This window comes from Bombyx mandarina, chromosome 12 (assembly GCF_030267445.1).
Source record: "Bombyx mandarina strain Sakado chromosome 12, ASM3026744v2".
NCBI classification, from domain to species: Eukaryota; Metazoa; Arthropoda; class Insecta; order Lepidoptera; family Bombycidae; genus Bombyx; species Bombyx mandarina.
This window is the reverse complement of record NC_143219.1, coordinates 10,688,040-10,744,118: the sequence shown is the minus strand read 5'-3', so window position 1 is coordinate 10,744,118 and position 56,079 is coordinate 10,688,040. Positions and strand designations below refer to the sequence as shown.

Below are 56,079 nucleotides of genomic sequence, written 5' to 3'. Positions count from 1 at the left end.
TAGTCGTTGAGAAAATGGAATTGACTCGAGAAAATTCAAGAGCGATGATTTATTATGACTTTCGAAGTGGTTTAACACAAAAACAGTGTGTTGATCGGATGATTTCTGCATTTGGTGATGAAGCCCCATCCAAAACCACAATTTATCGCTGGTTTGTTGAAATTCAACGTGGACGTGTCAAGCTCAGTGATGATCCCCGTCAAGGTCGTCCAAAAACTGCAGTCACCCAAGAAAACGTTGATGCTGTGCGTAAGCTGATTGAAGAAGATCGACATGTGACATACCGCGAAATTCAGGCAACTTTAGACATTGGCATGAGTCAAATACAAATAATCTTGCATGAACAATTAGGTGTAAAAAAGTTGTTTTCCCGATGGTTACCGCATTCGCTCTGTGAAGAGCAAAAAGCGGCTCGCGTTACTTGGTGCGTCAGAACTCTCGAAAGATTCCACGCAGGATCCTCAAATGCTGTATACAACATTGTACCAGACGACGAATCCTGGATATACGCGTACGAGCCCGAAACAAAGAACCAGTCACGAGTTTGGGTGTTCGAAAATGAGTTAAAGCCAACAAATATTGCTCGTTCACGGAGTGTTGCAAAAAAAATGGTGGCCACGTTTGTCTCCAAAACCGGCCATGTTACGACTATTCCTCTTGAGGGACAAAGAACGGTATGCTAGCATTTGTTTGCCACAGGTCGTTTCTGAACTCAGTAAAGAGAACTGCAACCGCCGTCTTCCATCACGACAATGCGAGTTCTCACACCGCGCACACAACAAAAGAGTTTTTAGAGCAAGAAAACATTATTAGACCATCCGCCGTACAGCCCCGACCTAAGCCCTAATGATTTCTATACTTTCCCTAAAATAAATAATAAATTGCGTGGACAGAGATTTTCATCACCTGAAGAAGCTGTGGACGCCTACAAAACGGCCATTTTGGAGACCCCAACTTCCGAATGGAATGGTTGCTTCAATGATTGGTTCCATCGTATGGAAAAATGTGTCAAATTTCGCGGAAAATACTTCGAAAAGCAATAAATACATTTTTAAATAGTAATGTTGTGTCACTTCGTTAATTCCCGAAATTTTCAGTGCCGCCCTCGTATTTAAATCTCAGTCAAAAAGCATTATTTTCTTCACTACTGTAAAATGTACCTATGCGCTGCTTTTACATAATAGCAATACCAAATAGCTGTATAAATTCTTGTAACAAATCATATGCGAACATCGCAAACAAATGCGATTGTTGTTATGTGTATTTATTATTCTTATAAAGTTTTTTTTATTGCTTGGATTGGTGGACGAGCTTACGGCCCACCTGATGTTAAGTGGCTACCGAAGCCTATAGACATCTACAACGTAAATGCTGCCACCTACCTTGAGATATCAGTTCTAAAGTCTCAGTTTTTCAGTACAATGGCTGCCCCACCCTTCAAACCGAAATGCATTAGTACTTCACGGCAGAAATAGGCAGGGTGGTGGTATCTACCATGCTAGCTCAAAATACGCCCTACCAGCAGTAAATACAAGAACACTTACGGAAAAAAATAGGTTGGTGCTATTCTACATCACACAGCCACTATGTGTCTTCGCACGTGCGGACACACAAAACGTCCTAACACCAGTAATTACGCAAATTATAATTTTGCGGGTTTGATCTTTATTGCACAATGTTATTCCTTCGCCTTGGAAGTCAATCGTGAAAATTTAAGAATATAGTATTCATCTATACTAATATTATAAAGAGGAAAGATTTGTTTGTTTGTTTGTTTGTTTCGAATAGGCTCCGAAACTACTGGACCGATTTGAAAAATTCTTTTTCCATTAGAAGCCGACATTGTCCCTGATGAACATAGGCTACTTTTTTTAAAAAAAACATTTATTTTATTTTTTTGGTTTCATGTGTGTTTTAATGTTTCCGAAGCGAAGCGAGGGCGGGTCGCTAGTTAGAAATATATAAGTACGTTTTTCATTAGAAAAATTAGTACCCGCCTGCGGGATTCGAATACCGATGCATCGTTAAATACGAACGCACCGAACTTATCCTTTAGGCCACGACGACATCAAAATTTGTGTTGTGTGTGTGTGTTGTTTGTGGGACTTACTCTTTTAGGTCGATAATGTGAAGGGTCGTGGTCAATGTTATGGCCGTGAAATTACTCTAGCAGATCGGACGGGGTCCGTACCAGAGCGGTACCAGAGAAACTTAGTCTCTAAAGGCGCCTCTTAAGGCGAACATCGAGTTTAGGCCTACTGTGCAGTACCTATACTATACTGTGTAACTATACTTCTATACTGTGTAACTATACTGAGACCTTAGAACTTATATCTCGAGGTCGGTGGTGCATTTACGTTGTAGATGTCTTTGGGCTCCAGTAACCACTTAACATCAGGTGGGCTGTGAGCTCATCCATCCATCTAAGCAATAAAAAAAAAAACCTCGAGTGCGAAGTCGACGGTTCGCTAAACATGATTGCGCACGTCGACCGCATTATCGGACAGACCTGTGCGGCCAAGTTTTTGCTGCTGCCAATACTTGCGTCGGCCAATACTCCCGACTAGAACAATGCTCACCATTTACAAGACATATGTCCATTCCTGTGGACTGAGTGGATGAGTGGCTGTGACCTGATTTAACCTCTTGTCGTCGTTCCAGTAAGCCAGGTTGCAGGCCCAGTATAATATTTTCCTCCATACTATTGTCGGGACTGGTTCTTACCTCAGGAATGACCTCATCAACCGGGATCTGGGCGTAACATGTATGAGCAAGCCGAAAGCGGCCCCCACGAGCATCTCCACAAAATTGCCTCGCTACACGCCAGACCAACTGATGGTTAGGCGTTGCCGCGGAAGCTCCTTCATCCACCGATAATCGTTCGGAGATAAAGATCCTCGTCAGCTGTGAGGCCGGAGAGGACCCACAACCCACATTACGAGGGGATCGCACCGCTTCCCGTCTGGGAACGGAGTTAAGTCCGCGCCCCCTTATGGGACCGGAGCGGGACGAGGGCCGTCTGACCTCATTGTAGAGGTCACTTGCCCGCGCTATATCCTTCTCTGCTCTCTTCTACTGTGTGGCTTAAGTAAGGGTGAGGGCTCCAGCGCGGATTCTAATCAACAACATGGAGGCCGTTTTCCGTCCGTAGGCTTCAAAGTACAGTAATTAGAACTTATGCTGTAAAAATAATAGGTAGTTAGTGGACAGTCTGTAGCTTATTAGTTTATTACATATGTAGCAGAGGTAGAAAGTTAAGAGAACAGGAATGTAAGAAAGAAATACGGAACTAACAGTACATATGCTTCGAAAGCTTGTCATTCCATTTTGCTTATTAATGAAAACCGTGCAAATGTTCAAATACAATTTTAATTAAAACAAAAAGCTCAAATGTTTAATTTGATGTTCAAATTTACTTCAACCTAATGACGTCTTTCGGATTATGTTAAAATAATATAATTTAAACGAGTTAAAACGATAACATTTTGAATAGCAATCTTTAGCAATGATTTCAAAAAGAGCAAGATAGGTGAGAATAGTCGCCGGGAAGCACTTCATCTTTTTTGTATTATTTACTTTACCTTTTGTTCTATTTTTCCTTCGTTAAAAGTCATAGTTTTCAGTCAGAATAGTGACATTAGCTAATTTTTATCTGAAAAAACATAATATTCGCACCGAACATCACGTTTTATTAACATAACAAAAAAGCTTTAATTACGTTCTTCTTTCACGACAGAAGCGAGAAATGGCTTGAGCAATTGAGCAATCAAAACAGGCAAGCATAATCTGTTGAACAGATTTGGATATAACGTCATGTTGGAAAAGAACAGATTTGGATAAAACGCCATGTTGGAAAAGTTACTTTTTAAGCAGACAAAGTCGTGAACAGAAGCTAGTAAGTACCTTATAATTGCGACTTCAACTTCTTGCCGCAAAATGGGCGACGTCATTGAAGTTGTTAAATCCGTAAGTTCCGGGAATTACTTTTCTGACTTCAAGTCAAGCTTGCGGTGGTCGGCTTCCCGTCAGCCACTGATAACATATAGGCTATTGGAGAACTTTGCAATCTGTATCAGAAGGTAAATAAAAATAAAAAAAAATCCTTACAGCTTATCTCAGACCTGACCTTTCAACCTTAAGAGGGTTCAAGATAAAGTCACGCGATATTAAGGTGTATTAAAAAAACGTGTCTCTATCACAATGCGGTTATGTGATTGATAAAAAAATTGACATCTGCTAGCGATCAGTATCGCGACCGGCTGAGAAGATCCATCAAGAAACTCAGAGAATAATGGCTTCGTCGAAATACGCCAGGTAAAGTACATCTACTCAAAATAGAGTATGTTTATCATTCAAGTAGTTGATCCTATACTATTAAATTATTACTGTTACCTACTATACTATGGTTCAATGAATAGTGATAATGAGTGTGATGCAATTATCATTTATTAAATGTTATTTTAAATTTTGACATAGTCACCTTTCACGTTTAAACACTGGGTCTTTTTATAAAGATAAAATTCCCTTTTAAAAAAATCTTCTTCCTGATCTATTTAAAAAAATCGTGTACCGTGGCGACTACTGCGTCATGATCTTCAACTTTATGAGCCCTGAGATGTTTCTATAGCCGTGGAAATAGGTAGAAATCACTAGGAGCTAGGGCCGGCGAATATGGAGGATGTTCCATCAATTCAAAGTCAGCTTCTTGAATGGCAGCCATCGCAACTCTGGAGTTGTGCGCGAAGGGAATCTGTTATCTTGGTGCAACAAAATAACTTTAGCGAATTTGCTTCGCTGTTGCTTGCGTATTTCTTGACGCAACTTTGTTATTTATCCTGCGTACAAAGTCCCCGCAATAGTGGCTCCATGATTAAGGTATTCGACCATTACCACCTTGGTTGTCGCAGAAAAAACAGCCCACAATTTTACCAATGGATAAAATCGCCTAAAATTACTTCGGAGTTGGAGATGACTGTCTTTTTTAAGTCATGGACTGTTTTTTAGTTTCCCGGTCGTAATGGTGAAGTCACGTTTCGTCCATAGTTATGAATCGAGCGAAAATTGGACGATGTCTTGTTGTAACAAACCCAAACAGCTTCATGAAATTCTCAGTCTTGTTTGTTTCTGCGCGTCAGAAAGTATTCTGGGCACCCAGCACGCTGACACATTTTTCATACCCAAATGGTTGTGTATATTAGGAAACTTCCTATAAAATCTTCATTCCTTTTGCTATAAAACAAACAGTAACACAACGATCCGCTAAGACAATGTTTTCAACTTTTTTTTACCATTTTCTTAGTCACTACCGATGCAGCGTGGTGGCACCATGTTTTTATTACAAATGGTGACGTCAACGACGCTGACGTCATTCTCTTCGTTGTTGTTATTGCTTTCCATAGTGACAGTAAATAATACTCACTTTTTCAATGAATTCCATTTATTACATTTCAGTATATAACGTTAACAACAGAGAGCTCCGCTCCGTTTGAACACAGGTAACTTTAACTTTAACTAATCTTAGTTAACTAAATAGTAATGTTGCGCCGATATATTTAATATCTGGGCTATGCCTGTCAGTCTTTTTTTTTTCTTTCCAAAGAGATTGTATCGCATAATCACTATTTATTGAACACCCCTCATACATACATATAATCTTAATATAGGTATATAAATAAAGTATCACGTTGTTTGTCCGCGATGGACACCTAAACTACTGAACCGATTTTAACTTTTTTTTTTAAATATGTGCTTTATTCCAACTTAGACCCTAAGATGGTTTTTATTTCGATTAATGGTTGCAATATTTGTTAATTAACAATAAAATGATTTCTTATATTGATTATTGTTATTAATTGTAAGTTTCATAAGTCTAAAACAGATGGCGCCTTAAATCAGTTTTTACAGACAATATACTGTCTGACGTTAATATCTCATAGATGACGCTATGTTAAAAATATCTACGTTTCATATAGGTGAGCTACAAAATTTATTGGCATTAACACCACGTGCTGCTGAGGCTAAAGTATAAGTGAAATTTATTTTGTAGAAAACGCAAGTAAAGTGAAATCCAATTGTTCTTACTTTGTTAATTTTTGGTATTAGCATAGCCAGCCACGTGTTATTTAGAAACAAAAACCTTAGCCACGGCAAGTCTGCTAGTTTTAATATAAAATCAATTGTCACGTCACACACATTGAGTTAATATGCTAATATTTGACAAAGATGGTAGTAAGACAGTGTTATAAATTATAGTTTAGTGTATTGACAAATTCAAGTTAAATTAAGTAGATTCATACAAAAACATAGTATAGCTAAAACAATTATGTATGTATGAAATGATTTGTATTGTAAGGAATTTTAACTGAAAATTAACAGGTCAAATTAATTCTGTTAGCTCGAGGCAAGTGGAAACTTTAAAATATCAGCCTTTTGTAACATGTTTATATATCTACGATAATTTAAAATGTTTTTTTTTGTATACCTTGTATCGAATAACAAGCAATCAACATTAATGGCTAAATAGTACGAATCGACAAACCCGTTCCTCCTTCCGAAGCAAACCAAAATAAAAAGTTATAAAGTTAAATAAAAATTGCGAGATGATGGATAAGGATATTTTTTTTCGAGCAGGGGGCCGTAACTAAATCTTGCGCTCGGGGTTTCTTTTTTTATGATTGAGGGATTATTGGTGACCCGGAGGCCTTTACAGTTTCACAAGGGCAGGTGGGCGAGCAAGAGCTCAGCCAGGAGGGACAGGATTTGCTAACACCTACCCGAGCGTCTCCACGGGAGACCTAACAAGAGTAGCTGCTTCGCGAATTAATCTACTACCGGATCGGAATCGCGACCCGCTGAGAAGATCCGCCGAGAAACTCAACGGGCTGATGTTGAGGTTAGATTGCAAGTCGAACTCTTTGCCGAGTTCGACGAGTACGGTTACCGGGGTCCCTACTCCTAGTATTAGAGCTGAAGGAGTCTAATACAAGGGTTGTTGGATCTGATGGATCCATAAGGACAGTGACTGGCTCCTGCGTGATCAGGATTCGTGGAGTAGTCAGCGGCGGCAACGATAAGGCGATTATCACGACGCATTGCCATATGGAAGTAACGTTCCGGCGCAGACTTCATGTTTTCGGATCGATTCGAGGTCGTCGAAATCGTCGTGTAAGTCGACGTTCCTCACGAACAACGGAGCTCTGACTCCTAACCTATAACGGGATTATAGGGGTTGGAGGGTGTTTATGTGCGTGCGGGTAGTGTGGCGTGAGGGAACACCACATTCGTGTAAATCATGACGGCCCCTAAACAAGTTTTGTTTTGTTTCGAAGGGACATTTTACTCCGCTTACAGATCATGAGTAGGTAGGTAGAGCCTACCCAAGATAAACGCGGCATGGTCGTGGACGGATTAGATGTGCGGGCGGTTTTTTTTCTGCTTAGATGGGTGGACAAGCTCACAGCCCACCTGGTGTTAAGTGGTTACTGGAGACCATAGACATTTACAACGTAAATGCGCCACCCACCTTGAGATATAAGTTCTAAGGTCTCAAGTGTAGTTACAACGACTGCCTCACTCTTCAAACCGAAACGCATTACTGCTTCACGGCAAAAATAAGCGGGGTGGTGTTACCTACCCGCGCGGACTCACAAGTGGTCCTACCACCAGTAATTACGCAAATTATAATTTTGCGGGTTTGATTTTTATTACACGATGTTATTCCTTCATCACGGAAGTCAATCGCGAACATTAAAATTTGTTGAGTACGTATTTCATTAGAAAAATTGGTACCCGCCTGCGGGATTCGAACACCGGTGCATCGCTTCAACACGAATGCACCGGACATCTTATCCTTTAGCTACACTTAGCTTTTAATTAATGCCTGATTTATTAGTTAAACATAACCACCACAAAAACGGATAATTTACAATACCAAAGTCAAGGCAATTCTCAAAGTCATCTTGCCCTTGGTTTATTGAAAGAGTTAATCGAAGAATCGTGATTTGAAGAGCCAAGTATTGTCCATTATAAAACAAGATACATGTAAACTGATTCACATTCAAATTAAACAGCAAAAAATTAGATGAACAACGACAAAACGATATAAATAGGATCAAGTATCTTGTAGCAGTATTCAGTCCAATAGTCCAATCAGCCCACGATGTCGACGGTAAGTAAATAATCATCTAAGTTAATCAAATTCGTAGTATAAATTTAATCAAAAATATTTAAATACGCACTTTGTTGGAGTTAAACATATTGTCGCCTATCTAAAATCACCACAATCAATATCATCTCAATATGCATGGTTTTTGGTGATCACTTAACATCAACTGGGTCGTGAGCTCGTTCACTCATCTATTCATTAAAAAAGTACTTTATTCGTAGTCATCAACAATTTGGACGCTGAAGGTTTATAGAATATAGGTTTTATTTATTTATGTTTGTATATGTACAGACAAGCTCACGGCTCACTTGGTATTATGTGGCCACCGGAGCTCTCAAACAGTTTAGAATTTGTTGTGCAATGACCTGGATCTGTGCATGATTCGCGCATATTTTGATAATTTTTATTAATAAAGTAAATAGTTCGAGGTTAGACCCTTGTTTACTCGTGGTTAAACATTTGAAACTGCTTATTTTATTTACCTACATAAAAGTCATATTTTGCTTACTACCTAATAAATAAAGTCAATACGATTATAAGTTTTATTTAAATAATAATAAACTGGTGGTTGTGGAAAACGCACTTCAATAATACCATGCAATCAAAATCACACAAAAATGGGGAATAAAAATACAAAGCCGGGTCCGAAATCTAAAATAATAATGGGTTAGAAAATAAAGAATACACTTTCAAATTTACCGCACGCACAGATATTACTCAGCAACTAAAACATCAAATAAGTTCAATGCTTCTAGTGTCAAACAGATAGTAGCAGGTTGACTTTGACATGAAACAATGACCATAGACTCCAGAACTCTATGGGTTTGACGCTAGCTTGACCAAATTTTGCTCAAACTGATGATATCGTGGTGACGCAATACCACGACTCTAACTCACTCGAGTAGAGTTGAGGAATAATGTAATGGTCGACTAAAAATACCAAACTCGAGTAAGTTTGGGAGGAATGCTCGAGCGGCATCGGATGAGTTAAGAGTGGAGGAATATTTGACGAAACGTCTAAAGATACGGGCATTAGACTTTTTGCCTCAAGTTGAATAAGGGCAACCATATTGTGGCCTCAGTACTTTCCAGTAACCACTTAACTTGAATTGATTCGTAACTTCGCCTTCCTATCTTTTGTCCCCAATACGAAAATAAATAAGTAATTGAATGAAAAACATTCTAGGAGGAGTGAGATTCATTGAAGCTTTATAAATTCGACTAATATGATTTTTTTAGAGATTTTTTTTTACATTAGCATTTATTTGTTACGTTCATCGCATTCTAGATTAACTGACACTTAGTAAATAATATTTTTTTTATCCTAGATTCGCTGCTTGTTCTTCTTAATCGCGTTGTCCGTTGGGGCAATGGCAATTAGAGAAGTTCGCTCACCAGGTAATGTAAACAATCTATACTAATATATAAATCTGCAGTGGTTTTTATAGACGTTCCGTTATAACTACTGAACCATGCATCCGATTGACTTGAAACTTGGTATCCATGTAGAAAATATATGTACTTAATGGATAGGCTAATATTTATAATATGAGTGTTGGACTCCCTAATAATAATGACAATAAATAATAATGTTAATTTTAAATGCCCAGCGAAGCGGGCGAGTACGGCTAGTTTATTTATTACTTATTGATAATACTTTGTCATGATTATAAATATTTATTAAAACAATAGGTTTAAGCTTTGTACTTTCAATCATTCAGTCGTCGTGGCCTAAAGGATTAAGATGCCCGGTGCATTCACCGGTGTTCGAAGCCTGCGGGCGGGTACCAATTTTTCTAATTAAATACGTACTTAACAAACGTTCAATACTGACTTCCACTGTGAAGGAATAAACATCGTGTAATAAAAGTGAAACCCGCAATTTGCGTAATTACTGGTGGTAGGACGTCTTGTGAGTCCGCACGGGTAGGTACCACCACCCTGCCTATTTCTACCGTGAAGCAGTATTGCATTGGTTTGTGTTGCAATGCGTTGACTTGGTTTGACGGATAGGGCAGCCGTTGTATACTATAAGCGGGGACCTCCTATGAGGTTAGGCTCTCAGCCGAAAAACAAATGCTATTGTATTATAACAACGAAGATCTTTGAACTCATGTCTCAAGGTGGGTAAAAAATGGAACTGGTAAAAACTGGCTTCGGCATTAAATCCGCCAATGTGCGATAATTTGCACGAAGTGCAAAAAATGGAGACTAAAATAAAAATGGAAAATTGATAGTTAAAAGAGAAAGGCGACCTAAAAATGAAATAGTTGCTATTAGTTCTCGTACAAACCTTAATTAATACATTAGTTTCCTTTAACAGGAGGAGGAGGCGGTTGGCACGGAAATGGAGGTAATGGGGGTGGGTCTCCGTTTGGCTCAGCACGATCTTCAGGTGGGTGGGCTGGTAGCCGATCAGGCTCAGGAGGTTTCGGGGGAAGGTCTTCTGGTTGGAATGGTCAAGGGGGTGGGTCGTCAGGCTCGAGCTGGGGCGGTAGTAGTGGGAGCTTGGGTTACGGTGGTTCCAGTAACGGATGGGGCGGTAGTTTTGGATTGGATTACTCTGGATCATCTGATGGCTGGGACAGTGTCTCCTCACATTCGCACAACGGTTGGCAATCTTCAGGATGGTGAACGAACACAAACTTGTAGAAAAATGAATTCTTGACTAGTGCTAGCGAAATGTCAAAATGTTTTTTTCTTAACTTTTTTTAACCTTTGTAAATGTTATAATTTTGATATTTGTATGTAATGAATAAATTTTGGAATGAAATATTGAATAGATAGTTTTGACAACATTGTCTAGAGATTCCTCACGAACCAAGGTGCTCCGACGACTATCTTCTAAACGCTGATATCTATCTTCTAAACCATAGGTGAAATTGACATGAGTAGTCGTCGTGGCCTAAAGGATAAGACGACCGGTGCATTCGTATCTAGCGATGTAACAGTGTTCGAATCCCGCAGGCGGGTACCAATTTTTCTAACGAAATACGTACTTAAGAAATGTTCACGATTGACTTCCATGGTGAAGGAATAACATCGTGTAATACCTAAACATCAAACCCACAAAACTATAATTTTCGTAATTACTGATAGTACCTCTCTGTGACCTCGTGTGAGTCCGCACGGGTAGGTACCACCGCCCTGCCTATTTCCGCCGTAAAGCAGTAATGCCTTTCGGTTGGAAAGGTGGGGCAGCCGTTGTAACTATACTGAGACCTTAGAACTTATATCTCAAGATGGGTGACGCATTTACGTTGTAGATATCTATGGGCTCCAGTAACCACTTAACACCAGCTGGACTGTGAGCTCGTCCAACCATCTAAGCAATAAAAAAAAAACATGAAATCTATAAGTATATATTTATATAAAAGAAAATGTATCTGCCTGTGTATGTTCACCTAATATTATCCTCCGTGCGTCGTATTCCTCATTTCCTTTACTGAGCACTTTTGTTAGGACTATGTTCCTCCATTCCCTCCTGTCCTCCGCGCAGTGGATAGCCACATTGATGCTGGATTCCAAAGTCGTCTTAATCTGATCGGACCAGCGCATGGGACTACGCCCTCTAGGCCTTTAATTCCCATACTACATCTGACCTAACGAAGCGCCGTCAGCCCGTGTTTATAGGTAAGGTTGCGGTGTGAAATGAATTCTGACTCGTTAGAGGTACGGATGTGGGTTTTTCAGTGAAAGGAGCTTTTAGTTGGATCAATCCGGCATGCGCCGGCTGCCACTCCCGACGCGTAGCTGGATGTCGACCAATTTCTCTTAATCAATAAAAAACCCTTAAAAAAATAAAATGAAACTTTAAAATCAGTTTTACAATTTGACCTACCAACTCAATATTGATAGTAAACAAACAAACATAATATGTTTCATTAATGTGAGAATACCTTCATGTGTCTATTTACAATTTTCTGTGGTAATTTTCTAGTTACACGAAAAGGGAGGGAGTGCTGTTGTGATTTGTAATGGCAAATATTAGAGTTGCAGCTAGACTGTTTTTTTTTTTTTTTTTTAAGTTTTTTAAATCAATAATTTAAAAATGTGAAAACTAGGCAATGTTTATTCTGATTATTTAATTTGGCCGTTTTTATATATCTCTATATTACAATAATTTTAATTTTAATAAGAACGGCATTGATTTTGAAATTATTTTGTGTGTTTTATCGAATAGTTATCAAAAACTTTTCATAATTATTGTACTTTTTAAGTAACTTACGAAGTTAGTAAATAATCACGTAATTGACATACCAAATTATACTTGTTGCAGGGAAACTGAAATTGTAGTACTCATTTGAGTGATACTCATGGTACTCATTTAACTGATAAATACTGCGCCCTATGTGGCTGCCTCGTAATTATGCATTAAAATTTAATGGATAGCATAATCTTTATTTCCAACAAGCATTATTTATACTAATTCAAGGTTCAATACAGTAAATCAAGAACATATCGAAAATAATTTAAAAGTCAAGTGCGAACTCCTGTAGAAGCCTCAGAATACTTTCGCAAGATGTGATGAGTAACATGTCATAATTGGACATAGCTAATATCATAAATATAAATTAAAAATTAATAAAAGATTTTTCAAATCGATAATTAATTTTGAAGTTTTACTGCGACATGAAAGTAAATTGAATGGCAATAAATACAGAGGAATATAGTCAGAAACCCAATACTTATCGTTGGAAATAAAGCTGAGTCTTACTCATTGTTTCTATTCTATTATAAACATAAGTTACTCGGTGATGTCTCAGGTAGGTACCAAAAGAATCCGATCACCTGTTTGTTTCTAAGTCGTTGTGCCAGTTATGTGACAGAATTTGCCGTTTTTTGAATTAACGAAAAGGTAAAAAGTGATATATAACTTTTTCAGTTTCGAAAAAGCTTAAGAGGTAGCCATGAAGAGTCTAGAGCAAATTTTAAAGCCAAAAATGTCCGATTTTTAATAAACACCCACATTTTACACTGCGGTCTTCGCTTTAACGAAACCAACTGTCACACCCACTACATAGCGAAGGTCGCTATATTCTGTTTCATTGTAACCTACATGTTACAAGTAATGGAGCTGTATTGGTCCAAAGGCGACCAGGAGAAGTTATTTGAATGTTTCAGCATCTTATCATTTTGTGGAATGGGTGTCATGAAGTTAGTCATTCTTCGTGTATACCACCAACGTTGGCGATTCCTTTTAAACCAAGTATCCATCTTGGAAAACCGTCATTTAGATCCTGGACCATTAAGCTACGATTCCGACAATGATAATGACGATAATGAAATAGTTACATTTATTACGAAATACACGGATAAGTTTAAGAGAACTTCTTCGATTTTAATAAAGATGTACGCTTCGACTTTGGTAATTTACGTTCTATCGCCATTCGTTGAATACATTTTTCGTCAATTTCGTGGAGACTTGAATATTGCGTACCCACACATCTTACCTGCCTGGACACCGTTGGATGAGTTTAGTGTCACTGGATACCTGATCATGGTTTCGTTTGAAACAGTTGCATGTATTTACTGTGTATTCGTACACGTGGCTTTTGATTTGACTTGCGTGGGATTAATGATATTCGCTTGTGGTCAATTTTATTTACTCCGCTATCGCAGCGAACGTATCGGTGGAAAAGGGAGAATATGCAGACTTTTTAAATCGACAGAGGTTCGAGCTCACTACAGAATTGTGTTTTGTCATGGCATCCACGTTTTACTAGTGCAGTGAGTATATAATTGGGATTATTTTTTTCTTTTTTTCATAAAACCGCATAGGTAATGTCGTCTAAAATACGCCCGGAGCACTCGTAACAATCGTTCCTGCTATACCAGTATTCAAAGTGAGTGTGTGCTCAACGGCTTTCGTACCCTCCACAACCAAAGAAAAATAATGCGGTGAACAAAATATAAATAAAAAAAATAATGCTTATAAATTTTCCAAAGTACTGTTGCTAGAACACGTTGTATGTCCATCGGGTGGGTATTATCTAACCATATTTGAAACAAAGCAGCGACACGATCCAGTTTGAAGCGTGAGGCAGCCGTTAAGCAATACAGTACAGATTTCGACCTCATATCTCAAGGTAGGTTGTACTGGTGGTAGGGCGCCTTGTGAGTCCAAGGTAGGTACCACCTCCCTGCCTATTTCTGCCATGAAGCAGTTATGCGTTTCGTATTGAAAGGTGAGGCAGCCGTTGTCTATAAAAACGGAGACTTTGAACTCATGTATAAAGGTGGATGGCAGCATTAACTTAGTTGATGTCTGTGGGCTCCGGTAACCACTTAACATCAGATAGGCCGTGAACTCGTCAACCCAACGTAGCAATACAAAAAGGCTCTCACGTTGTGATGAACATATATGGGCCCAGGTAACCACATAGCACCAGATGAGCTATAAGCACTTTCAATAAAAACCTTTATCGATTAACTAATCTGAATTTATTTATAGGCTAATAGAAGAACTTGACAGGTTGATAAAACATATCCTGGGTGTATACTTTTTTTTGGCTACTCTGACTTTATGTTCAGTGGCGGTTCGATTGAAAACGGTGAGTGAATTGTCGTTATCTTTCCCATACATACATCCGTACCTAGAGTGAATAAAATTTTCTTCGGTGTTTTCAGGAGGATATGAGTATTACACAGCTTGTAAACTTACTGCAATATATGTGCGGTACCCTGACGCAATTATTTTTGTATTGCAAATACGGCGACTCGGTTTACAATGAGGTGAATAATTAGTTAAATTATTTAAGCTTCATTAATTTTTTAATTTAATTTGTTCAAAGTCAATATTCTTTTTCCCTTTATTGATGCACAAAGCAAATTACAACCATAGAAATTGTAAGTTAAAATATTTAATATAACAATCTGGATTACAATTCAAAACAATTACAACAACTGAACAGATGCTTAAATACCTTGTGTACACACATACACACATAACCGCACACGAACACACACATAACAGCACACACCCACACACAACAGCACACACCCACACACAACAGCACACACCCACACACAACAGCACACACACACACACACTATGCTATGTTAATAATATGTAGTATACCCTTCGATCAATAATTGATCGAAGAGTACACCTCAATATCCCGTATGCTGTATGTTTTTCACAATTTTTGTAGATAAAACGGTTCCTTCTTCGGCAGAGATAGCTTTTAGCGCTAAGACCGCCTATTATACAATTATACCTACCTGCCTATTGACTGTTTTTAAATGTTAATTGTGTTTTGATGTGCAATAAAATATGTATATTCTCTTTAATTTTTGCTAGGCTAATACTTTTTAGATAAATCAAGCTTTTAGCCTAGGACACTAGTAAGAGTAATAGATCTATCTATCTAGTTAGATGTAGATAGTAATCTACATCTAGTTAGATGACAATAGTATCCCTAAATAGGAATTTTTATTGCATATAAAGATGAATGAGCTCACGGCCACCTGATGTTAAGTACCCATTGATATCACAAAGCGAATGCAATTAAATTATGCAGTATTTATGTAAATTCAACGTCAAACATTTTTTACGGGTTTACTTTTAATTGCAAAATCTATATATACATTTTTCATAAATATAATGAGATAATATGTTACATATAGAGTTCAGTGAACATGGGCGAAGGTCCGTTTGCCGCTGCCATTTGGGTTCTCAGTCCAAAGATTCGTCGAGAGCTTGTGATATTAGGAGCGGGAATGATGCGACCCCACCGCTTACATGCTGGCCCCTTCAACTCTCTGGACTTGCCTTCTTTTATACAGGTATGTGTACTATGGTCGTGGATCTACGTTAACTTTAATTCATCATTATCATCATCTTAGCCTGTCTACTATCCACTGCTGCTCTGAGGAATTGTTTGAGATGATCCCCTCATCTCATTTTTATCATCGCACCTCCCGCCATCGGAGCAGAGTTCGTCCATATTATCGGGAACCGCTGCGTTCATCGACAGTGCGTTTCCAGAGGTTTTTCTTGCCACGCACCATCCGGCTATGGAATGAGCTCCCCTCCACGGTGTTTCCCGAGCGCTATGATATGTCCTTCTTCAAACGAGGCTTGTGGAGAGTATTAAGCGGTAGGCAGCGGCTTGGCTCTGCCCCTGGCATTGCTGAAGTCCATGGGCGACGGTAACCACTCACCATCAGGTGGGCCGTATGCTCGTCTGCCTACAAGAGCAATAAAAATATATAAAAAGAGCATAGGCTTCTCCAACTGATATCCAGTGCGGCCGGTCCGTTGTCACCTGCATCCAACGTGACCCAGCGATTTTCACCAGGTCGTCGGTCCATCTGGTAGGTGGCCGTCCCATACTGCGCTTGCGAGTACGTGGTCTCCACTCAAAAATCTTTCTGCCCCAACATTAATTACCTAACTTTAATTACCAAATATAAAAACATCGCTTTATCCACTAATTATGTAAACGCTGTTGAAGAAAGTTGAGTTAAAAACATTTAGAAAACAACAATTAAGATGGTGATATTGAAAATCTTTGAAATTTATCATTTATTGTTGCATACGATAAAACCACTGATAAAGCAGTGGACCTACTTCTTTAGGGAGAGTACTCCGCAGCCTCTTCAAACTCTGCCGCCTCTTTTTCAGTGACCTGAAATTGGAATCTAAACACTAAGCTAATCTTTGGTTTCCGGTAATAAATAAGACATCGCAAGACGCAAGGTCAGGGCTATATGGCAGATGAGTCAACAGTATTAATTCAGGAGATTTCAAAAAATCTGTTGTACTTCTGGCCAAGTTTTCTCACGGGTTGTATTGGTGAATGAGAATCCTAGTGCAGGACACTGCTCTCGAACTCTTTCCAAAACAGTTGACAACCAAATATTGTTATAGTATACTGCTCGGAAGCGACCCTTTATTCACAACAATCGTGACAAGGTAGCCAATCCGTCCACGTAATGACACAGTAATCTTTTTCCCCACGTTCTGTCCTATTTTCACTTTTGTTGACAATTGTTCAGAAGGAAAGGCCCACTTCTTCTTCTTCATCGTTCCCTCACTGCTGAGGATTGCGACCACATTTGATTTTCCTCCACAGCGTTCGATCATGGGTGGCATGGACCACATGGTATAGACTACCAATAACCGCTTCCTTAACCAGATCTGACCATCTGGCTGGCGTTCTGCCCACAGCGCGCTTGCACTCTATGCTACCCGAAATCATGAGCTTCTCTAATTCATGTCAGGGAGACCGCATGATATATCCCAAGAAGCTCATAGCACGTTTCCGGCAGATGGCAGACAGCCTTTTTAATACGCTTCTATTAGCTTCAGACTTATGTATGTTAGTATGTAACGGAATCTTTGAACATGATTTTGACCCCCTTCAAAACGTAGGATTAACTCGAAATTTGGTATACTTCTTCAGGACCGATGACAATTCAATATTTAAAAAAAATTGTGTTACTCTCGTATTGAACATTTATTCATTTTATTTTTAATTTAATCTTCTAATAGCGTTGTTATGACAAATTAAATAGGTTGAAATTTTTCTCCCTATTAGGGCTATTAATAGACTCAGAAGTAAATAATTATTAAGAGAAAGTAATCAAGCCTATTTATGTTTTTCTCGAAATTATAATTTATTGCATGCCGCTATGTCGTACTTCGTCATGAAATTGGCTTGTAAACAGGAGTTAAGTATTTTCTTAGAACCACTTCTTTTTTCCTACTTATTGCTAGTAATCTTGAGATGTTATGCTAGCTTCACCGGACGTGTAGGCGTGCTTACGGGGCTCAGCCTAGGACTTTGGTAACACCTACCCTAGCAAGAGCAGCGCTTTGCTGAATCTACCACCAAATCGGAATCGCGACCCACTGAGATAGTCCGGCGAGAAACGCAGTGGGCTGTTAGAACTCCGGGAATCGAAACTCGGCATTACATCTTGCATAGTTTTACGCGTCTTAGGTTTAGCCGTCTTACATAGTTTTAGATCGGACACTTAAATTGCTAATGCTATAATAGAATAATAGAAAATCAATTATGCTATTTTGTATAATTCTAAATGTTCATGTTTATTTTGCAGATAGTACGAGCTGCTTACAGCGTATATGCTGTTTTCGGACAGAAATAATTAGCGTAAAAAAAATTATACATGAAATTTCAAGTAAAATGTAGTTCATGTTTAGTCGTATAGAATATTTTCGTAGATTCTGGACTAATAAAACACTATTAAAAATATATACACAATATATTTGTTTTTCGTACATAATAAATCTACGACTCAACTTCCCTGTTTGTTGTTGTTATTAAGTTATGTAAAAGAAATCAAAATTGATTAAAATTATGGTGTACAATTACAATTCAATTCATGCACGAGCGTTACTATTTTTGTCGTAATTTATATAGAGTTTAAGATTATTTTTCAGACCAGGTATGTAAAGAAAGCGGTTTTTTTTTATAATGAATACAAGTGTACAAGAAAAAGGCTAAATGAAAATTTTTAGTTTGTCTATTTTTCGGATAGCACGCAATGTGATGCAACTAAAACTAAGGTTATTGCCCCGGGGTAGCTTCTGCCTTCGCTATAGATTGCTGCTTCACGAAACATATCATCACAATACGCCGTAATGAAATAAATTTAAAATATATTATGTTATGTCAATACATACGTTATTTATTTTTCGGCATTCAAAAACATTGTATAGGTATACTGTCAGGTAGGGTATACTGTCATGAAATATAGCCATATATTGAAATGACTATGAGTTATGAGTTTTAGTGCATCAGATCACCATTACAATGGACCGACCAAATAAAGGCAGCTCTAAACGACTGAGAAGAAGAATGAGTTTTGAAGTAGATCGCTTACAATAGAGATGCATTAAGATGAAAACATTTCAAGAACGACGTTTCTCCAGCCAGGCTGCGACAGACGCTCGGTGCTTCTGAGACCACTTGATGTTGTTGTGAACTGTTTCTAGAGCACGTTTTCTTGAGGCCTCGCCAGCACCAGCTTCTGGATATTGAGCGAAGAATGCTTCCATCTGTCAAAAGTGACAAACGAGACTTTTATTACCGGTGGTAGGACCACTTGTGAGTCCGAGCGGGTAGGTACCACCACCCTGCCTATTTCCGCCGTGAAGCAGTAATGCGTTTCGGTTTGAAGGGTGGGGCAGCCGTTGTAGCTACACTTGAGACTTTAGAACTTATATCTCGAGGTGGGTGGCGCATTTACGTTGTAGATGTATATGGGATCCAGCAACCACTTAACACCAGTGGGCTGTGAAAAAAAGTACGAACATCCTTATCGTACGTTTTGTTCGAGATGACGTAGATGAAAAAAGTGTAACAAAGTGAATTTTTTTTTTATTGTATTCGTAAACTCACCTCGTTTAGTTTTTGCTGTGTGCTAAATGATTTCGTGATGCTGGTAATGAGGCCGCCCAAGTAACGGCTGTTCAACGTGAATCGTTCGACTAGCTGGGGCCATCGCGTCCTCACGTCGTCCCAAACCAGACCGGTGCCGGTAGGGTTGTCGCTGACGTCCGCTAAAACATTTAAGTAATCCTGGCTCCGAATGTTCGCTTCGTCCCAAGACAGCTCCATGTATCTGTAATTACGATAACATAAAAATAAAACGTTAAAGGTTCACAGAACGACACTACACTACACATCTTTCGGATATTCATCCAAGGACAATATGCAAGGTCACCTCTAGCTGTTGCTACAATATTGACTCAATTAATGAATTCAAATCATCTAACTTGTGCCCTTATTCGTAGTAATAGTATTCGGTCTGTCTGGTAACTTCTCCCTCCCAAGTACTTCCAACACCCTTTCTAGAGTTCGACCTTAGAGGAGCGATGTTATAGTAAAACTTTAGATTCTACTATATTTTTGAGATAATACAATTTAGGGTAAACTGTGCACTAATTGTCACTCAAATATTCTTGTATAATAAATGACACTGAAACAGAATTACTGGCAATGTCAATACGGTATGATGATTAGCACTAAAAAAAATACGACCCACTGCGTTTCTCATCGGATATTCTCAATGGGTCGCGATTCCAATCCGGTGGGAGATTCTGCGAAGCACTGCTACTAGGGCTAGTGTTAGCATTTCTCTCAGGTTGAGCTTGTGAGCTCTCCTACCCATCCGGGCGTAGCTGGAATAGCCCCTTAGGCTACCAACGATTGAGTAGAAAAAAAATACAAAAAAAACCTACTATTCTCAATTTGGTTTTCTTCGAAATTGTAAATAACTTCAATTTTCTGGTAATACCATTAAGGTTTTTCGTTTACCTTATTTATTGCAATAAGATCATCGATACACTAATATATTATTTCCGATTTTGAGTTACTAATAACAATACAGATTATATCCTATATTTGCATACATGATTTGTGTTTATTAATTCGTAAATAAATACTACGGACCTTTTTAAGATGTTCGCGTCACGAGACGCCGATAGGGCGCTTCGAATTTTCGTCGCTTCGAGGACGTCCGTCTGATTTAAATAGATCTCCCACAACTTATCCCATTCTTGCTGAGTGGCCGATCTCATTCCTGTAATATCATAAATTGTTGATTTTTCTTGCATTCAACGAGCAAATTGATAACTTCGTTTTGAACAAAATTCTTCCGTTACTAATCTAATGTAGATACTACAGAGAAGTAAAGGACAAACCCGAAATCCATACAAACTTGGGCCTGGCGTTACAGTGCTAGAATTTGGGCATAAGTTACAATACCTAAGAAGGTTTCATGAGCCCAATTTTCAGGTCTCCCAGCAATGGCCAAATTGGTAAAATCAGACAATGTTTACATTTTAGGTTATGTTTATTGTTCGAGATATTTTAATAAAAACGATATTTTTGAGGCTATTTCCTACTAAAGATAAGTAATTTTTTACGAAACCTGTTGCAGCAACAGGTTGCTTTAAAATAAAAATGGAACCTGTTACGAGAAATCGCGCGTTAGGTTGTTTACGAAAACGAACGAAAGCCAAAAATTAAAAGCAACGTAATGCGAAACGCGCTGCGCACGAAATGATTTTTTTAAGGGATTTTATGACCTGGTAACTAAGACCTTTAGGTCAGTCTTATTTTAATTTTAATGAAAACTTTTTTATATGAAAAACTATATTTATATGATAACTTTTTGACATCTACGACGTAAATGCGCCACCCACCTTGAGATATAAGTTCTAAGGTCTCAGTATAGTTACAACGGCTGCCCCGCCCTTCAAACTGAAACGCATTACTGCTTTACGGCAAAAATAGGCGGGTGGGAGGCGCGGACTCACAAGAGATCCTACCACCAGTAAAATTATTAATATAACTACACCATAGAAAAACTCAAAGTACCAAATCGACCTTTTCATGTTATATTTAAGATTGCCAGATGAAAATATTTTGAATTGCCGCAGTTGCCGACATGATTTCGTGTCATAACTAAATGGCACAGTTATTTATTTCTTTTAATTATTTTTGTTAGTAGATTTTGGTGCTTTACGTTACGTTATTCAATGAGATTAAGTTTATAGTCTGGCCAGCGAATCATGGCACAACTAAATAGCGGCAATCCAAAATATCTTCAGTTGGCAACATTAAAGATAACATAACACGATTTGATACATTTGTGTTTTTCTATGGCATAGTCACATTAATATAAAAATGCAAAACTACCCTTTCATGCTATATTTGATGTTGTCAGTTGTAGATATTTTGAATTGCCGCCATTGTAAGTAGTTGTGTCACGATTCGATGGCCATACTCTATTTACATTGATTAAAATACCTATAAAAACAGTCATTTATCCTAAAGCAAAAGAGTATTAATTATTTTTTACACCCGATTTCCACTAAATCGATCATATTTTATGGATGCTCTAATTCTAATCCGCGCGTTTGTGGAGCTAGTTACGTATATTGAAATAAGTATTGAAAATGTTTACAAAGATTGTTTAAAACAAAAAATTGAATATAACTTATTTTCTACACTTGGCCATTGTCAATGAAGCTAAGATTTCAATAGGTTAATCAAGCAAAATAGACGAATTTTTTGGTACATATCCCATTCGTGTAACGCTTAGGCCCAAAATGGGGTTTCTCCTTTACGTAATGATTATTTGAAAAAAAAAAAAATAACTATTTTGAATACATGTCTCCAAAGCTCAAGGATTTCGAGAAGATAATAAACTACACACTAAGACTAAACTGTTTAAAGCAACATTTTCAAACAATAGATCTCACCTTACCGATGTCAAATATTATTTATGCACGAAATGTTTTTTTTTTTTTTTTTTTTTTTTTTTTTTTTTTTTTTTTTTTTTTTTTTTTTTTTTTTTTTTTTTTTTTTGTCAGGAGGAAATCGCCGGACTTCCGCCCTTCACTGGGGATGAAGGGCGGGGCATGTCGGAGTCGAACCGACTAAAACCTCCTGTCTCTCAACAACCAACGTCCAAACCTCGCATGAGACAAAACTCATGAAAAGGCAAAGGGGGGAAAGTGAAGCGTTTAGTGCGGAGCACATCTCTCCCATCACCCTCCCCCTCGGGACGCCGGACTGGCGGTCGTCGGCGCCACGACCACCAGCCCTCTCGGTCGGCAGGCTATCCGAAGCCCGCCTAGATGGCGCCGGTTTGAATGGTCTATCCTACGGAATACCCCGCTGGGTCAGAACCAGCGTGGGTTGAGGATAGCCGGCCTTCCATCACCCGGATGCTCATGCATAAAACGCGTGCAGAGCAGCTTGCACGTCGTCTTCTTAGGCCCCCTTCGCCGGTCCCCAGGCCGACATGTGAGGGGACCCGAAACACTTAGAGGGCCAGGGCTTGGGCGATATCCGCCTCCCTGGCCCCCGCTCGACGGCGGCGGGCCTGTGCGTCTCTCACGCGCCCCGCCGCCTCCTTCTGCGAGATGGTGCACTCGCAGAAGTCGAGCATCGCCTTCCACGACTCGTCGTCACCGAGCATCGATGCCACAACACTCGGCAACGACAAGTCGTTTCCTATTTTTGCGACGAGGACACGGCGCCACCCCTCCCATGCGGGGCAGGCGACGAGCGTGTGCTCCGCCGTGTCCAAGTCGCAACCACAATGGTGGCACTCTGCCGTCGGCTCGGCTCGGATCCGGTGCAGGAACTCACCGAAGCAACCATGCCCAGTGAGCACCTGCGTGAGCCGGAAAGTGAGGCGTCCTCTGTCACGATTCACCCAGTTCACAAGAACCGGGCGAATCGCCTCGACGGTCCTACGACCAGCCGAAGGATCGGCCAGCCGTCTAGACCATGACTCCAGTACGGACCGCCGAGATTGGGCCCTCCGCGCTCTGACCACACTGGGGCTGGGACGCGCCACGCCCCGTACACGAAGGTCAGCCCGCCACTGATAGTCAGCAGCGAGCGCCTCCGCCTCCAGGACCCAAGGCGGCGTCCCAGCCAGTACACACGCCGCCTCGAAAGAGATGGTGCGATAACCACGGATGACCCTGACCGCGATGGATGCACGAAATGTAACATAATAAGAATCTGCTAATACGCCAGGTCGACGACCTCTTACAATGCGGAAGATGACTTCACTTTACATTGCGAGTTCGCGAAATACGAATATTCTAAAACTTACGCTCCGTATAGTGCAATCTAGTATACAATGTAACAAAAATAAACAATTTCTCTTTATCGAAATTCATATCGTTGCATAATAAAAATGACACTATATTATAAGTGTGATTCAAGTGGAAGATCTCTATAGTTTAAAGTACAATGCTTCGTTTAGTTAGAACTAGTACTACCATAATATTATGTTAATGGCAAATATTTACCATAATAATAAACAAAGTCCCGCAAATCTGGTTCGACCACAACGGCATCGGGAGTACCGTGACCGTTCAGCCAACTCAAGAACAAATTTCTTACTTTATCTTCGGCGTCTGGCAATTGGTAACGAGTTGCTAGAGTCAGTATCCTTGCTCGAAGTAGCCTATAAAACATGCTTCCATTAAAATACCGTTTTTTTTAGCGACAAAGGGAACATCTTCCACTAAGCCAATGATATTACTCGGTAGACTGACAGTCCGAATATAATTGTGCGTAATTCGTTTTTATGTAAGTTTATCTTGAATATGTGATATGACGCAAAATCGAAAGAAGGTTTTAAAATAATATACGTGTTCCAAGTTCAAAATAATTAAAAAGTTGAAAAAAAAAAGTTTTTTATGTAACAGTATTTATAGCCAGACGAGTTATATTATATATCACAAAATTATTTCCACTTGAACGCACCTTGAAATGTGAGCTTGTTTAATGATTGGTCCCACCTATCAAATAGGAAAGCAGGACTGCTTCGTGACAGATGTAGCAGTATGGTACCTACCCGCGCGGACTGACAATACGCCCTATCAGTACAACCCAGTAACAAGGTTTCATTAAAAAACATCTTACCTTTCAATAACTCCAATATTAACCTTTTCCCAACTTTGTTTCTCGTACACAGGTTTCACTAGGCCATGGATATAGCTCTGCGAAACAATCGTATTTGATTTCTTTAACATTTAATTTATAAACTTAGTGAGGCCTGTGTGCTTGTAATGTGAGTTTTTAACGTTCTCGATAGCGTAAAAGTTAACTCAAATTTGTATGGAGTCGGAACAGCGCCCCTAGCGGCAAACGCAGACAAACGGACACATGAGCTCTAAGTCTCTCGACGGTACAGTGATTGCACAAATTACAATCAGTTGCGGATTTAATTTTTATTTTACACTTCATTGTTCCTTCATGGTGAAAGTCATTCATCCAACATGGTGAAAGTCATTCATGTAACTATAATTGAGACCTTAGAACTTATATCTCAAGGTGGGTGGCGCATTTACATCGCAATGTCTATGGGCTCCAGTAACCACTTAACACCAGGTGGGCTGTGAGCTCGTCCACCCATCTAAGCAATAATTTTTTTATATCCAAATACATGGATGGTATTTAGTTAGAACGATTGATACTTGAATGCGGGATTGAAACATCGTCCCAGATGCATCGTTCGATACGAGTACACTGAGCCTCTTATCTTTTAGGCCACGACTTCAGGCCCAAAAGATAGATCATAACTATTAAATCGGGTACCCACCATACAGATATAAAATTAAAACAAAAGTATTTTCATGTACTAACCTGTACACATTTTTTTAAATATAACTTACCTTAAGGTCATCGTACGCTGGTGTGTTCAGCAATCTTCTGGCTAAGTCTCCGAATATTGATACGGCGGTCGTCCAAGGCACTTCATCATCCTCCACAGTGAGATACGTTGTGAGATCCAACGCTATATTGTAAGGCAACGAGCCGGCTTCGGCGAGGGCAAACGCGTCATCCAATAAATGCGCTCGATCTGATATTGTTAACTGTACATATGACAATAAAAAATTGTATCGTATATGTATACGGGCGCAAACCGCCATTATTGGCAATAATTAACATAATTTGTAGTTTAGTTTATTATTATTTATTTGTTATTAGTAATATGAAACTGTTATTCTACCATATTTAATATTTAGCACTGTTTTGAAGTGAAAATATTCTGAAGATTTTAATGTTTAATTTATAACAAATACAAAATACTCAAATATTAATAATAAGCATGAATAATAATAATAAATTATGTTTATAATTAATATAAAAACTTTAAGTATTTTAACTGTTTGTACAAATCATGTTGTTGGCGCCATCTATTATCAGACTGGATAATGATAAATTTCGTATAGATTAATTAAAAGTAAGTAATTTAAATAAAATAAATTCATGTCAGAGTCATGTAAAATTTACTAAAATAATTATTGTAAATAAAAACTACATTTCATGAATTCACGCCATTTATGCCGTCTCTATGGGCTGCGATAACCACTAAACACCAGTCGTGAACTAGTCGGCCTACCTAAGGACAAAATAATGTTTGTAAGTTACTTGTAAGTTGATAGACAACATCATTTTAGATATTTCCTGGAATCATTGTATGTATACCTACATTTCAAATTAAGGTTAAAGAAATGGAAGTCAGTTAATGTAACTTGCACGTGCAAAGCTTCTGGCTTCTGTAGTGTCTAAATAGTTGCACGACATAATGTCGAATAGAGTCTCTTTATTAGATAATTCCGGTTAAGAACACCAAATATGCAAAATCATTTTTACATTACTCTCAATTGTACAATTTTTTTTTAAATACACCACCGACACAACAACCGGACGCGTTATAAAAACATTGATTTTTTTATATAATGAACCACCATCATGACGACTCAGTGAAACATATATGTTGTTTAGGGTACAAAGGCTACTTATAAATAGAAAATCTGTGTTAGCTCAACGCATTATAATAAATGTTTAAATATAAAAATGTTTTTTTAATTAAAATGTTAAAATATAAATTCTCATATTGAAATGTTTTTTCAACACGCTGTATAACAAAACTGCATTAGTGTCAGTATTGCGAAATATCCTGCATTATTTGAACAAACAGTAATGATAAGTGAAACGTCTTCACGTGCATGCATAGAAAAACGTTTTCAATTTACCTCTTTCGATTTAGCGTTTAACTCTAGTATAAGATTTTGCCACATCTGATCGGCATAATGAACTCTATAATAACCAATTTGATTGTTATTAATTTTCAGCCAGCTGATATTGTCATCAAGATTCAGTGTTACTGAAAAATAGACACGATAATTATTTTTAATTATTTAGAGATTCTTTATGTTTTTTTTTATAATTGAGGGATTACTGGTTATCCAGTTTCACAGGGACAGGTGGCCGAGCAAGGGCACAGCCAGGAGGGACGGGATTTGCTAACAGCTACCCGAGCGCCTCTAAGGAAGTCCTAACAACACAAGAATAGCTGCTTCGTGAATGAATCTACTACCGGGTCGGAATCGCGACCCACTGCGAAGATCCGGCGAGAAACTAAACTGGCAGATATTTAGGTTAGGTTGCAACGCCACTGTACCGTGAATGTTTTTTTCTAATTAGATGGCTGGACTATCTTACGGCCCATCTCATGTTAAGTGTTTAGCGGAGCCCAAAGACATAAACAAAGTAAATGCCACTTACTTTTATAGTAATAAGTGCTACCCCTTCAAATTGGGCGGGCTCACAAGACGCGCTACCACTCATAATGTTGCACACACCTCCAGACATGAGACGAAGATTTACAATACGTTTTATACCTAAATAGGCTAAGTAACTCGTCTATCATTGATAAAACTAGTTTGTTAATAAATAAATATCTCACCGCTCTCTGCCGTATCGGGGAACCAAATAACTCTGCCGCAATCCCCTTTATTTGTCTTGTAAGTTATCGGCACGTACCAGCGGTAACTATGATCACACAAACACAATTAACGATTTTATTCACGCCTTAAAGTTTATTAGTCGAGTAAATCGATCGATATCTCTGTTGTTTCCACACTGTCAACAGTCAAAACGAAAGAGGCTTTAATACTTAGTGTTTACCGGTTACGCCGATGCAGCCTCTCAAGGCTGACAGATTAAGTAGGAAAAAAAAATTTCACCACAACAATGGTACCAAGTGGTCCTCGAAGCCAATACCGTGAATATAGTAGACGTCGATCTTAAAACGTGACCTTTAACCCTCTGACTGCCGTATAGGTCACCGGTGCCCTGCGTGGCGCACTGAAGTAATTATGTCCATTTCTGTTACTAAGGCACCTGGGTTGCCTTCTTTTGTAGGTTAATGTATGTTTTAGTTTTTTAGGTTTCTTAGAAATAGATCATTCTCAGTATCTTCGGATTCATCTTTGCCAAAGTCTACTGGATATTCCGGCGTCTTAACAAGATCAAAGAGAGAAATCAACATAATTAGTTCAGTGCGCCACATAGTGCACCGGTGAACTGCACGGCAGTCGAAGGTTTAATTCTCAATTGTTTTTATAATCATGCCTGTCATGAATCCCAAGCCGGAACATTTGATCATGTGGCACCAGTAATTACGCACATTTTTTTATTGCTCTTGTAGGCAGACAAGCATACGGCTCACCCGATGGTGAGTGGTTACCGTCGCCCATGGACTTCAGCAATGCCAGGGGCAGAGCCAGGCCGCTGCCTACCGACCTGCTGCCTACCTACATTTACAACGTGTCAGATGTATTTTGAAGTCGTCGTGGCCTAAAGGATAAGACGTCTGGTGCATTCGTATCGAGCAATGCACCGGTGTTCGAATCTCGCTGGCGGGTACCAATTTTTCTAATGAAATACGTACTTAACAAATGTTCACGATTGACTTCCACGGTGAATGAATAACATCGTGTAATAAAAATCAAACCCGCAAAATTATAATTTGCGTAATTACTGGTGGTAGGACCTCTTGTGAGTCCGCACGGGTAGGTACCACCGCCCCGCCTATTTTTGCCGTGAAGCAGTAATGCGTTTCGGTTTGAAGGGTGGGGCAGCCGTTGTGACTATACTCAGACCTTAGAACTATATCTCAAGGTGTGTGGAGCATTTACGTTGTAGATGTCTATGGGCTCCAGTAACCGCTTAACACCAGGTGGGCTGTGAGCTCGTCCACACATCTAAGCAATAAAAAATAAAAAAAGCAGGTAAAACCTCATGAGCAATATAAGTTCAAATACACCCTGTATATGATTGCAACAGGTTAGAAGGATATTATGTTTTGTTTTTCCGACATTAGGGGTGGTCGAATTATTTTTAATTTTTAAACGAGACTTCGAAATTCCGTCTTTTTAATATACTATGAAAAAATAAGTTGTTTCAAAATTTTTTGCGATTATAATATTCGATTTCTCCATCATTATTGGTTCGATTTGCGATTCCTTGTAGTGATTTTTAGTAGAATAGTTTCAAGTTTTTAGTTCAAATAAGTTTTACTTTAAGTCCCTATTTTATAATTGTAGATTTGACAATATATGTATTTTAAAAACTTAGAAAATTATTACGTACAAGGTAGCTTGTGTTCATACACAAGAACAAAAAACACACCTATTTACGAATTTTGATAAGAATTTTTCATTTCTATTCCAATAGCAATACGGTTTTACTTAATCGATTAACTTTTATGGAAATACTCAACTTAAATCGGTGATTTAGTTTAAAAAAAAAACTTAAAGCACCCAACCCTATTTCATAATGATTCTGTTAAGTAAAACTTACTTGAACTTCGAATCGTTCGTGTATTCTGCGTCAGGATCGAGCAAAAACCGTTTTTGAGTTACAACGTATGTGTTTGTTCCATTCCCCGGCTCAACGTTGAGTAGTGGATAACCCATTTGTTGTGTCCACGTATCCATGATGTGACTAAAACGTTATTTGAGTCGTTATTTATCAAGATCGATTATTCTTAAGTCTTTGAGTCCATTGACGGCACAATGTCAAGACCACCTTGAGAAATTAGATAGATGTCCCTTATACATTAGATTAATAGCCATAAACACGAGTATACATGTCATTTCTGATCCTGCCCATTCACTTTCGGCACTTTTAGGCATTCAAAGCACCGGACAGATTTCAACGTGCAACTTAATCCGCGGAGGAATCCACAATCCACTGAATTTCTCGCCGGATCTTTTCAACGGGTCGCAATTCCGACAGAGAAGCAATGCTCTTGCTAGGGCAGATGTTAGGAATTCTCTCAGGTTGAACCCCATATGCTCAAGGAGAACAAGAGCAATAATCATAGAAGTTAGGCAAGCATAAAACACTCTCAGCTCAATTATTTCTTATTTCTCTATTCTTTAATCTAACCATGACTGAAAACTGAAAGCTTTAAGGTATTCAGTTTAATTTTATGACATCAGAAATGATTGGTTTTAAATCACTTCTTGGCCGCTCACATTACCCTATACAGTGTCAATAATTATGAGTCTATGAATGCCGATGTTCATGAGAGACACTATCCACCAAATGAACCATACATTCGAAGGCAATAGAAAAACGCTAAGCAGAAACCAAACAAACATTTTTTTATTTATTTATGATGGTTCAAATTGTCATATCTAAACTTACGTCAGGCTTAAATCAGGATTTTCCTGTTTAAAGTAAACTCCAAGACAGGATAGTAAATCTTGAGTCACTGTATTACCGTACTGAAACTTTTTGAGGTAATCTGAAACGCCACGACGGAAGTTTTCTTCGCCAATGAAACCCTCCAACATTCTTAGTATGGACGCGCCCTGTGAATTAGCGGTTTCATAGTTTTGGTTTAGAAAAAACAAAAACGGTAGTCTGCAGTTAAACAATCAGTTCTTATTGTAGAAATTTCGATATTTGTACACTAATTTATTGCTTAAATAAATTGTTACCGGAACCTATAGACATCTCCAACGCAAATGCTGCCACCTACCTTGAGATACGAGTCTACGTCCCGATATATACAGTACGATATATACTAGCGACCCGCCCTCGCTTCGCTTCGGAAACATTAAAACACAAAAGAAACCAAAAAAAAAAAAGTAGCCTATGTTCATCAGGGACAATGTCGGCTTCTAATGGAAAAAGAATTTTTCAAATCGGTCCAGTAGTTTCGGAGCCTATTCGAAACAAACAAACAAACAAACAAATCTTTCCTCTTTATAATATTAAGTATAGATAGTATAGACAACGGTTGCCCAACCCTTCAAACCGAAATGCATTACTGCTTACATAGCAGAAATTGGCAGGGCGCTGGTAATTACGCAAATTATAATTTTTGCAGGTTTTATTTTTAATACAAGATGTTGTTATTCCTCGATAATGGAAAGCAATCGTGAACAGTTGTGAAGTACGTATTTCATTACAAAAAATAGTACGATTCGAACCCCGGCGCTGTCACATCGCTCGATGCTTATACACCGGGCGCCTTATCCTTTGGGCCAAGACAACTCCTTCAAAGTGTTCTGCTTTAATTCAATTTACCCTGTAAACTTTATCTTAGATTTCTATCTTGCCAATAACTTGACCATGCCATCAGGCGGGCCGTGTGCTCGTATGCAAAGGCTAAAAAGTATCCAAAGAAGTAACCGAATCACGTGGGAGGTCATCCATATGGTGGACTGACCAGATCGAGTTAGCTGTGCGCCAATCCTTAGTGGCTTGCAGAGAAAATCCTCAAGATTGGTCTTTTATGGTGACAAATAGCGGTATTACATACGGTAATTAACGGCATCTGACTGCACTAGCAGTTGACCCTGACTTTGCATTGAGCTCAATGACCGAGAATAACAAATAATTCTTCTTCCAACAATCTGCAAAGGTACATGTTTAGTAGTGAAAATTGAGAGACCTACATATTTCCATTAGTAGACAAGTCCACACTGAAGTTGATGATATGTCTATATTACTATTGCAGTAAATGAGAATTGAAATCAATGGTTAGTCTTTAAAATATCTCCAGTGAAAGTATAAAAGTTATACACACTTCTGGGCGCAATTAATTTTTTTTTTTTTTTTAAACCAATCATACTTAAATCCCTGGTTCTTGTAATAATATACTTACCTTATTGTATGAAATAGTGTCAAATATTGATGTTATCTGATCGGGTGTAGACACAGTTTGTACTATAGGATGACTTGAAAGTTTGGCATCGGTCACTAGTACAGGATGAACAGTTTTTGTTAAGAATTGATCCAACTGCAAATAAAACACTATCAGTTTTTTCACTAATGTATACCAAAAAACGGAAGATTGATATACTTGTGACAGTTAAAAATATGAGAAAATGGGTTGTGTAATTAGATAGACTTCCAATCCAAACGCGTGACTGCTTCGCACCAGAAATAGGCAGAGTAATAGTACCTGTGCAAGCTTACAATACGTTGAACGATTATTGGGGACATAATTAAATTAAAAAAAAAACTGGCTATTCATTTACAAATCAGGCTATCACATAAAACCAATTTCTTGATATTATCAATTTGTGTTTGAAACTATATAATTGCATTATAATAAAATTATTATTTATTAAAATACTATTTACCATGGCCCACGATGGTTCAATTGCATTCAATGATTTAACTTGCATGTAGGAAGCAAAACCTTCATTTAGCCATACTTCATCCCACCATTTCATTGTCACTGCAAGATTAGTTGAAAAATATTTATTTTATTCAGAAAACTGGGGCAATTATCACAGGACAATGACCGATGAGCATGATATTTGATATCATAATAATAACATTGTTCCTTTATTTTTATTGGTAAAATTATTATACCGTAGGCCCATATATTATACATCAATAGCATCTTTTGTAAAATAATCTAATCCGTAGTTTTACCTAAATTTCCAAACCACATGTGAGCCAGTTCATGAGCTATAGTGTTAGCAATACTGATCTTATTTTTAACAGAAGCAGTAGCCTCATCAACCAGAAATGATGTTTCTCTATATGTTATAAGACCCCAGTGCTCAGTGGCTCCAGAAATGTAGTCAGGTATTGCAATCATATCTGAAAAAAATAGTAAACAGTGTGATGAATAAATTTCTAAGTGAACAATAATCCTCGTGTGTAAATTAAAAAAATGTTTATCATGCATAACATCTCATACTTTGTAAAAGTCAGAAACTGACCAATTGATTATAATCAATGGCAATATGTATTTTGAATAATAGTGCACCCTAAATTTTTTTTTTTAATTTTTTTTATTTTTTTTTATTGCCCTTGTAGGCACACGAGCATACGGCCCACCTGATGGTGAGTGGTTACCGTCGCCCATGGACTTCAGCAATGCCAGGGGCAGAGCCAAGCCGCTGCCTACCGCTAAAGCTAAAATAAAACATATTTTTGTTACCTAATTTTGGCAAGGGAAATTCTACATCATAATATCTTATGTAAAATTCAGTAGCTCTCTTCCCAATGTCTTGAGCAAAATCAATCTTATGAAGTTCATTTTTTTGAGCAAAAGATCTAAGTTTGAAGGTATTTCCGATACCAGAAGTATTAATTTCGACATCCTTATATCCAAAATCGCATACAACAAAACAAGCCAGATATGTCGACATTGGGACGCTGGTCGCAAATTTGACAGTTTCTAAATTAGATGATGGGTCCTGTGTCACTGATATTTCCTGAAAAATCACAAAGCTTGAATGAATAAAACACTTCTTTTAATAAAAAAAAAAAGTTAAAACGAATAAAATGCCTTTATTTAGGTATAAATAGCTAAAAATGGATTTACACACTTACATTCATGTTTGACAATGCCACATACCCTTGGGGTTTAACAAGTGCAATATCATATGTGGCTTTGAAATCTGGCTCATCAAAACAAGGGAATGCTTGGCGGGCATATGTTGGCTGAAATTTACTGGCTACCATTGTTCTGATATTAGAAAAAAAAATTGTGAATTATTTGTTAGACAATTACTTAATACTCGAAATTAGTCAAAATGAAAATTTTCTAAAATTGAATTTATAACTATATATCGACGCTTGAAAGACAAACGTGACTAAGCGACAATAACTGCTTTATACATAAATGATAGGCAATAACCATATTCTATGCGCAAAAAATATATATTTCTAGGTCTATTAAAATCATTTCAATCCTACAGCTACTAGCTAGATTCTACTACAGCTAGATTCGTTAAAATAAATTTTGTTTTCAGGTATTTCAACTTTAAATTAGTCTACTGTAAAGTTCACGCATTGTCGCTTAGTCACGTTTGCCTTTCAAGCGTCGATATATATATAAAAAAGTCTAAGGTGATATTGCAGAGAATGACCCATCTCTGCAATTTCCATGGAATATCTTTGTTATATTATATTGTTTTTGTATAATGTATTCTTGAAAATAAGTAGTTTATTAACAGATACCTATTATCCTTTAAATGTGAAAGATAGAAACCAACAATTTTTCTAGTCAAATCACCACTGAACTCAATATTCATTTGATAATTTCCTGAATTCAATACATTCTCAAAGTGTACCACTAGTTGCTGTGATTGTTTTTCTCTCGAATACTTTAATATGGATATAGCTTCATCACCTCTATTTAACGTTAAGCCTTTAATTTTTAAAAACTTTGAGTGTAAAGCAATTTTTTTCTGATCCGCCTTTACAGTTATATTTATTTTTACTGTTCCCTCGAAAACGCCTGTCTTGAGATCGGGTTTTAATACGAGGTCGTAGTTCGTTGGATAAACCAAAGGTGTCAATCGATCACAATCTTTCATTTTAGTCTCAGAGTATTCTGTTACTAGTTTTGCAGTAGAATGACTATGTTTAGCGTTATTCTTCAATAAGTTAGCAAGTTTTCTTAAATTGTGTGTAAGGAGTCTAGTAAGCATCAGTGTGGTTCAACATGAGGAGTCAAAGTTTTTATTACAAAGTTGTGCGTAAGTTTTACATTTTACTTTGTGTTAACAAAAACTATTTTACGTTAGTATTTAGATTGATAAATTAGCCGACACACGAATTTCTGTAAGAAAAAGACACTATAGTCGGATTTTTTATTAGACGAAGTCAACTGACGTTTACTGTGTTGTCAGTTTTTGATGAAATAAAAATAGTGTTGTGACAAAGTGAACGATTGAAAAAACTCCTGAATTAATGAAATTGCCTCGATTGTCTAGTGAATAGTTGGTGTGCCGAATTGCCGATATTGGGTACGGGGTTCGAATTTTAGGCGTGCTTTGTACATACCAACGAGTTTTCGACGAAATATTATGTTCCTATAGTATCTACCTGTACTGAACACCGAGTGTTTTAAACATTAAGAAAAAGATTGCGAGGAAGCTTGTAAGACGGTCCTATTTCCAATACATCATATAGTTGAAACTATAGATGTATAAAATATAACAATCATAGGTAGGTAATGAAAATAAAAACAACTGATTGTAGTTACATACTACTAGTAACATATATTGGAGCACTTTAATATAATTTTATTGTAAAATATAAATAATATTCTTTTATAGTTTGAAATTAATGATTAACTCTTCACACTCATTGTTCATTCATGTGATTGAACGAGAACTGAACGCATCACTATTACTTTAAATATAGCAACATTATTTCACAAAGTGACATTAGCTACTGTCAGCTGGCTTCGTCTAATTAAAAATCCGACTATAGACAGTGTCTGTTTAAGACACGGTTTTCAGTGACAATGACAATGTTAGTTGTCAGTTGTCACTGTGACATTGCTTGGGCATTTCTAAAGGACAAATGAACTTAGCCCATACTACAAATCTTATGTTATAAAAGTCAAATGGTTTTGACTATAAAACTTAATGTTTTATGGTTTGTTGTAGGTATGAAAAATTAAATCAAGTGCAATAAATTTATGAAAATGGCTTGAAATTAAATAATAAATGAAACAAAATAAAAATAATATAGTAATACCATTAAAATGATGGGAATTTACAAAAAATCAATAGACTTTAGAAAAAAAACAAAGAAATCTCTTCTAGTCCATGAGGGCAGTGGCGACGGTGACGGTGACTTAAGTCCCTCGAAAATGATAATTATTGACATGGTTGTATATTCTATGATAACAATTTTCGTAAACGATTATTTAGTTCATTATATTACGCATCATTATTTCCATGCATTATTGAGCAAACTACTAGTAATTTGTTTTACTTAATAAGCTAATTTATTTTACAAGTCGTTTTTACGAGTAGACGAGTGATCTACAAGAGAAGTAAATTGTCTCTTTGTAACGAAGTGACATTACGAAACTTGCTTAATAATATATACGTTGGATCATGACTTGTGCAGTGTGCTTAGTGCGAGATTTTTAACATTCTTGATAGCGTAAAAGCTAACTCAAATTTCTATGCAGTTGGAACAGCGCCCCTAACGGCAAACGTAGACAAACGTTCCAACTCCATACAAACTTGAGTTAACTTTAACGCTGTGGAGAACTTTAAAAAACTCGCACTCAGCACACACGTGGCCCGCAACCAAGTACTCTCTTTCCAGGTCATCCAATCCCGGTTTTGCAGGATACTGTCGGAGCATGGTATATAAGGAGTGTGAATGTGAAATGAGATCTTCACGACGATCTTAAATTAGAATCAATACGTAAGTATCTGAAGACAACATCAGAACGCTTCTTTGAAAAGCTTTTTTTTTTTTTTATGATTGAAAGTTTACTGGTGGCCCGAAGGCCTTTCCAGTTTCACCAGGACAGGTGGGCGAGCAAAGGCTCAGCCAAGAGGGGTGGGATTTGCTAACAACTGCCCGAGCGCCTCCGAAGGAGACCTAACAACTCAAGAGCAATTGTTTCGCGAATGAATCTACTACCGGATCGGAATCGCGACCCGCTGAGAAGATCCGGCGAGAAACTCAGCGGGCTGATGCATGGGTTAGGTTGCACGTCGACCTCTTTGTCGAGTTCGACGAGTACGGTTACCGGGGTCCCTAAGCCTGCCCCTAGTATTAGAGCTGGAGGCATCTAATGCAAAGGTTACTGGATCTGATGGATCCGTAAGGACGTGTCTAGGGCGTCGACGGTGACTGGCTCCTGCATGATCAGGATTCGGGGAGTAGTCAGCGGCGGCAACGATAAGGCGATTATCATGACGCATAGCCTTATCGAAGTATCGTTCCGACGCTGACTTCATGTATTTCCGAATTGATTCGAGGCCCAGGTCGTCGTGTAGGTTAACGTTCCTCACGAACCACGGAGCCCCGACAGCTAACCTGCAAAAGCGGGATTGTAGGGATTGGAGGGTGTCTATGTGTGTGCGGGCCGCGTGAGCGAACACCACACTCGCGTAAGTCATGACGGGCTTTATGCAAGTTTTGTAAAGTGTCACCTTGTTCCGAAGGGACATTTTACTCCGCTTACAGATCATGGGATAGAGTCTACCGAGAATAAACGCGGCACGGTCACGGACTGATTTTATATGCGGGCGGAATGTCATCGATGCATCCAGGGTAACGCCCAGGTACTTGACCTTCCTGGCCCAGGGTATGGGTTGTCTAAAGAGAGTAATCGGGGGTGTGAGATTCCTCCTCCTAATCCGGGAGGAAATCCGTGTGGAGCTTCCCCTCTGAAATAGCACCGCAGTACTTTTCGCTGGGTTGATGTCTATGCGCCATTTTCGGAACCACTGTCCTAGGGCTAGGGCTGCGCTCTGAAGCTTCTTCGCGATTAGGGACTTATTTCTACTAGAATAGTAAACAGTCGTGTCGTCGGCGAATAAAGCTAAATGGGTCGGCGGCGACCGGGGAATATCGTTGACGAAAAAGCTAAATAGGAGGGGTGAGAGGACAGAGCCTTGCGGGACTCCAGCTGTGAGAGGTCGTGGGGAGGAGCGGGTTCCCTCGACTCGATATCGAAAAGAGCGGTTCGACAAGAAGTCCCGTATGATGAGCACGAGACTATCCGGCACGCCCATGTTGAATAGTTTGAAAATCAAACCATTGTGCCAGACTTTGTCGAACGCTTTTGCGACGTCGAAGAAGAGAGCTCCCGTGTATAACGGTTTTGGTCGATTAAGCCCCACAAGAATGTGCTCCGTGAGGCGGTGCACCTGTTGAACGCATGAGTGATTTGTACGGAATCCGAATTGTTCATCGATGAGAATGCCCTTGGATGAAACGAAATCTCTGAGGCGCTTGTAGAGCAGACGCTCATACAGCTTGCCTAGAGACATGAGGAGGCTAATCGGGCGGTAGCTCGTCGGATGATTTTTTGGTTTACCGGGTTTATGTATGCCGATAACGTCCGCTTCTTTCCACACCGCGGGAAAGATACAGTTCGCCATAGCGGCATTGAAAATAGATGCCAACATCACGATGAGTTGGACGGGTAGAAGTTTAATAACGCGGTTAGATATACCGTCGGAACCGGGAGCCTTGCGAGGACGTAGGTCTTTGATCAAGTCTTTAACTTCCATCGGGGTGACGGGTGGTAACGCATCCAAGGGTGGCAAGGAGGCTCTGCGTTCTACCTCACTGTCTACTAATTCTACATGAACAGGGTCCACGGATTGAGTGCTGGGCGTGCACTGGGTTTGCAATGTATCGGCCAGCAGCTCTGCTTTTTCGTCATCATCAAAGGCCGCGAGTCGGCCTGAGGGACCTACGAGGGGGGGCATAGTTACTACCGTATCCGATTTGAGAGTACGAGCTAAGCGGTAGTAAGACCTTTGGGAGGGCGCGAGTCCTTCTAAGAAATCAGACCATCTGGCATCTCGGACTTCGGCGATGCGAGACTTTACGTCGCGTTGTAGGGCACGCATTCGAATACGATTTTCCGCGGTAGGATACCTGTCGTAGGCGCGTATCGAGGCGTTCTTAGCTCTAAGGAGTTCCCTAATATCGTCGGACAATTTGAAGCGGTGAAGGAAGTCCTCCGCTACAACTTGTTTCGATGACCTATCTAATGTCGAGGTGATGTGTGATGTTAAGATGTCTATGGCTTCAGCGGTATCCTGAGGAGACGGGGTAGAGTCCGGGTTAAGCGGGAGCGATGGTGGATCAGATTCAGCCAGGCTGATGCCCAGCGTGTGCCAATCCACCACAGTCCTCGTGACGGGAACGGAATCGGGAGCGCGACCGAGCGTCATAACGACGGGACGGTGGTCTGAATCTAACTCTGAAACTACTTCGATCGAGTGTAATCGCAGAGTTACGTTTTTTTAATAACGCTATGTCGAGTATATCCGGGCGATGCGCGATATTTAGCGGGTAGTGAGTCGGGGTTAACGGAGCGACGATATCGAAGGTGAGATCATCGACTAACGCGTCAAGCCGCCTGCCATTCGGGGCTGTGGTGTGTGAGTTCCACCTTTTTTTTTTTTTTTTTTTTTTTTCGGGTAGAGGGCCGAACCTCCTACGAGGTCCCCGCGCAAAAGGGGCGCGCGGGGTATGTGAGACTCAACGATCTGCATGGTGTTGTGAGCAGACCGCGGGCCCAAGGATTTTAGGACCCACCCACTAAACGACTCCCCTGCACTCTTACACCCGACGTCCGATCCCCTCCGAGGTCAGAACCCGGATGAGGTAGGGGGGCTACCGCGGTCAACACTACAACCAGACGGCGCGGCTCACCCCAAGGACGCCCAGCCGACGGAGCCTTCGAGGCGAATCGAAGGCTCTGAAACGTCGGCCGTCTCGGTACGGCAGCCCGTCGGGCCGCCCAGACGGTGCCGCTGGTGTCCCGGAATACCCCGCTGGACCAGAACCAGCCTGCCGGGTCGGGACGCGATACACCGTCGACCGGTCGCTCTAATCACTCCACGGCAGCGCGCTAGAGTGCTGGTAGCGCGCCGCGCGGCCTCACCCCCTCAGGTCGCCCCTTGACCTTCACCGGGGGGGTGTGAGTTCCACCTGATGTGTTTACAATTTAGGTCGCCCGCCAGAATGACAGAGCTCCCCATACCGAGCAGCGCCTCGATATCACTGCTTAGAACGATCTTATCCGGTGGAAGATAAACGGACGCGATAACGATCGGCGCGTGTCCCGTCAGTGAGATTCGGCACACTGATGCTTCGATTTTAGCGAGCGCGGGAGGATCGAGCGGGACGCAATGCAGGGCTCTTCTATAGTATATGACGGTACCACCACCACGGGCAGAGAGCCTGTCGTTCCTGACCATGTTATAGTTCGCGATTTTAGGGTCACGGCGCGCGGGCTTAAGTAGGGTCTCCTGCACTAAAAAGATATCAATTTGATGGTCACGCAAAAAGTCAGAAACCTGATCACGTTGATTTGCGAGACCGTAAGCGTTAAAAAATCCTATCGTTACGGATAGGGGCTTTATTCTACTTATATACGCCATTGATTACCGGCGGAGTGAGGGGAGGACGTACGTATTTAATGACGCGTATACGTCGGCGTATTCCTGCACAACGGCGATAAAGTGTTGTGCAGTGGAGGCAGCGCGAATGGCGTCGCCCAAAGCGTTAACGCGCTCAAAGTTGATCGACTGAAAGAAGTCGATCGCTAAAGCGAGATTGTCGGACGCGGTCGGAGGGCAAGTCGCGGGAGAGGGACGAGTCGCGGGGGCGGGACGAATCGCGGAGGAGGGAGTTGTAGCCGTGTTCGTGTACGGCAGCGGTTTCGCCCAGGCCGAGGCACTGGGCACCGCCGCCGGAACGAACGCTGGCTTAGCCTGCGGCGCAGAGGGTGCCGAGGCTTTGATGTCTGGGCCGGAAGCTCGGAGGCGGTTTTGGCGGGCGACGCGGCGATTTATTTTCGGGGCTCGGGGGCATCCGCGGTAATTTGCGGGGTGACCCTGTGTTCGACACAGGACGCAGCTAGGCGGTTCCGTCGCGGTTTTTTGATCGCAAGTGCATAGGGCCGTGGCGTGATCGCCTAAGCACTTGACGCATCGGGGGCGCGCGTGACAGTTACGGGAAGAGTGCCCATACAATTGACAGTTATGGCACTGGCTAGGAGTGCCTTTTTTATGGGGGGCTTCGACAGCGATACCAGAGAGCCTACAGACGGTCTGTGTGTTAAAGATTTTCTTACCCTCGGGGGTAGGCTGGAGAGCGACTAGAACCATATTATATGGCTCCCTGCCGCGACCGGTGTGCATACGGTGCACAGAATTCACTGGTAGGCCTTGTTCTAACAGGTCGACTTTTACGAGCTCTACATCTAACTCTTTAGGGATTCCGCGTATTACAGTACAGCGGAGTTCGCGCTCCTCCTGAAGCGTATAAGTGTGGAAGCTTATACGCTCCTTACGGAGGTAAGAGGTGAGGGCCCTATGGTCATCAGATGAATGCACCTTTATTTGGATGCCGTTCGCGAGGTTACGGGCATTCGTGAAATTGATGTTTTTGGCCTTGAGGGCCAGGGAAACTCGATCCCAAGCTGCCTTCTCTTGAAGGATTACCGGAGGAGGGGACTGGGTTTTATTTTGTGCCACCGGACGCGGCGACGGACTGGCACGGGTTGGAGGCGCAACGGGAGTCTGGGGGCGGGGGCGCGACGCGTTCGCGGCTTTGCTAATTTTAGCGGCCGCGGGAGCTCGAGACTCCGCGGCACGCTTCTTACCCTTTTGTACCAGGGTAAATCCATCCGTCGATGAGGCGGGGGCGAGGTCGACCTCCATCTCCGAGTCAGAGTCGGAGGACGAGGAGGCGGGCGCAGGTGACCTACGAGCAGGTGTTTTGGAGGGCGCGACGGAGGCCGCGGATGATCGCACAGCTGGAACGGTGGCCACGGCGGACGACGCAGCAGTTTTACTCGCCAGTATAGGCGACGCGGGAACGGCAGGCACGACGGAGGCTGCGGTGCTCGATGTAGAAGCTTTGCACGCAGGTACAGGCGACGCAGGAGCAGCGAGCACGGCGGAGTCTTCGAGAGAGCTCGCAGTGTGATTGGCCTTGAAAGCCAGAAACTCTGAGGCGAGCTGTGGATGACGAAGTCGGAGGAATTCCGCGAATACAGCGTCCATGATCGCTGAGTGCCCAGGTGTGGCGGCCCTGGGTCTTGAAAACACTCGCCTTGCGGCGAGGCCCCAACTTCTCGGACCTGAGCGGTTCTATTGAACACAGGTGGCGATGCGGCGCGATTACTACAGGACAAAGAAAAAACACAACAAAACGGAAATAACAAAAAGAAACAAAACAATTAAGCACTTCCAGGAAAGCAGTTTGTCGGCAGATGTACCACGAACACAGAAATAACGAAAGGAAACAAAACAAATAAAAACTTCCAGGAAAAACACTTGGTCGGCAGATGTACCACGAACACAGGCCGCGCGAACAATGGCCGGGCTAACAAAAGCCGGGCGAACAAAGGCCGGGCGATCGAGTGGTCGATGGGCACGTCCGCACGTGACGGGTGCCTCTATCGGAATGATTGAAAAGCTGCGCAACATGATAACTCTCTAATTATGATAGCCTCTAATTCACATCCAGCTGTCGCCCTAAGCAAATTCTATCGGATCCCCGATCCACTCTCGGTGCTTTTAGGCAGTCAAACATCGGTCACCGCTCTCGTCGAACTAGTCGACTGCGACAAAGAGCTCAACGTGCAACCTAGGTATCTCACTGACTTTTTCGCCAGATCTTTTTAGTGAGTCGCGATTTTGTTCCGGTGATAAATTCAGCGAAGTACTGCTCTTACTAGGGCTAGTGTTAGCAAGTTCTAAGGCTAAGCCCGGCGCGCTTACCTACCAATCTCTACGTAGCCGATACCTAGTCAGGTCATAAGTATTGTCACACAGTAAAAACTTTTCTTTTAGAATGCTGGCCACAAAAAAGTTTATTGAATTCGAATTTCGAATTGTTCATGAAAATAAAAATGTATACTTTTAGAATTTTACTCATTTTTAGATATGGAGTGGACGTTTAAAGAAAACCGTGTTGCAGTTATTGCGTTGCATCATTGCGGTTACGCGCCAATTCAAATTTTTAACATACTGAAAAATTTGAATATAACCAAAAGATTCGTTTATCGTACCATCAAACGATACAATGAAGACTCTAGTGTAGATGACAGGTCAAGAAGTGGTCGCGCTCGGTCTGTTAGGACTCCAGCAGTGATAAAAGCTGTGAAGGCGCGAATTCAAAGAAATCCCAAACGTAAGCAGAAACTGTTGGCCCTTCAGATGGGGTTAAGCAGAACCACGGTGAAAAGGGTGTTAAATGAAGACTTAGGGCTTCGGGCATATCGAAGAAAAACAGGACATTGTTTGAATGCTCGTCTAATGGACCTGAAACTGAAGAGATGCCGCGCTTTGTTGAAGCGGTACGCGGGAAAAAAATATCGGGAAATTCTTTTTTCGGATGAAAAAATTTTTACCGTAGAAGAAAGCTACAACAAACAAAATGATAAGGTGTACGCACACAGTAGTGAAGAAGCGAGCAACCGTATTCCGCTTGTCCAACGAGGTCATTTTCCATCCTCGCTGATGGTATGGTTGGGAGTTTCTTATTGGGGCTTAACAGAGGTACATTTTTGTGAGAAAGGTGTAAAAACGAATGCAGTTGTGTATCAAAATACAGTCCTGACGAACCTTGCGGAACCTGTTTCTCATACCATGTTCAATAACAGGCACTGGGTATTCCAACAAGATTCGGCGCCAGCTCATAGAGCGAAGAGCACACAAGACTGGCTGGCGGCGCGTGAAATCGACTTCATCCGGCACGAAGACTGGCCCTCCTCCAGTCCAGATTTGAATCCGTTAGATTACAAGATATGGCAACACTTGGAGGAAAAGGCGTGCTCAAAGCCTCATCCCAATTTGGAGTCACTCAAGACATCCTTGATTAAGGCAGCCGTCGATATTGACATGGACCTCGTTCGTGCTGCGATAGACGACTGGCCGCGCAGATTGAAGGCCTGTATTCAAAATCACGGAGGTCATTTTGAATAAACTTTAGTGTCATAAGAATCTATGTTTTGTTAAGTTCATTTTGGTATATGAATGGTTACATAATGAATAAACTTGTTTCAATTATTTTACATTAAACATGTGACAGAATTTATGACCTGACTAGGTATATCCACTTAGGATAACAACGATTAAGTAGGCATAAAGAAAGATATGTTTATCTTAAAAATGTTTGTAAATTGAAAACATAAGATTCTTAAGCTTTACAAGATTAACTCTAATTCATTATTTTCTTCAGTTTTCGCGAGTTTTAGATATAAAACTAATTTAGGTATGGTTTAATTTTAATTCAAGGCGTACTTTAATCAAGATTAAGTCGTAAAAGTATTTTCAATTACATAGTTAATTAGAGTTAAATTTTGCGACTGAAACAGCTGCAAGCTCAATGCATCCTAAATAAATAATCTCATACTTATTTAACAATATAATAGGATTGATCGATAACATTTATTGCCTACGGTTTATCGAACTTTTTCAAATTTGCACACACCAATGTTATCCGTAACGTTAAATTAAAAAAAAGGACTCTATTTTTATTTTATTTTTTCTGTTTCATTTCCTAATGGTACTTCAAGTTACAGGCAGTCGACACTTGAGATTATGTTGATTATGATGATAAAGGTAATGAGATAAAATTACTCACCCTCCGTTTTTCAAAGAACTTGAGTAAAACCCAATTATTTTCTTATCCATGTTTCCTTGGAATACAATTTCCACATTGTATTTTCCCCTCTGTATTTGATCATTTAAGTGTATTCTGAGTAATTCTCTTTTATCGGTACTTATGCTTATGCTTGATATTGAGATTTCAACGTTCTTCGAATCTCTCAAAACCACGGATTCAATAGTTAACTTATAAGCATGCATGGTGATTTTATTCGTAGATGTCAGTACTTCTATTGCAATGTTGACTGTGCCTTTGAAAATATTATCTTTCATGTCCGGCTTCAATGTCAGATTATAGTTCTTAGGGAGGATGTTGTTAGGAAGTCTGTAGTAATTTGCATTCTAAAAATGAAGATTAAAATTTCAAACATACAAAACTATTCATGAAACAAATAGACAAAATACGTAGCTATGGATTCATTTTGTTAAAATGGAAAATAAGTTGTAATCATCGAGATGTTGTAATCAAGTATTTACGCCTGAATCTGACATTTTTTATCAACTATCTGTTTCGATGCATTATCACTTTCGCATGATCACCATATCAGTCACCTTGTCCGTCAGCAATCATCATAATTTATCGTAAGAGAACAACAACACTTAAACAAAACTTTGTTTTAGAAAATAAAGTCTTGTTAATTTGAATTAGAATAACTTAGAGTCGTGATAGGGGTCTCGATACATAGTTACGTGCTTTTTTATGTTTGAGAGATTACTGGTGGCCCGGAGGCCTTTCCAGTTTTACCAGGGCAGGTGGGCGAGCAAGGGCTCAACTAGGATGGGTGGGATTCACTAACAGCTACCCGAGCGCCTCCAAAGGAAACCTAACAACGCAAGAGTAGCTGCATCGCGAATGAATCTACTACCGGATCAGAATCGCGACCCTTTGAGAAGATCCGGCGAGAAACTCAGCGGGCTGATGTTTAGGTTAGGTTGCACGTCGAACTCTTTGCCGAGTTCGACGAGTACGGTTACCGGGGTCCTTACTCCTGGTGTTAGAGCTAAAGGCTTCTAATGCAAGGGTTATTGGATGGATCCATAAGGACGTGTCTAGGGCGTCAACGGTGACTGGCTCCTGCGTGATCACGATTCGGGGAGTAGTCAGGGACGGCAACGATAAGGCGATTATTATGAGCCTTATCGAAGTACCGTTCCGATGCTGACTTTATGTGTTTCCGGATTGATTAGAGGCTCAGGTCGTTGTGTAGGTCAACGTTCCTCGCGGGCTTGTAGGGATTGAAGGGCGTCTACGTGTGTGCAGACCGCGTGAGCGAACACCACACTCGCGTAAGTCATGACGGGTCGTGCTGGTTTAATAAAGCGAAGTGTTTTACCTATTTACCTGTTTATATTGCCAATGGGTATTGCCACTTATTGTTATGTAATATAGCAGAAAACGTAAAAGTAGGTAGATTAATGATTTGGCCATTATTTTAAGTATTTTTTGTATTATACGATATTTTGTCATTATAATTGTTGCTGAAAAATCCCATTATAATTCATTTAGACCTTCAAGAAATAAGTAAACATTCCACGCTAAAAACTAATGTAGGACTTCTTTTGTGCGGAAAACGCTCATACGAGACATAAGCGGGTATATCCAGGACATGCAATTTTGCATTTGTAATGACAAAATACACCTTTTTAACAAGCCTTTTGAAATCAATAAGTGCCAATAACCATTGCCAATATACTGAGGTAAACCAGCACCAGCCACCATTAAGTCAGCACGCAACTACGCATATAACCCTACGCATATACCTACCTACGCATGCCGTTCCTACGAAAAACAATTATTTTAGGAAAATAATGAGATCAACCGAAAATCGAATTAGCATGATACAGTAGTTATTATCTAACTTAAACATAAGATTAACGAGTGATTAAGTACTAAAGTAAGAGTGTGTGTCATTGTACACCAAAATAAATTAAATCACCTTTTTTTACACTAATGTGCCAGTACTGGCTGTTTTTTTAAATAATAAACAGATAGATTTATTCTATGATCATAAAATGACCAGTTGTAGAACAAATTGTTAACATATTTAAATACGAGGAAAATCATTACATAATTTTAAATGTTTCCGTAAGTTGAAACTGCATAAATTGAAATTCAAGGTTCATTTAGTCCAGTCACTTTTCAATGACAAAATTATATGTAACATTTACGTTGTACATACCTCAGTTACGTTTGACAAATTCGTTTCTTCTCTGACAGCCATGGGCACGCAGTCATCGCTTTCACATGTTTTGGGCCTTTTGTCAAAAGTCGTCAAAGTAATTGCTGGGGCTATTAAGGAAAACGACAAAAGCCCTAGAAGAATGATGATGTTGTTTCTAAATAAGCATTGTGAGAGTTTCGTAGACATCTAAAAAATTAACTTGAAAATCAAATTGGTAAAGATTCTGCTTTATTGGTGTTTTTACGCCGATAAGAGTAACGCCACCTATCGCCGAATAGTCGAATAAATATCGAAGGATCTAGTAGCACCTAGAACGCTCGAGAAGTACAACGCCATCTATTGTCAGATTGCGGAAACAATACTACAGGCGTGTGGAATATTCTCGATAATTCTAAGGATGAGGTATCGACTATAAAAGCGTTCAGCAGTCAGTCGGAACTACTCGAAGCGAAACAGCGAACGGATCATGTGAAGCGAAGCGGAAGAAGTGAATTGAGAGTTTTAAAGTGTTTATTGTGTGTTTTAAGCGTTCTAAGTGTTCTAAGTTTTTTGTAGTTGTACTTTGGTGGAATTTTATTTATCCCGAACCTCAGCGAGTAACAGTATTATCTCTGAGTACATCTTTTAATTGTTTGCAGCAGTATTAGGGCTTTCTAATTTTGAGGCCTTTATTAGAATACCCTAATATATCCACAAGTATACAAACATGATATGTTATGTTCCTGTTCATGTTAAGTTCCTATGTTATTAACAACGTTCCCTAGAAACAAGATTCCGACTACAAGTATTCGAGATTAAACTACACTCACTATAGAGATAATAAAAACGTGAATTCCTCATGTGTAATAATATTTAGGTATATTTTTGTGAAACATATCACCGATCTTCAGTATCTGATGTTAAAACTAATTCACTAGAACAAAATTTAAAATTGACTGAGTAATATAAATATATAGAAATTAGTAGAAAAAATCTAAGTCATTCTAAACTGAACCTATTGAAAATATAATAGTAAATATGTATTATGTGTTTTATGTGAGTGAAATAAAATGTAGGATGACGAATTCGATTATTTGCTTCTGTTTAGGTTTAATTACTTTTCTTCTCTTACAGTTCTTTTTTTTTTGTTAAGTTTGGAATAAGTATATTTGTCAATTAAAAGCATTTAAGAATTAATGTACATACAAATCATTAGGAATCTAATTACGTTATCAAAAAAGTAAAAAAAAAAACACAAAACGATTTCACCGACCTTACACTCTCCCTCTCCTTTCACTTTTGGAAACTTTCAAATTGTATCACGAAAAAATTATAATAATGCGAATAGGCTGTAAGTAATCACTTCACGTTTTAATTTTAACTAGCTTAATGGTAAGCTAGTTTATAGTTATTATTGAGCTGTTATGTTCGTGTATGACCACCGCCTTGCGTATTGTATCTACAACTAAAGACTAAGCGTTTGTATTACGATAACATTATTACGACATTTTAGTTTCACTCCGAATGCAGATCGTGAACTGATGAAAATAGAATAATAGATTAAGAAACATCAACACACAGAGCAACATAACGGAAATATTGCTATTCGTCAACCGTTTTTTACGTTTTTAATATATCCAAAAATTGTTTGAATATGATTTGGTTTTTAAGGTTGTTCCAATAAACAACGTGTCTTGCATTTAGCGTAAACTATCAACATCGTTGATCAGATGTTATTAGATGAGGTGGAATGAACGATTTTTTTTTAATTAAAAGTTAGCCTATTTAAAAAAGTTGTAAGTTTGTACTACTTTTTACATTTAAGCGTTAGAGTAAAATTGAAAAACTACATTTTACAGTAGCCATAGCGTTCAATTCAAAATTGTTGTTGGATTTAATAATAATATCTAATATCGGAACTTCACTTATTCACATAAAATTTGTTTCGACTGTCTACAAGCTACTAGGTACTACAAGCTTGTCTTTTGTATATTGATTTAAAAAAAACTTATTTTATATACTCTTTAATGTTCTTTAGCAGGCTCTGTGTCTGTGACAGTAGCGACTTACTATCAGGTGGGTCGCACACTCATCTATCATCGACGACTGTAATAATGAAATGTGACTTTTACTTACTTATTTACGCTTCGAAATATTGTTTTTCGTTTGAACCTGTATTATCACGACTTGCAATATATTAATGGAAACAATGTATTCAGCCATCTGAAATCGAAGAGAATAAATAATCTTGGCCTAATGCCGGTGTTCAAATTGCGCAGACAGACACCAATTTTTCTTTCAATTAAATATTTACTTAGCACATATATACGATTGGCTACCGCAATAAAGGAATAACACCGTGTAGTAAAGAAAGCTAAATTTGCTAGTATCGTGTATCCACTCGGAGTTGTACCATCCTGCCTATTTCTGCCGAGAAACAGTTACGTATTCCAGTTTGAAGGATGCAATAGCCTACATAAAACTTTACAATTAATGCTTCAAACTTATGTCGCAAGGCCGTTGGCGACATTCTGTGATGTCTATCGATTCCAATTATATTGGAGGCCGAGAACATCTAGAACAGTGTTTCCCAACCTTTTTTGTGCAATGCCCCACTGTAACATTTCTAAATTTTTTATGCCCTCCGTATATAATTTGAAATATTAAAACAAAATTTATTTGTTCACTTAAGAAACATAAATGATAGGTTTTGGAAGAAATCACTATGAAATTGTTATCAGAACACAGTAAGTAATATTTCAAAAAATATAATAAAAATCTGAAATTCAGAATAATTTTAATACAGATTGTCCATATTAATTTAGTGCAAATGCCCCCCTTAATTATTAAATTGCCCCCTTGTGGGGCGTGGGCCCCACGTTGAGAAACACCGATCTAGAGCGATCTCTGTACACAGAGTTCTATTTTGTTAGTTTTTGTTCTGTTAGTTTTGTTGTAGACTATTGTTGTGCTCGATCGTTGTATAAATAAATAAAAAATGAACTGGTTTATTGAGCTTTTTCATAGACATTTAACTGTAGTGAATAGGCTTACAAGTACGCGTATAATTAAAATTATTTTTATGGTTTTATGTCGCGATTTTTATGTCATTATATTATCTTCGAAATTTCAAATACTTTACCTTTTTCGTGATCAAGAACGACGGTCAGTCGTTAAATAAATTAAACCGTAAACTAATTAAATGTAGTAACTATGTCTACGACTGGCGAAAAACAAAGAAAACACTAATTTTTCATATGAACTGTGATTGGTGCGTAGCCTAAACTATTCATCAGAATGCTACCTGTCGACAAAATATTCTGATTTCCCGACAAGTTCTCTTATTAGTAATTCTACTGAAAATGACAGTGAAATTTAACTATACTTATCATATAGACCCATCCGGAGAAGTAGCATTTAGATGCATAATTTAATATATTATTAGATTAATCCGCATAATAAAAAAAATTAACAAATTTCAATGATTTACACATCCTTTATTCAACTTTAAATAGCTTAACATTATTAATAAATAACTAAACCTAGAATAAATTAAACTTACTACTAAAAGATTATATCGCTTTCTAAGCTCAGTTTTTTATTATTATTTAAATAATAACCGAAATAATTAATTCAGCAAACGACAATTTCATATTTTATTATGTAAAATGCAAAATTTATATAAGCCATAACTGTATGAGTGGTTAACATATTACATCTTGTTTATATTTTAATATTAGAAGAAAAAAATATATTTACAAATAGAAATTCGATTAATATAATATTTCAGGCTGTATTCCGATAATAAGTTAGATTTATAAGATTTAACATCAAAGCCAAACAATCAGTCAGGTTTTTTTTTTATTCATAAAGATATCTTGAGTTCTCGATATGCAAAAGAATATCAAATTCAAATAAGAATTCGCTTTCATCGGTACTATCTGTTATTTAAACAAAATCACAAATTCCAGAAATGAAGGTTGAGAAATGATCTATTGAACAAAAAAATATTTGAATACATTAAATTAGAGATCAAATTGGTCTGCCTAAGTGTTGTATGTGTTTTCTTAAAATCTACGTCGTACGTAGATTTAATTAATGACTTAGAGAAGGATATTCATTTCATATATATCAATGGTAATCTAGTTAATATAAGCTCCATATTCCATACCGCTGTCGTGATAGCCGTAATGAACGTTCGCTATTTCTGAATCTCGACCTTTCACGGAATTATGATTTTTGAAGGCGTTTATTAAAATGAGGAAAAGCGCTAGTTTTCCAACCATTAAGGATTTGAATAGCATGAATTTAAGCATACTCAGGAATAAAGGCACAATTGCGGACTGTAGAACGAAGGGCATGATGAATAAAGGTAGAATCTTCTGCATAAGTTTCTGTTTTTTGCCCCGTCCTGGAATTGAAAACAATGAAAAAAATTACTCAAACAATATAATTTTAGTACATGAATACTCTCGTCTCGAATAAATAAAAATAAACAAAACAATTCAACAGAAACATGAAACGTATTACGCAATAAAAAAAACACAGTTCAGAAAGTTAGCTGCAAAGAAAGGCTTTAGTCCTTCGTGATCTTTGTATCATAACAACAACAAAAACATTATATTAGACATTTCCACCAGTTCTGCAGACTGCAATTAAAAATGTTAAAACGCATTTAGATTATGTTATGCCATAATTAGAAGACAATTAATTCACCATCATCCAGATCCGAGGGATACAACATTGAACAACATGAGAACTGTTAGTTGTTTTCCTTTTATCTCGGAAGATATTCGTGATGACTTGTTACATAATTCATTCGCGTTTCCGTTACACTGAGGTAAATACCGCTAAACGTGGATACGTACTACTCCTAATAGTTACACAACTTTCTTGTGCCGATAACTGTTTGTCAATGCTCTGATTGTCGTCTCAATTACACAGTTTCTACTCTTTGAAATAGACCTTTTGAATAAGTTTATATAGTAAGTGTATAGTATATGTGGACTTATAATTCACTACAGATAAAACAATTGGTACCTTTACTTTCAGTACACATTATTTATTTCAGTTTTTTTTTATTAGTCTGGACCGCTAAACGTAAACAGATTGAAATATAGTATCTACAGTGACAATACGCCCTACCACTACTGTAAGAATTAGTAGTAATCCTATAATTGAGGAGTAAGGAAAATTAAACGAAGATACCACCACTGAGGCATTGTGGAAAAGAAGAACCAGTTTTGAATGATGTCAAGATCGATATAGTATATTCAAATCGAATTTTGAACACGGGGTTGTCATTTTACAAGTATGATGGTTTCCGTAATTAAAAGGCTAAGCCTTCAATAATAACACACATAGAACAAAATGAAAACTTATAATATACTAATATATGAAATACACAAAAACTAAAATTGTAAGCAAATTGAAAGAAAATTGATCAACAAATTACTACCTATACTGCACGTTGGAGCCACAAAGTCCCCGATATATCCTCGATTACCAAAGTACAAAATACAAAACTACTCTTTTCATCAACTCAGACGATCCCAGACCCACTTCATAATAAAGCCACCACTGTATGAATCTCGTTCCTTTCCCTGAACTGTTAAGTTTTGATCTCAGTGGCAATGGAACAATAGTACATTATGCACCAAGGGAGAAAAGTTTGACATTTCCTCCCACGTGTTTGCCAATTTTAATGAGATGTCCTACTTTTTTCCCGCGGTGCACATACTAACCAGGCCGAAAGTTCGACATTGTAAAAAACTTAGCACCCGTGGAGTAACCGAGCCGGACTCCAGGGGTTAAGCTCTGGCTGGGGTAGGGGGGCGGAGCCCCCCCACTCATAAATAGTACATTGTGCACCAAGGGAGAAAAGTTGGACATTTCCTCCCGCGTGTAAAATTGCCAACACGCTGGAGGAAATGTCCAAATTTTCTCCCGCGGTGCACATACTATTTTTTCTCCTACCAAGCCGAAAGTTCGTGGAGTACCGAGCCGGGGTCCAAGAGCGAAGCCCTGGCCGGGGGTAGGGGGGACGGAGCCCCCTCCCGTACTCATAAAAAAAAACAATCTAAACTTTTTTTTAATTTTTAAATAAACTACTACTAATTGAATAAGAACTCATCTTTGTGTACTACTTCACTATGAAATTTTATTGCCTTTTGTTTATTTCACTTTTACACTAACCCTAATATTGCAAATTACCCGAGCACAACAATGGCGGAAAATTTTAGGTGCGTGAGAGCAGACGTAGACACTGACGCGCATGCGCACTTGTCAGTACCCAGGGAGAAAATGTTAAACTTTCTTCCCTGTACAGCGGGATGAAAACCGAACTTTCGACGTAGGTAGAAGAAAAAATATTATATTTGTATTATATCAGGTTAACTTTAATAACAGGTTCCGGCATTCCGGACATGGAACCGGATTTAGACCCAGGTGTCTGATGGCTGCGCGGCAGAGATAGGCACGGCACTCCTAATCCGTAGGGATTCAAAATATGTACAATTAATACTATTATCAATAATATTAAAATAACAAATCATTTTTGAGATCAATGTTTATTAAATCTCTAGAATGTGTCTCTAAAGTGTGACTGTGATGAAAATATGCAACTTAAGAAACTATTCCAAATAAACGCCGAATGTGTACATATTGGATTGTTTTCATCTGTTTGCTTCTATAAAAATACACATACTGTACCAGAAATTGCATAATAGAAAATCGTATTCATCCGAAGTCGTAAAAATAAATTTCTTCAACGGAATTTAATAATTTTATATAATTTGATGGGGTCAATGTTTTTGAATTGTTTCAGTTACGTACGCGAAACGAAAGTAAAGTCGTAATTCGCAATTTGCGAATTTATACCGGACACAAACTAGAACACTTTCGAAATTGCAATTTCGACGCGCCTTTATAAAAAAATATAAAAGATAATTACTTTGCAGTGAAATTACCGGCGGTTTTCTATTATTCGTTAAGAAATTTGAAGTATAATAGATGGAAAGATAAGCTCATACGTGTGGTGTTAAGCGGTCACCAGATTAGAGATAAAAATATAAATTTCGACATCTATCCCAACAAAATGTAGTTGAATATTTGTATTAAGCACTATATTAATTTTAATTTCATAAAATAAAATCGCTAGTAAAGCCAGGCACTATCGCTGGCACTATCATTGAAAACTTTTGGAACCACCGGCGCGCTATTTATAGTACGTACCATGACAGAAACTTTCCTCGAACGAAGTATAAACTCAGTTGCATAAATTTATAAGGTCCCGCAAACGCTGAGCGAATAAAAACAAAGAAACACTGACTTGAATTTAGAGCGAAAGAGAGTACGCATTTTTACACACAAAGACGTAATTAACATATAAAATCGGTCAGAAGGCGAGTAAAATAGTCGATAGGTCTTATTGCTTAAAGCGATCTCTTCTAGACAACCTTTTTCATCTAGAGAAATTGAGAAAATGATACGGTAGGTACGTTGCGGTCTACTATTTTAACAAAACTCGGAGTGATCTATCAAAATAAACAAAAATTTAATTTAGATTAATATGAATCATAATAGATAATCTCGTTCAATTTTACTTGTCAAAATTAATTAGTTATTTCATCTTCAGATTAATGAAAGTTCAATTTGTTTACTCACGTTACACGTTTAATCAAAAACATATTAATTTGGCTGGTAAATGTAAATTGATATGAGTTTAGTAAGTCGCTAAAATCTTAGCATACAAATAATATAAGAGTTATAATACCGACCTTCCTGATCACCCTTATCAGTTTCGATTTCGAGGGACATGATACTGCTCGTGTTCTTGCCTAAGGGAATCTTCACGGACACTCCTTCGAACAATTCAACTTTTTTCGTTTCGACTTCATGCTGGTGGACCGTTTGAGGTTCAGGTACTGTAGCCGAACACAACACTATAAAAAATCCGAGGATGCAGAGGATGCGCTGCGCGTGCGGTGTCGACATTCTGCGTGATGGCCTGCCAGTGAAACAGAAACCGTGTGCCCCACTCGTTACAAACTGGACCGGCCAATGCGACTAGCAACATGCAGCGCTGTGGCAGGGGTAAAGACTTGTTTTCATTACGACCAATGCTACAAAATATTTTTATATAATCCATTTCGCAATACTTATAATTTTAACGATGGTCAATTAAATTAATCATCGATTAGAGAGTTTACTTTTTCTCTAGTTTTGTTTTGTAAAAATATCTACTCATGATACCCTAGTATTACGTATTACCTTGTATATCATGAGGAGACTGACGATTAAATAATATTGTTATTTTTACCGAAAAAAAAAAGAAACCTTGACGGTACTGAATTACGATTGGTATGATCTTAATAAATAGAATGTTACAGTAACGAACAGAGTTAAACTTTTTTAAATGTACTATTATTCACTTTATATTTTATTCTATCATATTTACATTTTTCATTTTTTCACAAGAAATTTTTGAGTTGAATTTCACCTTTTTTCTGTGTGTTAGGTCCTTACTAGATCCATACGGCAAGGAAAAAACAAAAACTTTTGGGAACCTCTAAATCTCATCTCATTGAAAAGAATAAGTACACAATATCCTTCTGTAACTTTCTAACTAGCCTTACAACATTGCGACAAATAAACAGATAGAACCTACACCGCCCGTAATATCACTTAAACTTAATAATTGTGCATTTATCATTAATTTTTTAAGCTATTGCATAGATTTTATCGCGGGCCTTGAGTGCGGCTTGAGAGCGGAATCGTGAAATTCCGTAACGAATAAAACCTTCCACCCCTCACTACGCCTACTATGTAGCTCGCGTTCAACACATTCACACGTTGCGCTTGTGTAGTGTTTAAAGTAAGAAGTCTAAACACCGATTTATGTACTATCAAAATATGTGATATAATTTCGTGGGTAACACAACGATAGCCCGATTCAGCTTTTGCGCCAAGCGCCATCTATCGGCGACAAACGGAATTGTAAAATAGAAAAGTATATCACATTACAATGCGTTGGGCGTGCCATTTTCTATCGCTTAGTCGAAGAATTTTATTACTACTCCTACTACTCATTCAGTGATTGGAGTGGCATTAAAAATAAAATAGCTAAACCGTTGATTCTGGGCAAATGAGAGTTAGAACTAGCATCCAAAGGCGTGTCTCTATCCTATGTGGCGCCCTCTAGTGAGTGCGAGGTCATAATGGAATACTCACAATGTAGCAGATTCATTGAAAATTATTAGCCCACTGAGTTTCTCGCCGGATCTTATTTTATTGTTGTTTTAATATTATATTATTATTGTCGATTTATAATTGCATAAGTTGATAAAAAATGCTATGCAATATCTTTGCCGCGGCAGTCTCCTAGTGCCACACATCTTTTTTATTAAAACAGTCCCACTATCAAAAACAGTGATAGTGAAAGTTAATTTGAAATATTCGGTTTTGCGTTATTATGAATATTGCGTAACAACATAAGGTTATGTTATTACAATAATAATCGGTAATTTATTCAAATTTAGTCGTTATAAATATTCGATTGGAAGCTTACGATTTTCTAATACCTGTTAAACCCGTTAATAACTGGTTAGAAACTGCAACTAGCTAGTTAGTTTCGCTATCCTCGAATCACAACATCTTACCAACAATACAGTTTCAATGGGCACTAAGCATTGCTTGTGTTAGATTCGAGCAACATGTACGTAGCCTTTGAGGGGTATGTCACTGGCTATACAGTATAATCCTGACTTTAACTCCATATTCCAAGATTAATG

General features: G+C 38.9%; 4 protein-coding genes across 5 annotated transcripts; 2 read left to right on the top strand and 2 right to left on the bottom strand.

Moving 5' to 3' along the window:
• The first annotated feature begins 5,994 nt into the window (after window positions 1-5,994).
• LOC114244803 (uncharacterized) lies at window positions 5,995-10,944 on the top strand. Its single transcript, XM_028176710.2, has 3 exons — window positions 5,995-8,167; window positions 9,493-9,562; window positions 10,488-10,944. Exons 1-3 carry the CDS (start codon window positions 8,159-8,161, stop codon window positions 10,796-10,798), a joined length of 390 nt encoding a protein of 129 aa, XP_028032511.2. The 5' UTR covers window positions 5,995-8,158; the 3' UTR covers window positions 10,799-10,944.
• A 1,878-nt stretch (window positions 10,945-12,822) lies between these two features.
• LOC114244738 (odorant receptor 2a) lies at window positions 12,823-18,610 on the top strand. Its single transcript, XM_028176632.2, has 6 exons — window positions 12,823-12,930; window positions 13,050-13,894; window positions 14,619-14,718; window positions 14,795-14,899; window positions 15,794-15,952; window positions 18,233-18,610. Exons 1-6 carry the CDS (start codon window positions 12,922-12,924, stop codon window positions 18,278-18,280), a joined length of 1,266 nt encoding a protein of 421 aa, XP_028032433.2. The 5' UTR covers window positions 12,823-12,921; the 3' UTR covers window positions 18,281-18,610.
• On the bottom strand, window positions 18,379-47,742 carry LOC114244737 (glutamyl aminopeptidase). Of its 2 annotated transcripts, XM_089731703.1 has the most exons (18): window positions 47,562-47,742; window positions 46,307-46,495; window positions 44,104-44,468; window positions 33,334-33,469; window positions 32,939-33,215; window positions 32,425-32,595; window positions 32,127-32,224; window positions 31,646-31,780; window positions 30,178-30,344; window positions 29,326-29,469; window positions 27,428-27,513; window positions 26,715-26,845; window positions 25,347-25,547; window positions 24,595-24,671; window positions 23,976-24,133; window positions 20,590-20,719; window positions 19,537-19,759; window positions 18,379-19,193 (listed from the first exon to the last, which is right to left on the bottom strand). In XM_089731703.1, the coding sequence occupies exons 2-18, from the start codon at window positions 46,493-46,495 to the stop codon at window positions 19,047-19,049; spliced, it is 2,835 nt and encodes a 944-aa protein (XP_089587829.1). In that variant the 5' UTR covers window positions 47,562-47,742; the 3' UTR covers window positions 18,379-19,046. The 2 variants fall into 2 exon arrangements, with proteins under 2 accessions (XP_089587829.1, XP_028032429.2); XM_028176628.2 differs by lacking the exons at window positions 44,104-44,468; window positions 46,307-46,495; window positions 47,562-47,742 and adding an exon at window positions 33,964-35,236.
• A 2,022-nt stretch (window positions 47,743-49,764) lies between these two features.
• Osi22 (Osiris 22) lies at window positions 49,765-54,381 on the bottom strand. The gene is made up of 2 exons (XM_028176750.2): window positions 54,067-54,381; window positions 49,765-50,699 (listed from the first exon to the last, which is right to left on the bottom strand). The coding sequence occupies exons 1-2, from the start codon at window positions 54,281-54,283 to the stop codon at window positions 50,431-50,433; spliced, it is 486 nt and encodes a 161-aa protein (XP_028032551.2). The 5' UTR covers window positions 54,284-54,381; the 3' UTR covers window positions 49,765-50,430.
• Window positions 54,382-56,079: the final 1,698 nt, after the last annotated feature.

Coding starts and splice junctions, on each gene's coding strand:
- LOC114244803 (XM_028176710.2), top strand. Junction 9,563..10,487: donor TAGAGAAGTTCGCTCACCAG/GTAATGTAAACA, acceptor TTCCTTTAACAG/GAGGAGGAGGCGGTTGGCAC.
- LOC114244738 (XM_028176632.2), top strand. Junction 13,895..14,618: donor ATCCACGTTTTACTAGTGCA/GTGAGTATATAA, acceptor ATTTATTTATAG/GCTAATAGAAGAACTTGACA. Junction 15,953..18,232: donor ACTTGCCTTCTTTTATACAG/GTATGTGTACTA, acceptor TTTATTTTGCAG/ATAGTACGAGCTGCTTACAG.
- LOC114244737 (XM_089731703.1), bottom strand. CDS start 46,495: ATGTCTACGAAACTCTCACAATGCTTATTTAGAAACAACATCATCATT. Junction 33,216..33,333: donor TGGCATTGTCAAACATGAAT/GTAAGTGTGTAA, acceptor GTGATTTTTCAG/GAAATATCAGTGACACAGGA. Junction 19,760..20,589: donor GACGCGAACATCTTAAAAAG/GTCCGTAGTATT, acceptor TCGTAATTACAG/ATACATGGAGCTGTCTTGGG.
- Osi22 (XM_028176750.2), bottom strand. CDS start 54,283: ATGTCGACACCGCACGCGCAGCGCATCCTCTGCATCCTCGGATTTTTT. Junction 50,700..54,066: donor TGATAAGGGTGATCAGGAAG/GTCGGTATTATA, acceptor TTTCAATTCCAG/GACGGGGCAAAAAACAGAAA.